This window comes from Pipistrellus kuhlii, unplaced genomic scaffold (genome assembly GCF_014108245.1).
Source record: "Pipistrellus kuhlii isolate mPipKuh1 unplaced genomic scaffold, mPipKuh1.p scaffold_m20_p_2, whole genome shotgun sequence".
Taxonomy (NCBI): domain Eukaryota; kingdom Metazoa; phylum Chordata; class Mammalia; order Chiroptera; family Vespertilionidae; genus Pipistrellus; species Pipistrellus kuhlii.
In genome coordinates, this window is record NW_023425515.1 from 60,045,232 (window position 1) to 60,114,641 (window position 69,410).

At 40.4% G+C, this 69,410-nt stretch overlaps 1 protein-coding gene across 2 annotated transcripts; it reads left to right on the plus strand.

Annotated features, from left to right (window-relative positions):
* Positions 1 to 20,885: 20,885 nt before the first annotated feature.
* Positions 20,886 to 55,768, plus strand: CCDC80 (coiled-coil domain containing 80). 2 transcript variants are annotated; one of them, XM_036445792.2, is made up of 8 exons: positions 20,886 to 21,642; positions 22,062 to 24,028; positions 30,992 to 31,148; positions 42,214 to 42,350; positions 43,895 to 44,043; positions 51,946 to 52,049; positions 54,216 to 54,296; positions 55,256 to 55,768. In XM_036445792.2, the coding sequence occupies exons 2-8, from the start codon at positions 22,073 to 22,075 to the stop codon at positions 55,600 to 55,602; spliced, it is 2,931 nt and encodes a 976-aa protein (XP_036301685.1). In that variant the 5' UTR covers positions 20,886 to 21,642; positions 22,062 to 22,072; the 3' UTR covers positions 55,603 to 55,768. The 2 variants fall into 2 exon arrangements, with proteins under 2 accessions (XP_036301685.1, XP_045439949.1); XM_045583993.1 differs by lacking the exon at positions 20,886 to 21,642 and adding an exon at positions 21,664 to 21,778.
* Positions 55,769 to 69,410: the final 13,642 nt, after the last annotated feature.

Genomic DNA, 69,410 nt, shown 5'->3' on the forward strand with positions numbered 1-69,410 from the left:
GGTACAAAGGTAAGTGCTGAGGGTAGGTGGAGAGAAATATATGTAAAGGTATTTTCACACACTCTCCTGCCAGGAGGAAGAATCTGTTTAGGCTGGCTCAGTTTAAAGGATGTGGGTTTGTCCTGGATAAACTTGATGGGAAGAGTTTGCTCTAGTTCTGAGATCAGTACTTATAAAGTCATGTCAAAATTAATGTCTGTTGAATAAAGAATGAATCCATGAGAGAGCGGCCTCAAAAAAACACAGGCTCTCAGTTTGAAAATGTGAAATAGACTGCATTGGTCTGTGTGTTTGTCCCCATGACTGAGGCCAGGCCTTGAGTGTCTCCCGAGTCTTAGCATGAAACGGCATCATACACTTATGAAATCTTTTCATCCGTGGCTCTACCTTTATACAGATCTCTAATCCATTTTTAGTTATCTATCATAAGACACAAATGTGATCAATCATGTTATACTCTATCCTTCAATGGCTTGTTGCTAACCTGAGAGAAAGTCCAATAAAAATGTGTACATATTGCCATGGGCTCCCTCACTAAGCCTGCCTGTCAGATGGTCATGTGTCTTAGATATAGGTGATATGGTCTGAGAGGAAGAGTAGAACCTCATCCTGTGGGGGAATTGACAAAGACACCTTCACCAATTTGCTTGCTTTCTGAGACCCATAATGTGTGGTGTTTGATTTGTGTTAAGTATATTCATAGTATTATGTAGTGTTTGGTTTAAGCTAGGCAAACCTCACAAAATAGGTAAATGGCATAAAAAGGATTTCTGAAAAAATAACAACACTCTACAACTTGAATATAATGCTAACAGTACAAATACAAAGAAACAAGAAAACATGTCAAACTGACACTTTTCTTATTTTTAGCTGCTAAAAGATAAACTGGGGCATATTTAAAAAAATTTTGTTTATTTGAGCAAACATCAATTAGACTCTGGCAGCATCCAACCTAGGAGACAGAAAGAAGCTCAGAGGAGTTGTGTAGAAGGAAAGACTTCCATAGGCAGGAGGGAGCAAAAACAAGGAAGTTATACTAGTCAAAAAAAGTAGGTTCACTATTGTAAGACTATTTTCCTCTAGGAAAGTGGTTCTCAACCTTTCCAATGCCACGACCCTTTAATACAGTTCCTCATGGTGTGGTGACCCCCAACCATAAAATTATTTTCATTGCTACTTCATAACTGTAATTTTGCTACTGCTATGAATCCTAATGTAAATATCTGTGCTTTCCAATGATCTTAGGCAACCCAATGGGTTGAGAACCGTTGCTGTAGAGCCTACGACCATCGGAAAGTGACATTATAAAGATTGTAGTAGAAGACATGAGATGATATACAAGATTCATTAACAGTAGCAAAATTACAAATATGAAGTAGAACAAAAATAATTTTATGGTTGGGGGTCACCACAACATGAGGAACTGTATTAAAGGGTCGCAGCATTAGGAAGGTTGAGAACCACTGCTTTAGGGGATGGAGTCTGGCAGGAGTCTATCAATCCGATTATCCAACTAGATAAGGAGATTCCTCCTAGTCTCTAAGATTCCATTTCTGAGAGAGCCGAAACTGTAATTAAATTAAGTCTCCATTTAGTGACATGGGGCTTAGCATAATTGATTCCATTTGGGGCCTGTTGTCTTGTTTTTAACATAGTATAAACTTTTTGTTAACCCTAAAATGATGCACGAACATTGACAATTTAAGTGGATCTGACAGTATGCTTACATTGTAGGTACTTTTGTAAAAGTAAATTCAATATTTGGCAAGGGGAGGGGGCGGCGGGGGGAAGAAAGAATTTTAACAATGAATGAGAAAATAATTGCTTTTCAAAAGAAACTTATACTCTGAAAAGGGCTTTATAAAAATGATGCTTCCAATAGTAAGTGATTTTGTTGTTGAAAAAGATTTTATTTATCAAGTTTTTTAATTTCTCTGTATACTTATGAAATTTGAAAATAGAAGTTTCTGAACTATTCTTTTTAAATTTTTTTTTCCAAAAAGATTCAGAGTCATTTTTACCCATTTGCTTAAAATATATACAATAAAAGTGCAACATTTTTCAATTCACTTGAAAAAATAATTTATAATAGGACAAATGCAGATTTACCAGTTAATTTCATTTAAGGTTTTTGCCTAATTTGTGATGCTTTGATTATTTATTCATATTATAGCAGAAAAGAAGAATAAACAGAGGTGTCTTTCACCCCACTGTCTTTTAATTATTAGGTGCCTTTTAGCAAGGCAAAATAATCCATTTCTCAATTGGAAGATAATTTTGCTTTTACATCAAATAATTTTTTTCTTTTCTCCAAAACCATGCTTTTTTTTTTTTTTTTTTTTTTTTTTTTTTTTTTTTTTTTTTTTTTTTTTTTTTTTACTTTTGTTTGTCACCAGCCAGATATAAGCCACAGGAGGTATGACCACAACTGTTCTTATTGTTTGTTCAAAACAGGAAGTTTTGGCCACAACTGTACTTTTCTTTCTGGGACTCCATGTTGCTGGGGAATATGCCTGAAGAAATAAAGAACTGGCTAGAATTCAGTTAAAATTGAACACAGACACAGGGACTCAGATTTTAGGATTTCCTTGGGGTTAATCACAGGAAGGAAAAATATTAAAACTGAGATTTCATTTGATCTGCATGAGAAAAGCAGAATTGTAACATACTCAAAATTGTGCATGCACACACACACACACACACACACTTGGAATTAAGAAAAGAAAGTCAAAATTATGCTGATATATTAATTTTCTGTCTTGTATTAAAAGGGGATTTTAATAGGGGCTTAATTGATAATTGATCAATTACCTTTTTATATGGATATTTTGGGCTCATTTTTTAAAAAAAATGTTCTTACGGTCAAATTCCAAATTTTCAGAAAATCATTTCCTTGTTATTTCAAGTTCTTCTATAAAAGTTTGTCATTTTAGAATGACATTATAAAGACTGTAGTAGAAGACATGAGATGATATACTCTCAACAGTCTTTCTTTTTTTAAAAATTTAGGTTCATATAAAAATTTGCACTGCAAGAGTAGTCACAAGAACAGAAATTTCTACAAAAGATTATGTGTGATGTCAGTTTTGGATGACATTTTGAGAGTAATGGTTTTATCCAAGGATGATGAGATGTTGCTAATCTGCCATGTTTTTAAAAGCTTTCTTTAAGTACATATAACAATGATAGAAACATGCTGTGGCTACCAAGCAGGGCTCATGGGAATGGTAATAGAACACAGGGCTTTGGACTTAGGTTTTTTTGTTTTGATGTAATACACTGTATGAATGACTAACTGCTTACCAGTAGTTTAGTAATTGAAATCTGCACAAAGACAAGGAAAGACACATTGTACCTAAAGCCATGGTTACTATAAAAATTAACACGTAGTAAAGGTAGATTAATGGCAATTTGTAGAATTTAAGTAAACTGAACTTCCTCTTAGAAATCAAGGTAGTTGAAATGCAGTACCTTTCAAAAGAAGTGTTTCAGACTTGACTTCCCAAATCTATGTTGAAAAGAAGTAAAGAAAATATGTTAATCTTGTGACAAAAGGAAAACAAACATATTATATAATAAGAATAATATTTATACACTATTTAATTCTTATTTTTGCATGCTCGTGTTAACCAAACACAAAATTTTAAGCCTAATGACTTGACCACAGTATAAAAACTGTGGAAGAAGACTCAGAATTTTAAGTTTCTCCTTTTAACTTTGGATATAAAAAATGTTAAATCAGAAAAAAAAATCTTTCACCAAATTTTATGATAAAGAAAAAGCAGATTTGTACAATTCAATGATAAATTAAAATGTAATTTTAATATATACCAAAATAAATATGCTTAGAAATAAAAGCAATAATGCCCTCTCTTGTAAAATAAATATGATAATAATACTAGCCTTATCAGATGATTCACTTGAATAAAGTCCTGGCATGTAGTGTTTGCTCAATATATGTTTGTTTCCTCTCTTCAAAAACAATGACCACACTTAACTCTGAATATTTCTCCTGATCACTCAGGACAAAATATATTGTGATGAGAATTTATTTTTTACTCTTAGATCAAAAGCAGAGAACTGCAGTGAGATAGAGAAATCTTTAGAAAATTACTTCCTGCCTTCCAAGAATGCACTCCCATCTCCTCTCACACAATGACACTATTGAACTTGGCAATAGTGACTAATGTTCTACCCACTATTTTGATCTTTTGATGTCAGTAATTAACAGAGTTAAATATTTAAAATTTATAGCAACTCTTGAAAATTTCATTATTTTTATAGAATTATAAGTCAATTAAGGGTGAAAACACAACAACAAAGGCACTTCATGGGATGCTAACCATGTGATGTAAAACACAAGATCTCTATAATTATAAGGTTTCAATTCCAGCCACTCATGTATACGCTGTGTGTCCTTGCCTGTGAAATGGAGGTGATATCTGCTGTGAGATTACAACAGTGAATGTAGAACATTCAGGTCACTGCTGGTCTCACAATCTTCACCCTTTATTCATTCATTTAGCAGATATTTAATGAGATTTTACGCTATGTCTGGCAACGTGTTAAGCACTGGAAACAACAGTGAACAAGTAGACTTGGTTCCTGAGCTCCAGCTTAACAATATGGCAGAAGAGACAGACTTTTAGAATGACATGAACAATAGCTTGATAAATGGGTGAAAGTTATTTTTTTAAATTTCTTTGTTGATTAAGGTATTACATATATGTCCTCATCCCCCCATTACTCTTCCAAACCCCCCTCCCCCTCATATCCTCACCCCCCTTGTTGTCTGTGTCCATTGGTTAGGCTTATATGCATGCATACAAGTCCTTTGATTGATCTCTTCCCCTTACCCCCACCCTCCCCTACCTTCCCTCTGAGGTTTGACAGTCTGATCGATGCTTCTGTCTCTGGATCTGTTTTTGTTTATCACTTTATGTTTTTCATTATATTCTATAAATGAGTGAGATCATATGATATTTATCTTTCTCTGACTGGCTTATTTCATTTAGCATAAATGCTCTCCAGTTCCATCCATGCTGTTGCAAATGGTAAGAATTCCTTCTTTTTTACCAAAGCATACCCGTGTTTCCCCGAAAATAAGACCTAGCTCAACTTTGGGAGAAAAAATTAATATAAGACACTGTCTTATTTTCAGGGAAACAGGGTAGTATTTCATTGTGTTATTTCTGATTAAAAATTAGCTCCCTTTCTATTCTCCGTTGTAATAAAGGGAACACCTGTTCTTCTACACTTATGAGAATTAAATGAATTAATAAATGTGAATCCACTTTGGAAATTCTGAAGCTCTCTACAAATGTCCATTGCTGTATCTGTAACACAAATTTATCAAGCATGTGTTAATTGCAAGGCCCTAGGGGATGTACACAGATGAGTTGGACACAAGTTCTGCCTGCCCCTAGCAGGGAAAGGCAGGGCAACTGGGCTATTATTCCAGGCAGAAAATACTGAGAGGTGTTTTAAGAGATAGTGAGAAAGTAATTGCTTATTTGGAGGAGGCAGAAGCAGGCTCAGGTGGGAGTGCTCAGGGAAGACTTTATGGAGCAGGAGTGGAAGAACTGGCCTTGACAGATAGGGAGCTTTTGGACTTGAGAAGATCAGGAAACAGAAAAAGCTAAAGTGGGGAAGTAAAGGAACAAAAGGCAACAAAAAAGAAATATGTGGTGCATTTTGGTTAAATTGAAGGAGGCATTAATGGCAGTATTGGGGGATAAGAGTGTGGACGAAAGGGGCCACTGCTAACCTGACAAGCTCAGGGGAGGCCTGCATGGTGGTTTTGCAAACTCAGAGACCTGCAGTAACCATAAAGGATGGTCTGAATTCAAACTTTAACTAAAAGCAGTTATGGCGGGTAGTTATATCCTAGGCCGGTATCTTCACTGACAAGGTCACCTTTACCTTAACTGAGCCTATCTGTCCTTTTGCATCTATAATAACATATCCTTAAAATGTCTGGGTAGCTTGTAACTTCCCTTTTTCTGGAGTCCCTGGGGCACAACCAAAAGTGCCTGGGCACCAGGACAGATACCACAAATTCCTTCATTGTTATCATGCTAATTGTTCTTGCACCCACCTAAGTATGTGTCTATCATTTTACTTTTTATCCAATCTCAGGGGTTTGCCCTGCTTTGCTTTCTCCTGCCTCTCCGGTCTATCAACAATGGAGTTCAGGTAACCCACCTATGTCCCTTCCTTTGATTGCAATGCATAAATACAGATCTAACCCACCATTTTCCAGAGCATTATCTAAATCCATTGCTGTTCTGCGTCCTGGCATATGTAGACAGTTTGGCTCAAATAAACTCAGAAAAATTCTTTACAGGCTTCAATGGTTTTTATACATTAACAAGAGTTTGGACAAGTAGTTTGAGATCAAATTCTAAAGAACTTGGAATGCCAAGTTAAAGCGTATGAACTGTCTTTTAGACAGCTGAAAGCCACGTTAGAGATTGCCCTAGCTGGTTTGGCTCAGTGGATAGAGGTCTGCCTGTGGACTGACGGGTCCCAGGTTTGATTCCAATCAGGGGCACATGCCTGAGTTGCAGGAGGTAGCTGATCCATGATTCTCTCTCATCACTGATGTTTGCATCTCTCTCTCCCTCTCCTTTCCTCTCTAAAGTCAACAAAAATATATTTTAAAAAAAGAGAAGAATCGCTTCTCGGCCTTTTGGCTAAGATCATGTGTAATAAAAAAAGAGAAGAAATTTGAACAAGACAATAATACAACTGAAGCTGCGAGTGAGGAGAGGACCATTCATCCTACAACAGTGTGTCGAATGGATCATTTTGACTATTGATATCACCTTTCTGATAGGTACCAGAGAGATCTTTTGAAGTCTTATGTTTTGGTCATCTTGGGTCCTGAAGCTCTCAGAGTTGGAATGGTCTTAGGAACGTGAAGTATTTTTGTATTTGGTGATACTTATGCAGGTAGAAAATTAACTTCTTCCTTGAATACTACGAATTTCATAATATAGGTCCAAAGAAATCACATTTCTTTGGTGAATCTAAAGCACTCTTTGTAAACACATCTCTCATTTGCCTTCATAGGGGGTCACATTTTCTACAATCTCATATCATAGAAATAGGGGAGACACCAGGAGATAAAAACAATTGTTTGAAAAACTAAGCAGCTATGACTCACCATTCTCAAAGGTATGTGCCAAACTGTGTGCCAGCCTCATATCCCCTCAGGGCTGTAACTAGAAGTCAGTAATAGCTGATCAGAGCTGCTTAATGAAATGTCCCTGCTTCTGGAACTCCCATAAGCCATGTGCACAGAACAAGCTGATCCTGACCCCCTCCCTCCACACCCATGAGCGTCTCAGAGCCAGAACAGATGTGGGATGCGAGTGGCACACCCGCGAGCCTCTCAGAGCCAGAAGAACTGTGGGAGGTGAGTAGTGGCTGGTCAGCCAATCAATAAGCAGCTGACAGAAGACAGGCTCCACTTGTGACTCTTCAGAAGTGGTGGAGGAAGCCAAGTTGCCCTGCCCAGTTGGGTTCAGAAACTCTGGACCCAAAGAGAATAACAGATGTTCATTTAAGAAAAAGAACAACAAACCCAAATACAAACCCAAAACATAATTTTACTACACATACACATGCCAGTGCATATTTGAAGAATAAGAACATTTTTGCCAGCCCTCACAGGGCGTCTGGAAGACAGACACCGAGAAGGGTCTGCATATTTCTCATCTCTGTCACATTTCCATGATGAGCTCCAGAGAGTGTGAGACACTGTCTTGGTATGCTCCACAGAGGAGCTCTCAAGGCTTGTACTGGGTTTGTTTAGAGCCAGAGTCAAGTAAGGGACCAGGCTTCCTATTCCCAAGGCAAGGAGAACTAATTATGTAGGAGTAAGATAGGTAGCTGAAGATTTTGTCAATATTACTTCATGAAAAAGTCATCATATTAAAAATAAACACATTTGGCATGAATTTACCGACACAGAGGAAAATGATACCAAGTCATCCAGATAAACTGTTAAAGAACTCGAAGTCCAGAGCTTAAAAGTCTCTTCATCCAAATAAGCAACCAGCAACTAGGGTTGGGCCCTCAGTCCTGAGCAGATTATGTAAGAAGGGGAGGCAGCCAGAGGTTAGGCCCTTTCTCCAAATGGTGAGCAAGTAAGTGAAAAACTTCCATCGAGAGGAATGCTACCTCAGGGCCTGTTCTTCAGAAGCTTCACCTTGCTGCCTTGGTCAAGGGCCAAAGGTCTTGAAAGGCTGTTTGGGCTGGTCTTTGGGCTCTAGTCTATGCTCGTGACTCTCTCTTATCTGAAACCGCTTCCAAAGTCTTCCTAGTTCAATTCTGAGAAGACCCAAATTTCTACCTCAGTGCCAGGATTTTCTGACCACCCAAATCTCCCCTGGGACATTACTCTGTAATGAGGAAAGGACCAAATTGGGTTCCAGAGTAAGCTGGAGGTTATGCCTGTCCAAGGCAAACTTTCGTGGTAATTCACTGTTAAAGGAGAAGCTTGGGGTAGAGATAAATTTACTTTAAGAATCTTAGGTGATACCTGTGAGAATTTGGGGAATAGTAATGAACTCCACTAGGCACTCAGACTGATGTGCTGGACCTTAAAACACTATCGGTAGGTCAAGAGGCCCAGGGTTCATTAAACAGAGGTCATAGGCAGAGCTGGGACAGATCTAGTTCAGGAATAGATGCCTGAATCTAGGTATATTGAATCACCTAAAACTAAAACCCATGGACACCCTTAATTGCTTTTAGTGACTGACATACTAGGGAATGCTTCCCACCTTGGTATAAACTGTTTCCAGTATAATTAGTTAATGAAATTATCTTAGATTTCTGAAGATGCTTCTTGACACAACAGGCTTAGAATTTTCCCTTTGAGGTAGACATATCTGTTGTTTCTGCTGCCAATTTTCATAGGGTGGGAAAGATTATTTTTTTAAAATTATTGATACAATGCATCTTATTTTACAGGTATCTTTTCAGATTGTTTTAAGGAGCTCCCCTTGAAGGTTTTTGTTATTCAATAAAAATCTAATCCTAAGAGAAGGCCACCAAAATTAATCTATCTCAATAGATACTAAAACATCACAACAAATCATTTACATTTTGTTTGCAACATTATTTTGAAATCTGAGAGAAAAATGTGAAGTTTATTTTATTTTAAATTTGAAAAATTTAGTTGTAATGACAAATGCACACTAAATTCTTAGAATGATGAAAGACAGTCAGCTGTTGATTTGAGAGATAATTAAATTTTTCCAACAAATCCCAACAAAATTGCATAACATGATCCAGTATCCATCACTTCACAGTTGGACTATTACAGCACAGTCCTAATAAGAATCACATTTTTAAGCTTATTCAATGGATTTTTCAATGGCTTAACTGATTTCCTGGGAGACTTATTTTAATCTATTGATATTCAAATAATTTTCATTTAAAGTACCCATCATTTTTTTTTCATTTTTGTTGATCTTCTCTTCTGTCAGCTTATTTTTAAAATACCTTTGCATGTAATTTCAATATTTCTTCGCCATTTCTTGAAAAAGGTACTGATTGGTGGGCAAAGTTATTTTACAGAGAAGAATGTTTGGGAATCAACATTGTTAGTGGAAAACTTCACTATTTTTGTGTTATGATAACATGTGCTTCCTAGGTTGTACCATTATATCACAACTCTGACATCTCTAGTTTTTTAGAGATGTCAGAGTTGTGATATCTGACACAACTCTGTAAATTTTTCTTTGCTCAAAAGGAGTAAAAAAAATTTGCATCAGCCAAAACCGGTTTGGCTCAGTGGATAGAGCGTCGGCCTGCGGACTGAAGGGTTCTGGGTTCGATTCCGGTCAGGGGCATGTGCCTTGGTTGTGGGCGCATCCCCAATGGGGGCTCTGCAGGGGGCAGCTGATGGATGTTTCTCTCTCATCGATGTTTCTAGCTTTCTATCCCTCTCCCTTCCTCTCTGTAAAAACTCAATAAAATATTTTTTTTTTATTTTTTTTGCATCAACTCAAGCATGGTAATTATAGAAATCATAGACTCCTAGGATTTTCAAGGCTAAACATTCACCTGATTAACCACTCACCTGATGCTTAAATTCTCTGCTAATGAATCCATATTTTAACATTTAATCCAACAAGGCGTTTACTGCCTTCCAGGCATCTCTCTTCATCTTTGAACATCTCTTACATTTGTAACATTTTCTTTATTAGTAAACTGAAATGTTATCTAATATTTGGACATATTATAGAAAGAATATGTTGGAAAAACACAGTGAGGAAAAGGGAGGGAAGAAATCAACTGGGTTGTTTTTCCCATTGAGGTAAATTGAGTTTGTATAGTTGGGAGAACATTTAACTAGCACTATTACCCAGAAAAGAAATTGGTTCTTTTAAACATGTCAGGTTGTCACACTCTGAACATCTATAGAACAAATAGTTTCAAATCTCTCTCTAAGCCCTTGTGGTATTTCAATAAACTGGGTGAATATTATTCACTTACACATGATAAATTATTTGTTTTTAAAAAAACACCTTAAACACAATCTCTGGATTTAAAATATTGTTTTATGTTATATTTCTGTCTAAAATTACTCACTCATAAAGAAATATTGATAATTCAGACATTCTAACTCAATATGAATAGGTGAGCAAGGGTCATGTTTTAAGGTTCATCTATTTTGAGACAACATTCAACTAAAAACTAAAATTAAAACCACACTCTTTTAGAAAATAAAATAAGTTGTTTTATTTCTAAAAATATAATTAAAACCACAATCTTCTTCCTGCCGTATTCTTTAAGTTTTAAACTTTGGCCAAGTTAATTAAGGTCCAACATGGTAAAAACAAATTCTTTCCATCTAATTCCAAATTTATACTCAGGAAAACGTGTGTTTGTTTTTTTTTTAACCAAGTTGTTAAAATCCTTAATGAAATCACTGCTCCTCAATTTCTAACTTATGCAATTGTGCTGCTCTTTAATTGGAAGCAGAGGCTCCGAGGCTCTGATTTCCCCCCATATATGATTCACTGTTCCATGTACAGTGTACCTAGGGTATCCCATAGTTCCAGTGCATTTTGTGCAACTCGAACTCAAACCATCAAGTGGTTTCCTCCTGAAGACCATGGCCTTGAGAACATGCATTTCTTTTGCTTCTTTAGGGCATCTTCTACATTACACTCATGTCTGTTGGTTTGGTTAGAGTTCAAAGCCTTTGTGGGAGGAGATCTCAGGGTGCCAAGCTCCACTCAGGTATTATATTGCAGGCATGCATTCTCATTACACCTTTCAGCTTGATCATACTTTAATCGTCACCAGATTTCCATAGTTACCACTGGGATCAGTGTCTGTTTCCTAGCTCACTTCTAGGCCAGGGGAGCCTTGGGTTTTCTCTTGGAAATTCTCTGCTCACTGTTGAGGAATTTGAAACAGGAATGAAACATTGATTCTTTAGTAAAATTACAATAATGGCCCTTTGGGGGTGGATTGGAGAAGATGAGTCTGATGGTGAGATGATCAGCTGGAAGACTTTCACAGCCATGTAGGCGAGAGCCAACTGGATACACAAAGTGTAAACACAGTTCTGGCTCCCAATTTCATGACAGGTTGGCATGAAATACTTCATAGGTGCATCTCCTTCCAATGTTTGGCCACTTATCTTTATATATGGTGTTTAGCTCCTCTATCTGACCCTTTAGTTCCTCCCAAGTTGTTTCACTAGCCTTACGCTGAAAGTCTTAGTTTCTGACTGCTCCTGTGCAGGCACCATTTCCACCATTATTAGCTGAATATTAGCTTTGTGGTTGGCAAATTTCATGCATTAAAAAAATAACCATTCACACTCTAGTTTATAGAAACACAATAATGTAGTAATTGCCAGGATCGGAGGAAAGGGGGAAACAGGGAGTTATTGCTTCACTCGTACCTAGTTTCAGTATGAAAAGATAAAAAAATGTCTGGGGATGGACAGTGGTGATGGTTGCATAACAATGTGAATGCACTTAATGCTGCTGAGCTACCCATTTAAAAATTGTTAAAATGGTAAATGTCATGTTATGCATAATTTACAACAACAACAAAAAGATTGAGAACTTCTGAACAAAATCAACCCAGAAGCTTGTCCCACTTTGGCACACTTTATTTCTGTAAGCTGACAAATTCTCTGTTTTTTTATAGTAATTAGCTGTGAATTTTCTGTTATTTGTAATTAACTCTATTATTTATATAAACAATTAACCATTCCAATTTTTTATAAATGAAGAAATGGAAGTGAGGGGAAGTTAACAGCTTGCCAAAGTCATACAACTAGTGAGCAACAGACCTGATATTTATTTTTTAAAAATATATATTTTATTAATTTTTTACAGAGAGGAAGGGAGAGGAATAGAGAGCTAGAAACATCGATGGGAGAGAAACATCAATCAGCTGCCTTCTGCACACCCCCTACTGCGGATGTGCCTGCAACCAAGGTACATGCCCTTGACCGGAATTGAACCTAGGACCCTCCAGTCCACAGGCCTACACTCTATCCACTGAGCCAAACCAGTTAGGGCCAAACTTGGGATTTCAATCTAAGTTTTGTTTGCAAATTTCATGCTGCCTTCTTATTGGCAAAACAAATCTTATTTAATGAATGAGTGAAATATCCAAATATGGGATTGTTCTCCAACCGGGATTTCCCCCCTCAATCTAAACTGTTTCTTCATGTTTGATGCAGTTACTAACATCTATTTGTACTGCCTCTTAATTTTCCCAAAGGCTTTTGCCAAAATCCAACTTCACAAATTATTTGTAAAGGGACCACATGTCTTTATTTTCCACACTTAACTCTTACATAAAAATAACATTTAGGACTTTGGAATGTTACTTTTTAACATATTGAGAATGAATTCTGCTTTGAACTTTTTAACTCACTTTGAAATCCACATTGTATTTGATCTTTAGTCTGAAATGTTTGCAACAGACTTTGGTTAAAAATATGTAAGTTATAACAATATAGTTTTTTAAACAGAGCTTTCTAATAATATGTGATTACAAACTAATGTGACTATTAAAAAACACACAGCAGAATTCATATTAATATCATTGACTTCAAAGCAGACTTCTTAAGAAACTAGATAGTGATGGTTTGGTTATTCAAACATAAAATGAGTACTTATTCTATGCCAGACACTCAGATAATTTTTGAAATTTATTTTTCATATTTCCCCCAAAACCAGTTGATGAACCTTGCAGGAAATATACTTTGTAGTCATCTATTATTTTGGCCTCAACCAGAATTATAAAATTAGTCATCTACCTCATTCAACAGACTTGGCTCCTAGAAACATCAGACTATGTCTAAAACATAACTCCAACTTCAAAGGTTGAAAAATTGACAAAATTTAAGATATGCCAAACATTTCTTAAATATAACTACTTTGACAAGGCTTGCCCTTGATAGTATCTGATCATTCCATCTTAAATAGTGAGTTTTTTCCTTCATTTACTATTATTATTATTATTTTTTTTTTGGCATTGATTTTCTTTAGAATGTGAGTTCCATTAGAGTCCAGATTTTTATCTGCTGCTTTTCTCCCAACATTGGAGTAATGCCAAACACCCAAAAGGTGCTCCATAAACATTTTTATAATAAATACTAGAGGCCTGGTGCATCCTTTCCAATCCCAGACCCTCAGGGGATGTCTGACTCTCGGTGTAGGCATGATCCTGAAGATCAGGCCTAAACTGGCAGTCAGAAACCCCTCTCACTATCTGAGACCACTGGCTCCTAACTGCTCAACTGCCTGCCTGCCTAATCGCCCCTAATCCCCCTTCCCCGCCTTGCTGGCCTGTTCACCCTCCCCCTGCCTGCCTAAAAGCCCCTCACTGGCCCCCTCTGCTAGTCTGGTTGCCCCTCACTGTCTCCCCCCACACACACTGGCCTGGTTGCCCCCAACTGCTCCCCTCCCCCAAGGGCCTGGTCACCCCACGCAGCCTGCTTCTGGGTCATTTGGTTGCTTCTCACTAACCTCCCTGCTGGCCTGATCGCCTCACACAGCCTGTTTGGTCTTCTGTTCAGTTGCAATGGTCGTTTAGGATTTTATATAGGTAGAAATGAATAAGATTCCTAATTCTTTATATAAAACTAGAGGTCCAGTGCACAAAATTCATGCATGGGTAGGGTCTCTAGCAGCTGCCTGATCCATTAAACTCCCAAGGGGACACTTTGCATATTAGGCTTTTATATAGAGAAATAGATACTTTGCCTCAATTTCACAATTCCATAATTCAATGCAAGTATAAGATTCAATTTTGATGATTTAAAGTTTTATGTCTTCTGTTGCTTCTATTAGTATTTAATGAATAGAGGTTAAGTGACCTTCTAGTGCCAGTAGAAGTGTAAATTTCTTCCTTTCTTTCTTTTTTTCCTTTCTTTCTTTCAAGTCATAAGTTATAGTTGGGTTGCCCTCTGAGATTTTGCTGACTCTCCTAACTGTATTTGATTGGTACAGATTAAATTTTTTGTTCTTTCACTATATCCAGGGTGCAAAGAAAAAAGCAAACTAAATAGAAGGTTATTCCATGTTCTCATCAGCTTAAAAATTTTGGAAGAACAAGAACCGATATTTGAAGTACAAAACAATCAGAAGAGTGATGCTCTACAGCAGTGTTCCCCCAAGTGTGGTAAATGTACCCCAGGGGTACGGGAAGAGTTTGGTGGGGGTACGCATTGCACCAGAGTTTGGTGGGGATATGCACTGCACCGTGCTTAGCTGTGCCTAATTCTACGTTCTCATGAGTACGAGGGGTACTCAGCATTACAAAAATTATAGAAGGGGTACACATATGTCAAAAATTTGGGAAACACTGCTCTACAAAATATCTTCTCAGAGAGAGGTGAGTGGTTCATGTTGGAGCTTCAGGGGAAACCCTGTGACAGAGATAGTGCAGGGCCCAGACATTAAAGAATTAACTGAACGTTGATATGTGTGGTAAGAACCTGTGGAGAGAGGTCAGACGTGACATGTCGTTCAAGCTGTGGGCAAGTAAAAACCACCATGTGGTCCTTCCCTTCTCCCCCCACAGCACTCACTCCTCCACATCCTTTACTCTTCTCATCTTCTAAAGGTTGCTCCCCAGGTGGGAGGACTCTTCATCTTCACCTATACTCACTCCTTAAGTAATTTTTTTTTTCGGCCTCACGTTTTAAATAGTCTTCCAATGTTATAATTCCAGCCCCAGTCTTCCTTGAAGTCTAGACTCATGTACCCCTGGCTGCTCAAGCTCTGTGATAGAATGTCTGACAGGATTGTCAGACAAAACATTTGATTGTCTCTGCCCCAAACAACTCCCATCAACTCTGGCTTCAACAGATATACCAAAGAGGATGACTTTTCTGCACCTACCCTGCCACTGGCACCCTAAATCAAGCAACTGTACCTTTTACTTGACTAGCACATTCTCTTCCTAACTGGTCTTCTCACAGCCATTCTGGCCCCATACTTTCTTCTCCATGTAACACACATAATTATCCCTTTAACTTTACATCAAGTCTTGCTACATCCTTTCTTTAAATTCTTCAGCATCATTCTCCTTGGGACACACTTGTGAAGCAATCCCTGCTTCAATGCCTGTGTATTTGCTGTTCCCTCTACTTATATAGAATGTTCTTCAACTCCCCACTACTTGAGTGACTGGCTTCCTTCGCTTTACTTAGCACCATTATCCTTGACTCTAATCTAACATAGCTTCCTTCTCTCCAACACCCTTTACTCTCTTCCCTTTCAAAAAATGTCTCCCAAGTATCTAGGTATAGGCATATACAGTTTTTGTTTATATTCTATTGCTTGTTTTCTATCACTGGAATATAAGCTCCACGAGGTCAAGAACTTATTCATATTATATCCCTAATAACTAGAACAATGCCTGCCATTGAATAAATGTTTGTTCAGTGAATGTATTGGAATCTTATTGGTTAACCCCTCCTTATGTCAGGTGATGTTCTGAGTGATGCAATTAAAACCTGGAGTAAAAGGTCAATATGGGAAAACAAGAAGCGAAACACAAGGCAATCCGAGCAGGACCGGTGCAAGAGGGGAAGTGGGAAACGAGAATGAGAGGGCTGTCAGACATTCTAGCACATCCTGCCAGACAGAGTACCCTTGGACGCTTATAGACTAGTGAACTCTGAGGCCAGGGGAACAGACCAGGCAAGATTTCCCAGGTGCCACACAGTGGCTGCCATGGGAAGCCTCTTTCTGGATAAAACCTGCTCCAACAATCAAAGAAGCAAACCCTTCGGACAGGAATAAACTCTGTGCACATTGGCTAGAGCCATGTCAGCACTGACTTTTGCATAATAAAAAGTCAACAGTGCTAGTATTTGTTTATCTTTTCACTCGACTCTGAACTTCTAAAGGGAAGAGACTGATTCTCTATCATTCCATACAAAGTCTGCAGTCTTGGAGAACTTTTGAGAGAAAGATTGAAAGAAGGGAGAAGGAAAATGGATCATGACTCTCTTCTTGGCTATACCTAAAAGTATGGAGAGCAGTGTAATCAAAATTGTCCCTTTAAATCTTATTGATATATATCTTTTTTATATATTAAATGACCAACGGTTAAGACTTTGAACCCTCGCCGAAACCGGTTTGGCTGAGTGGATAGAGCATCGGCCTGTGGACTGAAAGGTCCCAGGTTTGATTCCAGTCAAGGGCATGTACCTTGGTTGCAGGCACATCTCTATCCCTCTCTCTTCCTCTTTGTAAAAAATCAATAAAATATATATATTTTTTTAAAAAGACTTTGAACCCAGTACTATCCATCGCTTCCCAGCTTAGAATGAACTCTCCCAAGCAGCAATCAATACACCCACAAATTTACACTTCTCACACAGAATGGCAACCAATACAAATAGGAAGTATAAATCACTGATGTAAAGAAAATTTTAATGAGCCATTAGTTCATGTAAATAGCTCCTTAATCTCTGCTGGGGCAAGATACCTCAATTTGCTCTAATTAGGAGTTTGACAACTTCTTAATTAAACAACTTTCCACCTAGAAAAAGGTGCCTCCAAGATTTTTCCCAATAAACTCTAAATTAATTTACAAACTAAGTGACTAAAACAGAATATTAAAACTGTTCTTCCAAATAGTTTTGGTCACTGTTCTATCAGTTTGTTCTTATTTATTTATTTAAAGTATACAGATCCTTCAATTTGGGTTTAATTGTGACCTGCTGACATTTCAAAGAAATTTCAAAGGAGGTTACCCTTTCTCAGAGCTTCTCTGGGCTGCAGCAGCATCCTGAGGTCATAAATACTCACTGTGGACTTTCCCCCTGACCTTGCAGTTTACCTCTTCAGTGTGTCCTACTCTGTGAATACTGAGAAAGAGCATTCTTTTTTTATTCTAAAAGACAAGTGTGGCTTAATACTGAGCATCGAGTAAAGTCTGCAAATGGAAAGGAAAAGCATGTATCATTAACCTCAGTTTGAATGTTGTTGGTGTCTCTGCCACACAAGTGTGGCGAAATGGCTCTGCTGGGAGAAACAGAGAGGTGGTTTCCCTCTGAGACCACACTGAAGAGCTTGTGTTTTGCCTCCTTTTCTTTTTCCCTCTTAAGTAAATGATTTTCTCAGGCAATAGAACAATGTTTTGATTCCAGGTCAGTAACACCCACCAAGAGTTACTCTGTGCAAGGAAAAAAACTCTATGTGACAGAAACCATGCTTTCTCTAGGGGGTCTGGTACATGTTTCCCTGAGTCTTGATCTCAAGTTACTGAAGACTTAGGTCAGTGTGGGTCTGATCAGTTAGCACACCCCCTTCTGGATATGCCACCTTACCTCTACTCTAATTTTCATCAAATAGCTACACCCTATTCTGTATCTCTAAAGCAATTTTGTTTCACACATTCTGGCCTTTCTTCCCTCCAGATTACTATGCAACAAATGTCAGGCAGCTTCTTGTCAATGAATTCCAAAATTAGCATGTCTAAAATCTACTTTTGAATTTTATTTGTTTCACCTTTCTTTGACTCAGCATAAATCTCTCTTCTCTCTCTCTCTCTCTCTCTCTCTCTCTCTCTCTCTCTCTCTCTCTCTCTCTCTCGTTTTTCTTGTTTGTCTCGCTAATTAGTTTCTTCGGTTACAGAAAAGATGGAAAGATCTAAGTTGGGGAGTTTTTAATACATGCCTTTTAAATAATGTACTAGAAGCCCCACTTTGAAGCTCCACTTCGCCAGTGTGTGTGTGGGGTGTGGGGGGGGGGGGAAGGGGCGGGGGGAGCATTAGGGAGACCCCCAAGATGGCAGTATTGGGTCCTCTCCCATATGTATATGTGTTGAGTGCGCCATCTGGTGGCTAAAATTACAGAAGGGAAGAAAACCTGAAGCTCCCAGGAAGACACACAGCTCAGGGTTGGGCTGGCTTCCCCTCTTAATCAAATCCTGGTCACTAAAGTGTTTGTATTTGAACTTTACTACTGCACAGGTGACAAATGTAGTGCACATTGTTAGGAGGCTCGTGGAAGACGTGATATTTAAGAAAAAGGACAAGGCTTTTAAGGCCTATTAAGGAAGGTGAAAAGTACTACTACAAAATTACTCTGGAAAGTAGGATTCTAAAAGTATAATAAGTGCTCTGGTTGAGTAAATAAATGAGATTCTTCTATGAATATGAGGAACACAAAAAAGTATTAACGAAAGAGAAATAAGAGAAAGTGTGGGAAGAAAATAAAACGGGGAGGCAGGAGAACACATGCTTCGTAGGTGGGTCAATTTTGACACAACCACTTATATGTGTGTGAGAGTAGGGAATGCATTTAAACTCCCTAGGCCTCAGTTTGTCGAGGGGGGATAATTCTACCTATCTCCTAGGGATATTGGGAAGATTAGATAGAAGAATATATGAAAGTGCCAAGCCCAGAGCCCATCTAAAAATGCTCAATAAATGATAGTTGTTATTAGTAAGGAGAATAGAAAGAAAAGACCTTGAAAGGGATAGCATAGAACACACTAGGCTTTGAGAAAGGAAATAATATCCAGGACTGTATAACAAGCATGCCAAACTCAAAGGCTAACGTGGGCCAAATAAACAAGTTTAAAAAACAAAAGCTTCAATTTTCATAGAAACGTAGGGTTTTTTTGTTTTTTGTTTTTGATAGATCGTGCTGAATACAAAGGGCTGAAATAAATGAGTAATATTTAACTTAGGATAATTTTTAAATCAAAATTAATATTTTCTCTTGAACATTAACTTACCAGACACTGAATAACTGCACAAATTAATAAGCATAATGCAAACAAACCAATTTTTCTTGTTCTCCAAAAGTGAAATATTTCCTGTTGAGCACACCAAACAAGCCAGTCCAAGACTAATGATGTGGCAATGGGCTGCTAAAATATTTGCTGCTAGATTTATCGGAAAGAAACGGTGCACCTGCGCGTAAGATACGTAAGAGAAATGAATGCAACATGATTATAGTAATCAGTCATTAGCAAACGTTGTAGTTTGTTATTAATAATATTGTGAAAATTAAGTTACGAATTTTTTATTAAAACGTTTCTCACATACCGTTATATTGGCTGGGCTGCAAAAATACTCATTGTGGGCCGCATGTGGCCTGCGGGTCACAAGTTTGACACGCTTGCCGTATAACTTAGCACAGGCATTTGATCAACTTAAAGGGTGGAGCCCATGAAAGGAAACACCTTCTCTGTCTGGACAAAGAGTCTGTGTCTGAAGCCCACCTTTGTTGCTACAGTCACAAGAGTCTGTGAGGACTCCAGAGCAGGGCCTTCCCTCTGGGCACCCCTTGATCCCCAAGCTGTGGCTGAGTGCCTTCCACTCAACCCCCTATGGGTCTTCAATTCCGTGCTGGAGCTTATGTGAAGGAAAGGCATATGACCCATTGGAGATAGGCTGACCAAGGGGTAGCAACCGAGGACCAGGCTTTATTCTGTGAGAGTCACCATTGGCATGGCCTAGTTTGCAAAGAGCATTCTGAGGACCCTGGCTCACCACAGTTTGTGGCAATTCATACCAATGGAATTCTCTTAGAAACTCTGGACAAAAATGTTTGTGTAACTTGAGGCACCTTTCCACCCATCTGAAAGCTGAGTCCCTATGACAGACCCAGCAGGTGACACAGAGAGCTACCTCAGTCTCTTCTTTGGAACCTGATATGGCTATTTCGAAGGATTGTCTAAAGCCCTATAGATAACTGAAGCTTTTGGAGAGCAAAATACTGTACCCCACATACACACACACACACCACATACACATACACACATACACACACACACACACACACACAGAGATACACTCATGCCTCTAAGGAAGGTCTTAGCCCACCATTCCTAGGCAAAACCCAGAACTGTGCCCCTCCCTGATGCAATAGCTGACAGGTCTCAGGGGAACAACAGCTATTGCCTACATTTCTAACCTTTTACCAGCTTCCTTCCATGCCAAGGAGAAAACTAGGAGCAAGAATACAGTAATATGATCTCCAATTAGCATAAAATAAAAACAACCCAGTCATGTTTTCCACAGGCCTTTCCAACCTCAAACTAAATGCATAAAGCAGGGAGAAAAAGATTAAAAAAAAAAATCCATGGAACTATGAATATATATACTATCTCCGTGTGTACGCCAAGCACCCTGACCCAAATGATTATCTGTCTCTAGGAAAACCAAGCAGCCAAATGCAGAAATCTGAGAATTTTCCCGTCCCAAAGTGCAGCATGAGCACAGACGGGAAGGGAGAATATCCAGATTACTCGGTGTGGAAGGGGTTAAGTCCTCAGCCATCCTATTCTAAAGTGATTTATGATGATGGGTAGTGTTTCAAAACTTTCCCCCACCCAAAGAACAGCCCTCTCCCTCCTCACCGAGTGGAGTCCACTCTCAACGTGCTGAAATGGGAAGGAGGCGGTGTTTTGCTGATCTGTTAAATTCTTAGTGAAGTTTCCTTGATTTCCAGTGGCTGCTGTTGTTTGAGTTTGGTCTGGATAAAAACTGAGGTTGTCCTGGCATTCCTGGGACTGAATCCAGGCCAGAGGAAGAAGAAAACGAAGGAGAAGGAAAAGAGGAGGGGAGAAATAAAGGGAGGAGAAAGGCACAGGAGAAAAGAGAAAAAGCCTATTTTCAACATCACATTCCTGTGTTTTCCCTCAGCCTGGAAAACATATTAATCCCAGTGCCTTTCCGCTCGGAAACAAAGGGACTGAGCCAGACTGTGGGGGAAAGGGTGATAAGAAGGATCCTGGAACTCTGAAGAGAGCAAAGAGTGAGACTCAGGGGCTTCCTGTCTGTCCACACAGGGACTGGCACACACAGAGACAAGACGACCCAGGAGAAACTGCAGAGAAATGGAGATGCAAGGACCTAAAAGGACAGCTCCCGTCACCACCTCACCCTGCTTGTCAAGAAGGTAAAGAGACAGTCTGAAAGAGAAGCAGGGAGCCGCTGGCTGAGCCCTCGGGTCAGGACAGGCGACTTCGGGAGCTGGAGCTGCAGCGCGTGTGCCCCAGCCTCGCAGAGGAGACAGAGGGTTTGGGAGGAAAGGCATTTCGTCTAGGAGACTGTCCTGGGACCACACTTCAGCTTGCCTGTGAAACCCTCCGCATTCCATCTCCATGAGCCACAGTGTAAGTGTGTAATCCCTTCTGCCTTCGGTGTGATTGCTTCTTTGTTGCTTGTTTGAAGGACTGAAACGAGGTTCTTGCCATAATTAATACGCTCCGTGTGCATTTTCTCCGGAGCATCCGAGAGTCAGATGAAAGGGTGAGAGCCCGCTGAATGGGGCACCGAGTTGGGTTTCCTGCTGACCATAGTTGCCTCTGCTAAGTGCTGACAAATCAGAGGGGCTTAAACGTAACAGGATCTCACCCTGTTTTCCATTCCCTGACCTCCCTCCTTATTCTTCCCTAACCGCCCCTTCCCCCCAGGCGTTGGCCCACTTGGAGAAAGGGAACATGCCGCCCAGCTGTTTGCAATTAAATAATTTTCTTTCTTTTCTCCCCTTCCTCTCCCCTTTTGTCTCGGACCTCGCTGCCGCCTCTCCCAGTGGACTGCACCATGACCTGGAGAATGGGACCCAGCTTGGCCATGCTGGTGGCCATGTGGCTGGTGTGTGGGTCGGAACCGCACCCCCAGGCTGTGAACAGAGAGAGCCACCAGGGATGGCAGAAAGCGCCCCCTGTCTACCACAGGAGGCCACCTCGGCCGCCGAGGCAACCGCCGCAGAGGCAACCGCCACAGAGGCCTCAGAAAACCCAGAAGACCCCGCTGGGAGAACTGCACCCTCAGCCTCTCCTGAGAAGGCGCGGCGGTGTGCCAGTGCTGCGGATAGCTCCCCACGAAAAGGCCCCGCCGCCAGCCCCGCTGGACCTTCACGGTGGGGCCCTGCAGGGGAGAGCGGAAAGGAGGAGGCCAGCAGCAGCAGCAGCAGCCTTCTCCCGGCCTTCTCCCCAGGACATGGTCCGCGATGAGGGATCCTCCGCCCGGTCCAGATCGCTGCTGCGCTTCCCCTCCGGGTCCGGCTCCCCCAACATCCTGGCCAGCTTCGCGGGCAAGAACCGCGTGTGGGTCATCTCGGCGCCGCACGCGGCGGAGGGCTACTACCGCCTGATGATGAGCCTCCTGAAGGACGACGTGTACTGCGAGCTGGCCGAGCGCCACATCCAGCAGATCGTGCTATTCCACCAGGCGGGCGGCGAGGCCGGCACGGTGCGCCGCATCACCAGCGAGGGCCGCGTGCTGGAGCAGCCGCTCGACCCGGGCCTCGTGCCCAAGCTCATGGGCTTCCTGAAGCTGGAGAAGGGCAAGTTCGGCATGGTGCTGCTGAAGAAGACGCTGCAGGTGGAGGAGCGCTATCCCTACCCGGTCCGGCTGGAGGCCATGTACGAGGTCATCGACCAGGGCCCCATCCGCAGGATTGAGCGGGTCCGGCAGAAGGGCTTCGTGCAGAAGTGCAAGGCCTCGGGGGTGGAGGGCCAGGTGGTGGCGGAGGGCGCGGAGCGGGCTGGCCCCAGCGCTGAGAAGAGGAAGGAAGAGCTGCGCAGGGTGCATGTGCCACCGACCAGGGATAGTCGGGGGAAGGTGCCCAGGAAGCCGGCCACCACCACCACCACCAGCACCACCACGGCTGCGCCCCCGCCGCCACCCCCCACCCCCAGGGCCACCACCCTGGCCCCGGCTCCCGCCCCCACGGCCACTCGGGCCACCGCGCGGGTGGTCACTGTGGCTGCGAGGCCCACGACCACCACCACGGCGTTCCCGACCACGCAGAGGCCCTGGACCCCGCGGCTGCATCCTTTCCCAGATGCCCACAGGCCCCCGGCCACGGCCACAGAGGTGACCACTGCCCGGGGGGCCGTGGCCTCGGAGAATCTCTACCCTCCGCCCAGGAAGGAGCTGCCCAGGGAGAGGCCGCCGCCGCCGAGCACCAGGAGGCCCCCCAGCAAGGCCAGCGGCTCCGAGGGCCTCCCTGCCTCGCCTGCGCCCACAGGGGCGCACGGCACCAGGGCCGGGCCCAGCCGCTCCAGGGACAATCGCACGGACCGGCGGGACCCGGCCGTGGTGGTGCCAGGTCCTTCCAAGCCAGCCAAAGGGAAGCCCCCCAAAAAGAAAGCGCAGGACAAGATCCTCAGCAATGAGTATGAGGACAAATACGACCCCAGCCGGCCCCCCACGGCCGCCCAGCTGGAGGAGGAGCTGCAGGCGGGGAACGTCCCCCCGCAGAAAGCCAAGGAGGCCAAGAAGCACGACAAGCTGGAGAAGCCCGAGAAGGAGAAGAAGAAGAAGGCCAAGAGCGAGAAGGCAGACAAGCTGCTCAAGAGTGAGAAGCAGGCGAAGAAGGATAAGGCGGAGAAGAAGGGCCGGCCCGACAAGGAGAAGAGCAAGAAGAAGAAGACAGGCCCCGCTGAGCAGGACGGCCACCACCTGAAGCCCACCTCCAGGTACCTGCCGCCGAGCCCCAAGAGGCTGGTGGCCGACCTGCTGGGCTCCTTCGAAGGCAAGCGAAGGCTCCTCGTAAGTAACCTTCTCCTGGACATTGTGCTGGGGGCTGAGCGGGGATTTGGTGTGTTGTTGTTTTTTTCTGAAACCACATTGCTGGCCCTGGCTGCACCTGTGCGGTGTGCAGAAGATGGGGAGGTGTGTCGGGGCAGGGCGGCCCGGCCATCAGCCCCTTTGGGTTTCGATGCTCTGTGAGCCTTTCACACACAGACTCAGAGCCTTGGCGAGGGGGACCTTAGACATGAGCCCAGGGAAGCACCGGTGGCCGGCTTCCTCCAAACCCATCAGGACCCATCCCTCATCTCCATGGGATAGTTCTGGATACAGCTCCATTTTACTAAGTTCAGTGAATAACAACAGAATGAAGAAGTTCCTAAAATGGTATGCATTGACTCCGACACCCTTAGGAAAAGGGTTTCCCTCTTTATGATCTGAGAAACCAGAAGCATGGGTATGGGGAAATAAACAAGGTTTCTCCTCTCTCCCCCTATTAGGTCTCTATCAAGAATTGGGAAACACAAAGGGGAGAGTAAGGCAGTCCTGGTGGAGAGTAGGTGTGACTGGGAGTGGGGAAGGGCCCTTTTTGGTGTGGCCCTCAGGAATGTTTTTAGATCAGTGGTCTGAAATCTTCATCCCTTTATCGAAAAGGCTTTTTCTTCGATTACTGCCCAACCAGTAAGAGGCCAAAAGGATGGAGTGTGAGGAGCTGGATTAGCTGCTCTAATTTCCAACACCCTAAAGACACATATGAACGTGGAGTCCAGATGTCAGTTGCCCTGAGACGCTATAAAATGAACATGAATGTGTGTGTGTGTGTGTGTGTGTGTGTGTGTGTGTAAGGAGACAAGCAGTCCTTACTTCCACTTTGTCTCTTTTTCTGAGTGCCAGTAGGACTGAGTGAGTCACAGTTATTATACATCTCAGTAGCTATCTATTTGCCATTACTTGCCACCATCCAAAGAATAACAACAGCGTTTTGTCAAACCCCAGAAAAAGGGCTTCAGACAGGAATTAGCTCATCGTAAAGGTAAAGGCATTTCTCATCAGCAAAGGGAACATGGTTTAATCTGCTCTCCAAGTCTCCTTACCCACTCTTCTAGTGCCCTTCCAGGATTTTATCCCTAGCTTCTTAATGTTGCATTCTACTCCAGGCTGTCCATGAGGAAAAGAGTACTATATAATTTAGGGGAAAAGATCAGGAATTAATGTTGGGTGATATGCATCAAGAATGATGCCCTCAGGTACCTGGGTGAGTCTGAGGATATCATCTATCCTACTGAAGGCACAAGGTGACTCCACACCCTGTGTTTCTCCACCAAACAAGCTAGGCATTCTTCTCTCAGGGCATTGGTCAGAGGGTTTTTTTATGTTTTTTGTGTTTTTTTTTCCAATCTGGCCTAAATTTTGATTAATCATCTGAGCCAGAGAGACTCTGCTACCCATCTAATCTTTAGTGGTTTTCAAAGCTTAAATGTGCATTTGAAGTGTAATTTAGAGCAGAGTCCCTTGTGGTATTTATCATGGGTGGGGCATGACCTTAAATTCTCTTAGCTGTCCCATCAATGGTGTATTTATGTGGTAGGACAAGACCTATGTTTTTATTGATTCTACAGGTTTTGTGTATGTGTTTGTGTGTGTGTGTGTGTTATTTTTTTGTATGTTGTTACTTGTTTTAACCAGAGCCTTAAAGTAACTATATAAACTAAGGGTAGCAGAAGATAGGTTGCTAGAGTAGTTTAACAGCTACTTGGTTATTCCCAGAATATATAAATTTGAATAGAAAAGTTCCAGTAGAATCAAAAGAATCACTGATTTCAGAGTAGAACCCTACCTGGTACTTAAATGTTTTGCTAGAGAACCCATGGGGGAGAAACTGCACTCTTTGGGCTGGGAGAAAGCATTAGTGGTGTGCTCTGTTGCCCTCATCCTGAGTACCTGGGACTTGGTCCAGCCTGCTAAAAGACATCACCCAATCCTGCCATTTAGCCAACAAGGCAGGCAAAGTGTTCCTTGTGGTCAAGTTTTAACCAGGCAAAAAATAATCATGGGTAAACTGTCAGGATTATAATTGTGCACCTATGGGTAAATGCTTCCATTAGTCAAAAGAAAAGAGTTTTTATACATATCCCTAGTATTAGTCATGCCTTTTATTACCCTCCCTTTCTCTCCACTCCCTTAGTCAGAGATTTGAAAGCCCAGCTGGGTCTTTTCTGCTTTTAACAGTAACCCTGATCATAAATTTCTAGCAAATGAAACTCAGATGACAGCTTCTGCTGATGTCATGTGAGGCAAAACAGAAAGCAGCTGGAATTGCTCATGGCAACGTGGCTCTTGGTGGCTGGTAAGAGGACTGGGTTTGTTATTACACAGAAAGCCCCAACAAGAGGCATTTCAGTCTTATAATGCCCGTGTGCTCAGCTGATGACTATATCTAAACTGTGTTTTCTAAATAGCCAATGACATCTAAAATAAGAATAGATTAGAAAAGACAAGATGAAATAAACATGATGCAATATCAAAAGATGGAGAGAAGAGACTCTGACCAGAGAGTGAAGAGACCCGTGTTTCTGGGTGAAAAACAAAATTGGTGACATTGATCATTTTTCCACTCATTTTCCCTACCCAACATGGCTGACGTTATTCTGGAAGCTGGGGATTCAATTAATATTCTTTAAGGCTTTGCATTTTGTTCAAGTTCAGCTGACATCATATACATCTGACTGGCCTCTGACTAACAGGTGAGCTCAAACTTGAATGAGGTTTGAATTCCAAGAAACTGTGCTGGCCTTTGAGCTTATCTTCCCAACGTTTCAGTAACCTGGTACCCTGTTACAATTTATCACAAAACTCCAATGCTTTGCATTTATTAATATCATTTTTAGATATGAAAACATCACATACCCTCTACTTAATAAGTAATTAGTTAGAGAAACACTAGCAGCAATGGTATAGGTTGTGGCTGGGTGAACAGCATCCTAGAAGCCTTCAAAGGGGCTACACCCAGGTGGGTCTGAGGTCATTTCTTCAAACCCACTGCCTCTCTCAGTCTGTCAAAGAAAAGGGGCACATCCTGCCAGCAGCTATTTGTGACTGTGCAGTTTAATTTCTCATGACAATCCCGTGAAGAAAGACTTAACTCCATTTCACAGACAAGAAAACAGAAGCTTAAAGAGGTTGAGGCTCCCAAAGTGAACAGTTATTATATGGCAATGCCAGAATTAGAACTCAGGTATGTCTGACTTTAAAGCTCATGCTCAAGCCACTCCCCCATTCCTGTGAAGTGACTATGGGGCATATGCCATAAAGTGAAGGGGAAACTTCCCTGTTTATTATTTGAACACAGATATTTAAAAATTCATTTCACACCTTAAATTACTCAGATAAATGGTAAGGTGTAGCAGTTGTCAACATTTGTGCGAAGCACCAATGTAGAATTTCTGCCTTGAATACCCAGCTAATTCTCTGCACTTCAACTGGCTGGCTTTCCCGGCAGTCAATCAAGAACAATAGATTGAATCCCAGTTAACCTAATCCCTCAGACTGGCTGGTGTCAGTGTGGGGGTGTCAATGGTGAGAATATAGATAAGCTGTTTATCACTTAAACATTGGACTATGTGGAGTGTAGCTGTCAAACCATCATTTTTTTACCAAGGATCTACCAATTTGTCAATTAAGAAGAGGCCTCGTAGTGCTGAATTGGAGAGATTCAAGTTCAAGGTTAAGCATTCTTTGAAGCTCTGGTAATTCAGGTGGGTTATACTTTCAGCCTTACTTCAGAAATCTGGATATTCGAATAGCAATATACTTAATTAATTTAATTTTAGAAAATAATATAAAGCTCTGGTTTACTAAGACAGACTACTACCTTAAGGACTATATTCCAGAATTTCATGAAAACCTAGTGTTTTTAGCCCAACACAATATATAGAATGATCTGAGACTTAAAATACTTCCTCCCTAGCTTTTCCCATTCCTGTTCGCTCCATTTATTAATGTAAACTGGCTTCATTATACTCTGAGGCTCTTTGTGCCAATACACTTTTGGAACGGAAACATAAAAAAGTACCACAACACAGTTCTAAACTTAAGAGACTTGCCCTGATTTATCGCCAATAAACTAGAAAGAAGCCAAGTACCAGGCAATAATGAGAAGTCCTAGGATGCTCTCTTTAGGAAGAAGGGATTGGAAATGGTTACCATTTTAAGTACTGCTTGAAATATTGCCAAACTAGAAAATTAATTGGATGGAGATGTCAAAACACAGAAAAAGAAACCTTAAAATATATTCAGATGATCAGCCTCTTCTACTTTCCCTGATGTGAACTTGATGAACAGATTAAACCAGCTGGTTTGTGGGCTGCAGCTAGACCCTCATAGGTAGGGGACCACTGTGTTTCTGAGTCACTCCCCTCTCCTGGCTGGAATGATCCATGTAACCTGGGGGATGTGGGCCAGAGTTTGCTCTCCTGAAAACCATGGGCACAGCAGTGGTAGGGCCTGGGGCTTCAGGGCCATGAAGTTCTGAAGGCCCTAAGCATAAGCATAAAATATAATAGTGAATCAAGGCAATTCATAAATTCCAAGTGAGCAGGGCAGACTCTAAGAACAGTAATGAAAAAGAAAAAGTGATCATTGAGAAATAGAAAAGACTGTAGGGAGGATGCTGCATTTGAAGAATGTCTCAGCATCAGATACGTTGGAGGGGACCAGAGGGTTTTCTGGGTGGGATGAGCAAGATAGGCCAAGGCAGAGGAAGGAATGTGGGTGAACTATTCAGGGGTGACATACAAGTATGGTACTTGGGTACATACAGCCTTACACGCATCTTTTTATTTATTTTGTTCAGTTTTCTCATTATTTTGTGAGCTTGGCAGGGAAGTTGTTTCAGGGTAAAGATGAGAAAACTAAGTAAGGTTCAAAAGGTTAAATGACCTTATTAAGTCTACATGGAAGCCAGGGGTTGAATAAGGATTAAAATGCAGGCCCTCCAACTTTGACTATAATCACCATTTCTCTGTGCCACTCTGCCAAGATTTCTTTCATGTTGTAATTTGGAATGGTCTGGCTATGGGTGAAGAGGGCACATAAAGGAGAGTAGGAAGAAAGGTTAGCAAGAGAGAGCCTAGGGCAAGATCATTGAGTGCCAGGAACTGGGAAATGAGTCATGAAAGATGAATGTCACCTCCCACATGGGTTAAGGCGCCCTTGGGCAAAGGTCCCAAGGTGAAAATAAACATTATTAGAGCTTCTGATTTATTACAGTGTGATTCCTATTGGATATCCATTGGCCTAAGATTACTGTTTTCACAGATCTCTGGGAGAAACTTCCAGATGGGAGGATGAAGTTCTGTATATATCGTGTGAAATTCTCAATTATCTGGTGTGTACAAGGGGGAGAAGACCAGAGAGCATTTTGAAGACTCTTGAAATCCTGTCATATCATGGTCTGTCCATGGACTTTAAAGGTTCATGACAAAATAGATGAATAAAATGGAGTCTATGTATGGATTTGAAATTATAGAGGCAGGTAATTATCAGTCATTTAGCCTCTGAGCAACTGGGCCCTAGATACTCCTCTAAACACATTCTAAACATGGGCTTATCCTTCATGGAGTCCAAAATCATAACCAGTAAATCTTACCTTTGTTTTGACTATTTTGTGTTCTCCCTTAAACATTCACTTTATTTATCTCAAAATAAATAGTGTATTTATAAGCAAAGAATAACCAGCAAGGAAAACATAAAACATCCCAACTGAAAATAAAACTCCCAAGATTTGGGTTACCATAAACACCTAAGCAAATATTTTCAGATGTCATATAGCTAATTAAAAACGAACAAACAATCCCCAAATGCCATTACTGTCTCTTTTTATAGCCACCTTAAGTCTTTTTTAAGGCTAAGTAGAATCAATGAATAAATTTGATTATTTTTCCTTTTGGAAAATTACATTTCTTAAACAAACATATTCTACCCATCATGTCCAATGGAACAGGCTTATAAACACAAAATAAAAAATAAATGAAATCATGTCTACTTAAAATAAATAACAATCTGAGAAAGTGATATAACTATCCCAGAAAGCCTTTGTTAATGTTCCACCCTAAAATTATTGCACACATCTTGATTTCCATGAGGAATAATATTTTGTCAAGCATAGGCAATTCTTAGAAGGGAAAGCCTACAGGAAGCAATAAACATCTCTGACGGAGAAAAATAAACAGCAGAATCAAGCTGGGACTAGGCATTAACCATTTTGAGAAAGAATTTGAAAGAACGTCCCCCCTGAGAAATGCCATGTGACAGACTTCAGAATCATTTCATCAGGTTAGATGGGCAAGTAGAGAAGTGGCTGATATATTTGAATGTCGTCAAATGGGATAACATGTATAGAGGCTGACTTCTAAGCCCAGCGATGAGTAAGCAAATGATTAGACAGTGTTCATAGCAGACATCAGCCATCGAATGTTCCAGAGTGCTCACGGCCTGGCTATGAAATTCTCTCAACCCTGTGAGACATGAAATAATAGTAGTAACCACTCAATTCACAAATGTCAGAGCAGCCAATTAGGATAAGGAAGATTTGCCAAGCAATTTTTACATGTCAAGTATTTATCAAGTGTCCACAACAGCCTTGAACAATTAGTTCTGCTGTGCAGAGTTCACAGGTGAGAAAACCAAGACACATGGGCACTAGTAAGGAATGTAAAGAGTAGAAATGAGAGAAAAATCTAAGCTTCCTGGAGCCATTTAAAAATAAATACCCTTTACAAACAGTCTTTTGGCCCTGATTATGCTAACTGTCCAATTGAATCATATAGTCTAGTTTAGTTTAGCTTAGCATAGCTTAACTTAGTTTAATTTAGTTTTGGTGTCAAGTCACTACCAACCCTCTATTCCAAGTTATCCCTTTGGATTTTGCCTCAGTGTAAAACTATCGGTATGAATTAATATTTGCTTGCCTTCACTCACCTCTAGCTGATCACCGCTCCTAAGGTTGAGAACAACATGTATGTGCAACAGCGTGATGAATATCTGGAAAGTTTCTGCAAGATGGCCACCAGGAAAATCTCTGTGATCACCATCTTTGGCCCTGTCAACAACAGCACCATGAAAATCGACCACTTCCAGCTAGGTTCTCTTAACTATTTTAATTATATTGTTGTTTTTCTCTTAGCTAAGGTGGGACATATTGTATGGGAGAGGTCAGTGGGGAATCACAGAAAACTTCAGATATCCAGAGGGCTCTTTCCTTTGGCAACAAAGTTTAGTTGTGCCTAATTTTTATTTGCATACCATTTCTGATGGTTCTGGTTTAAGTTTCTGACACTTTAAATGAAAAATATGCAAGTACTCTATGGTTTGAAAGCCAGTAAGGTGGAGAAAAAAGAGAGAAGTAATACAGCATGGGGAGAACCAGAGAGGTATTCAGAAATTTTCTTCTGGATTCTGGGTCTTCTTGCCTGTGAGTAGCATCATCTGATCTTCCTGCAGCCTTCATGCTGCAAGCAACTCACTCACAGATGGGAACCTGCCAGACCCTTGAACTACTTGAGTCTGGCAAGGCTGGGGAGGGAATTAACCAGGGCTGAAAGAAGCTGTTAAGATAAATGAAAAGTCACTGAAATGTAGACTGAACTATGCCCAAGTCCTTTTGGAGAGCAGAAGAATTTGGCTGAATGTAGAGTTTTCGCAATTTTCATATTAATGATGCGTGTGGGACTCTTGAAGTGTCATTGGGCAGCTGACATCTAACTCATTGCGGTTCCCCTGGGATCATTGAAAGACTTACTGGGAGTAGTTAAGCCTCAGAGTCAGAAGCCCCAAATCTGCCCCACCCACTTATTCTCTAATTATTACATCTCCAGGGCCTTAGTTAGTTAGTAAGTTAATCCTCAGCTGAGGATATTTTTCTATTGATTTTTTAGAGAGAGTAGAAGGAAGAAGGAGAAACACAGAGAGAATAACATGGATGTGAGAAAGACTCATCAATTAGTTACCTAGAGGGCCAGTGATCGAGCCTGCAACTGAGGTGCATGCCCTTGACCAGAATCTAACCCTAGTACCTTCAGTCCAAGGGCCAACAATCTATCCACTGAGCCAAACCAGCTACAGCAGCTAAACCTTTTTCTTACGTGCTTTGTGTACTTTTTTATTCTCATTTAACCATAAAGAAAATACTTCATATTCTACCATTTATATATTCTGTATGTTTTTCATAAAATACATTACATCTGAAAACATCTGAAAGGATGTAAAAGAGACTTTCCCCACTAGTTAACATTTAACTTCAATACATATAACACACTAGCTCACAGATTTTTCTGTCATGTGATCTTAGTATAATTGAACACATAGTCATAATTATGCCATGATAATGTCAATTTGATTTTTAATATGGTCTAGCTTTCTAAGTCATATTTTTATTGTGGTAAAAACACAATATGAGATCTATCCTCTTACCTGATTTTTAAGTTCATAGTACAGTATTGCTAACCTTAGGCCAGTGGTCAGCAAACTGCAGCTCGAGAGCCACATGTGGCTCTTTGGCTCCTTGAGTGTGGCTCTTCCACAAAATACCACAGCAAGGGTGAGTCTATTTTGAAGAAGTGGCATTAGTAGAAGTTTAAGTTTAAAAAATTTGGCCCTCAAAAGAAATTTCAAACGTTGAATTGTTGATATTTGGCTCTGTTGACTAATGAGTTTGCCGACCACTGCCTTAGGCACGTGTTGTACAGTAGATCTCTAGAATGTATTCAGGTAGGAAGTTTCAGTTATATGTTTTCTTTCATTAGCCCACCTTATACTCCTGACATGGATCCAAAGGAAAATTAAATGCTTCCTTCCCAATTTCCCACCCTAAACCACTGTGGATCAGTGATTTATCTGTGGAGGTGCTATGTATGTGTGTGTGTGTTTGGCAAGGGGAACAATTAAATGTCCTTACCTTAACTGAAACAACAAGCATACAAACAGGAGACACCAAAGAAGTTGTGGAGTCAAACAAACCATTTTAGAAACACAGTCACTGCCTCTTTGTGGTGAGAACATCTTGGGCCAAGCCACTCCCTAATTCTCCGCTTAGAACATAGTTTATATTTCCAGGCTGCGGTGAGGATTTAATGAGGCAATGTATGTAAATAGCCGTCACATAACGAGCACTATTACTGTGGTCATCATCACCACTGTTGGTTCTGGCAGGCATCTGGAGATCAGTGAGCTATCATGGAGAGTAGAGCACCTCTAATTGAAAAATACTTGTAATCATTTTCTGCTGTTTACAGAATGTTGACAGTGAACCCTCACAACTGCTCTGCAAGGTTAGGCTGTATTACTACTCCTGGTGATAATACCCAAAGGCATACGTTCAGTGGTTAACTGGGATTCAACCATTTGCTTCCTGGATTTTCAAATAGTAGCATGAGCCAGAGAGTTCAATTATGATCCAGATGTCTGGAGAGGAAGTAGGCATTCAATCCGGTGCAGGAATGGGTTCTGGCTGGTGATGAAAATCCTTCCCCAGGTGTTCCCAATGTCAAATGTGTTAACCACAGACTCTCACACAAAGAATTCTCATGCCTTATTTGAGGGATGTTTGGGAAATTATTATGTCTCCTACCTCAACCTCTATATGGTTCCGCTATAAGCATCTGGTGGTACCTTGGCAAAATGTTAGCATTAATCCTGCTGCTTTCCAGACATCTGGACTGAATATGAACTGTAGAGGGACTGAGGTTTTCTTTTTTGTCCTATTGAAAATCAGGTATGGTGATTTGGCCATTTGCCTGTCACTGAATGGCAGCTTGGACATGGTTTGGAGTGCTTTTATCTTGTTCCTCACTTAATTCCTGGAAGGCCTTTAAGTCTTTGTGTCATGTCCCAGGTTACCCTTATGAGAAAGGCCATAGTACTTTCAGCCAAGTCTGGGAGTGAGCCATGGGAAAGTAGGAATTGGCGTGTTCATGGTCTCAGTGAACCAAACTCCAGCCTTGACCGATTTTCAGCTGGAAATATATCAGATGGCCTTACTTTCCTTAAAAATAAATCAAGCACTCTGTACTCTTCCAGGATTTTACTGGACCTAAAAAGCAGAGACCCACATATAATTCCAATGTGAGCTGTCCCCCCACATGCTCCTTCTTCCTACATGTATGTGAACTATAGATAACAGACCTATGAATACCAGGAAACTTACCTGAAGATTTCAAGCATCAGCTTAACAAACTTATCCAGGCTTGAGCAAATTCCAGTGCAGCATAAGCCCATCTGCTTTTGCCAGCCCAGAGTGCTGTATGGGAGGATTTAGAATGACCTAACACATAAAAGCATTCTTAATTGCTAGTGGCATTTAAAATGTTGATGAAGGCCCTTGCTGGTTTGGCTCAGTGGGACAGAAAGGTCTTGGGTTCGATTCCAGTAAAGGACACATACTTGGGTTTCGGGCTTGATCTCCAGTAAGGGGTATGAAAAAAGCAGCTATCAATGATTCTCTCTCATCATTGATGTTTCTATCTCTTTCTCCTCTTCCTTCCTCTCTGAAATCAATAAAAATATATTTAAAAAAATAAAATAAAATAAAATAAAACATAGATCTAGGATGGAATATGGAATTCAGAGGTGAATTTCTTTTTAAAAAAATCCCAAACTTTTATGAGTATAAAAGAATACATTTCACCATAAAATGCTCTCTGATTTTGATCCCGTTGAAGACAAGTTTCACTACTGCCAGGATCCATAAAAATGCAGAAATGCTGCTTTCTCTCAAGAGTACCTGAAAAATTGACCCTTTGCCCCAACTCCTCCTTTCATCACTGGTGACACAGTCTGGCAGCTGCCTTCTCTAGACTCTGTCACCCCGTGCTGAGAGGCCAGGCTGGGTGAGTGAGCAGATTTCCAGACACTGGCTGCAGTGTCCTTCTCTGTTTATTTAATCTTGATTATCAATCACTCTGTGCCCTAGAGGCTAGAGAGACTATCTCCTAACTTGTTTAGTCATCCCATTCCACTGCCCTCAGCTGCCCCTAGCATCCAGTGTATCAGTGTCAAGATCAGCCCCTGACAATCAAGACCTGTAAAGTACCTCATAAGTCAAATGCTTGAAGTGGTAGAAGAATATGGTGCTGCCATCAGAGAAGGTATTATAAATATCAGAATTTTTAAAAGGGGGTGGATTTAGCAGAGGTGCCTTGAAACTAAGTAAATTTTTTTGGTATCTGATGACTCTAATAAGGTTCTTTTGGTTTTTATTAAATTGTTTTAATGATACTTTTTTTTTTAAATTCCAAACTCAGAGGTCATAAAAAGTTATACTCAAATAAGTCTGACACCCATTTCTGGGCCCTTTACTCTGTTATTCCTGCTTCCATAGGTATTTTTATGATTTCTTATTTGTTCATTTAGTATGTCTTTGTGCAAATACAAATGAATATAAATACCTATATGCTCCTTCTTTTAATACAAAATATAGTATAGTAACCCAGTCACTCCTCCTACAATGATTGATGGTAAGCAGGCAAAGGACCATTCACAGATCAACTACAAAGTCACTTGAATTGATCTGTTTCCAGTTAAAAGGAAGTAAATCCCATAGCTGGAGGCCAACGTTATCCAAACTGAAATAACCTACCAGCTCCGCAATTCTGGCAATACTCTTGAGATAAAAGCAATTTAGCATCTGCTGGAGTCTTGCTCTCCAGGTTTATCCAAAGTGCAACAGAGAGACCTTTGGCTCCTACTGACTTCTTGAATAAAATAGTCATATTTTAAATGCCGTATAAGTATGTTTCATTTATGTTATATGTTACCCCAGGACATTATTAAGGTCTGATGGTGAATAGAGCGGCATACTAAATGCCATTTAAGATACTGGAATGTCAAAGAAAAATAGAATTTACTACTCACGGGTTCCAGAGAGGAAGCTGCAGTATTCCTCAGGGCCACGAAGAAACACCAGGTTTTGGGGAAGTAGAAGCAAGAGTGAGGAGAGAGTCCAGGCCATGGTCTTAATTGGGGTTTTCATGGGGAAAAGCAAGGCAGGATAGGGTGAATAGTTTTACGTTGGTTAGTGTGAATGACTTTAGTGGGCTTTGGGCTGTAGAATTGGTCTCTAGCTGCCTAGTACCTGCTTCTGAAATGATTAAGGCAGAGAAATATTGTCTCCTGGGTTCCATGGGCCAAGAAAGGGTTGGGGGCTCCAGACTGGTTAGTTTGCATTTCAAAGACCGGCTCCCTGCTTGGCCCTTTGCTGTCTCTAAGAATTGGTTAGCCCAGAGAGGGACAGTTGCTCCCCAAGCTTTTTAAAGTGTCAAAACAAGAAATAATATACAGAAAAATTATATATATATATATGTGTGTGTGTGTATATATATATATATATATATGATTATTTTAATTTTTAGACCTCATACATGAAAACCAAATTTTTTTTTAAAATGATGTATATAGTATGTTTTCTTAAATTGCACTGGGGCTCAAAAGATAAAGGAAAGTGTAAGGATTTGATGATGGGTTTTGTACACAGACCAGAATTGCTCAATTTCTTTGCTCTATCCCTTATTACCCCCTATTTTTCATGTGATATCTTTTTTTAGGGGATGTTTTCATGATTACCAAATCTGTGTCAAGTGCCTGTGTGTGCCAGGCTACAAGAACGTAGATGATCTATGATCAAGGGCCCATTGTGAGGTGCTCCTATCTAGTAGGGTGATAGGTGTGTAAATATTAGTTACAATGAAAGGTGATAGGCATTGTTACAGAGAATGTAAAAATGTTATGAGTGTGCAGGTGAAGTGAAGACAAGTAACCCAGCTAGTTAGGAGTTCCCATGTGAAGAAGGGTAGGGTGAGCATGCCAGAAAGGGAAGGCATGTTTCTGGACACTGAAAATAGGGAGCTAGCGTATAATGTATGGAAGAAGGGTTAAGAGATAGCTAATAAGTCAGACTGAGTCCAGGATTTAAGTGGCTTGTATGCTATGCCAACTATATGAATTTTATCTCTGCTGCTAGTGTGTGTAACAATCTCCCAGGAAACCTATCAAAATGCAGTTTCCTGGGTCTCCTTACTAGTGATTCTGATCTCAAGGGTCTGGATTCAAGGATTGCAATTTTAATATGAACTCAAGGTGATTGTGATGAATGAAGACAGTAGGTTACACTTTGAAAAGTGCTAGAGGAGATAGGGAACTTCTAAAGCAATGGGAGGAACTAAAGTATCCCAGAGGCATTGATGGCATGGCTTGCACTTAGGGATGGGAGGGTGGAAGGAGGAGAAACCATAGATATTACAGAGAAGAATTAGTCACAGATGAAAACTTCAAACATAATGCCTGGGACAATTGGTGTTTAACAAGTTGTAATTGATGCTGAATTTTTCTGCATGTCATTGCTTTCTATGGTCAGACATAGAAGAGCAAATCCATAAGAAATATGCTATTACCTGAATTTGACCCCGACTTTTAGAGTTGGAATTATTAAAACATGAGAAACCAGACAAATGTCCCACATGCAGGGCCAGTCCTTACCAGGACACAGCAGAGTTCACCCTTCCCCTGCCCCTCCTCAGTACTCTGAAGTCTGGGGCAGGCCATGTGGAATGACCAAATTCCACCAAATGGGCTTGAATCTGTGAATCATTTCAACTGGATCAGAAGCAGATGGACAGTTTATGGGATGCTTCCCGACCAAACATTTGCTTCTAAGCCATGCAACCCTTGACAAGAACTACAGAGCTCTGGCAAAACAAGAAGCTGCCAAAATTATGTTGCTTTCCCAGAGAACCTCTTGCTGACCCAACCCTGATTGAGATGGAATGCAGACCATAGCAGAGAGCAGGCAGCTGGAGACAGGAGCTGGCCTCACATGTACCTTACTCAGAATTCAGCGAGAAGTGGACTCTGTCTTGCCACAGAATTGCCACCACCCTAGTTGGATACAGTGTCAATCAGTGCCTTTATTGCTTTTTGTTGGCAGACTCTCCTGCTCAATTCTAACATTCATTTGGGATGTAGATATTTCTGTAGTCTGGAAGACCAGAATGGTTTATTTCTCATGTTCAGTCAAAACACTTCAGAAAATATTTTAGTTGAAAGGAGAAACCAGACCATGAGATTAGTTTCTTCCCACATCCTAGTTACTAAGTTTGATTTAAATCTTGGTCCCTTCCATCCTAAGTGTGACATATTTTGGTAAAGCAGGAAGAGCACTGGAAAGGAAATGAGGTCATTTTATTTGAGTCCTAACCCTCACTCCGTTATTAACTAGCTTTGAGAATTTGAGCAAGTTGCTCCCTCCCTGGGGTCTGTGACAAGTTGGTTCCCTGAGAAACAGATGGAGACTTTGAGATTTGCATGCAGGAAGTTACTGAGGAATATCCCCAGGAACCACACGAATGAGGGATGAGGGATACTAGATGACAAAGGGAGACTTTGAATTGTAATGAGGTTGGCCCATCAGAGTTGCTCACTTTAAAGTAAAAAGAACAGCTTTATATCTATAGCCCCCTCTCTACCCCCCCCCCACCCACCCACACACTGCATCAACCATTGAATATGGCTATCCTTTAGTATGGGTGTAATTTAGAGCAAGGCAGCTATTTTTTTTTTATGACAAACACTTTTTAAAAGGACTCAGCTATTCACATTCACAGCAGACTTAGTCTGAAAGTAGGATCTGGACTGCACACTACAGCATGCACTACATACTGTTCTTTAGTTTCAACCTCAATAATGTGACTGAGTTGAAAATGTCCATAACAGTTATCTAGTGACACAATAAGGCTATGTAATAAAGACCCACACACCTCAATGGCATACACCATTAGATATTCATTTAGTTACAAGTTTGTAGGGTTTAACTGATATGGGCATGGCTTGGCTAGGCTTGCTCATGTATCTTCAGTCAGCTGCAGGTTGGTTAGGTGGTTCTGCTGATCTTGGCTGGGCTTGCATAAAGGCTAGGTGTCAACTGGGTGCCAGCTGATCTGGAATAGCCCTGGCTAGGATGAGACCAGAGTAACATGACTTGACTTATTCTCTAGTTGTCTGGTGTGGATATGTAATCATAGTAATGGTCTAGGCAAGAGCAATTCCAAATGTGCAAACTCACTTCTAGCTTCTATTTGTGTTACTTGTGCTAACAAAGCAAAACAAAATCAAAAGGCAGGAGAGTTCAACCCATTTCATCATAACAGGGAGCCACAGTTACTGGGCAGAGTGTAGTGGGTACAGGGAGGGGTGGAGAAATGGGGCCATTTTAAAAATCTGCTATAATCTCCAACTCCCTTCTGTCTCAACCGCTCAATGGTTTTTGTGATTTTATCTGTTAGGTAAATGCTAATAGTCTACTTTTTATTCTGATTAGGAACTTGAACTCTGTTGAAGTATACTTATTTCTGAATCCAGCACCCAAAGCAGAATCAGTTCCAGACACTAGAGACAAATATTTTGTTTAATGAACAAAAACAAAAATGAATGTGTGTTGGGAACTAAAAGTAGCAATTCCTAAGTTTGAGATAAAAATCTGGTTTGTAAAATCTTAGAATCAGAAAAGAAATTGTTAAGGGCATTTTGAAAATCAGTCTTTAAATGATCTTTTTCTCATTATTAATTATTTCTAATCACAAAGTAAAATATGTTTCACGTTAAAATATAAATAATTATAGACATGCATATAGTAAACAATGAAAGTTTCTACCCTACCTCTCCCCACTCTCCAGAGGCAACTGTCGGGGCAGAACAATAATTTTTCTTTTATCCTTCTAAGTCCTGATAATCAAAGTAACTAGAGACTGATTAACAGGATAAAATGACCAATCTTATTACTTATGTACATACAAGGGTTCCTTATGAATATAGGATCCAGGGACAAATTGAGTAGGAGTTGTTTGAGACTTCAAAGTGCAGGAAGGCAGTTTACATGTAGATGGTAAAGCAAACTTTTGACAAATAAAATTTTGTTGGGCTAACTTTAACAATGAGACCCAGAAAAGACTTTGATCAAAGAGGCCTAACTAGGTTCCTTCATTTCCATCACACCGAGTTTATATTAAACTACATTTATCTATGATGATATCTCCCTTCCTGAGCAGGCCCTCTGTCTAAATTCTTCAGGGAGAAGGTAAAAGCTTCTCTTCCTGAGTGTCGTTTCTTAAAAATAACCAGCTTAAAATAGTCACTATCCTAAAAAAAGGCATATTCTGGAGTGACAAATTCTGCTTCTCCTCACAACCATTGTTAACAGCTGTATGTCCTGCTGGACCTTTTCCGGTGCATATTCACATGTGGATGTATTATCTTTTGTCTTATTTCCTTTTAATGAAGAATAAAGTCATACTATACATTTTATTCTGCAACTAGGTTTTTTTACTCAACGAGATATAATAAATAAAAAACAATAACACAGATCTAGCAGTTCTTTTTAATTGATTTATGTTTTATCAATGAGAGCAAAATGTGCATCTAAAAATAGTTTGGCCGAAACCGGTTTGACTCTGGATAGAGCATCTGTATGCGGACTGAAAGGTCCCAGGTTTGATTCCGGTCAAGAGCATGTACCTTGGTTGCAGGCACATCCCCAGTAGGAAGTATGCAACAGGCAGCTGATCAATGATTCTCTCTCATCGATGTTTCTAAGTCTCTATCCCTCTTTCTTCCTCTCTGTAAAAAATCAATAAAATATATTTTTAAAAAATAAAAATAGCTTGTATGTATGAGGTATATTATTTTTCATTTTGTGTACAGCGTTTGGTCCTCATGTAGGTTCCTTGCCTTTGGACCACCTCCATGAAGAACCGTTTTGATTTGGGAAGGAAAACAAATTATTTCCTTTCTCATTTTGATCTACTTGGGAGAAATTGAGTTTCTTGTTTATATGCTTTCAACAAAACTAATCAAATAAACAAAAGTGATAGTTAAATTATAATTGTTTCTTTAAAAAAATAAATACAAGAGTGATGGTCAATGGTACTCAAGCTATATAACTTCAGTATCTGCAAAATGGTGGTTGTTTCTACTGCACTACAATTCATTGGGTTAGCAATGTTAATAATAACTGATAGATTCTCTTCACTAATATATCTATTAATCACATATTTGTTAAGTTTAAATTCTTATATTAAAGTACAGGGGATTATTTTGGAGATAAAATGTCTAGTAGAGTTGAAGGAAACACTGTGACTTGTATGAGAGAGAAGGAATAAATAAAGCTGTCCTATCACTTCCAAAATGCTTTCCAGACATAGCAGTTGCCATTTTCATATCTCTTATTAACCCAGTGGCACCTTTAGGAACCATTCTGAGTTATAATAATTTATTTTTAAGACTTAATATTTGAAAACAAATAGATAATGGTTTAAAACTTCCATAAGTTTAGTAACACTGTCTTAAAATTATATTGACTTGAAAATTTTGGATTATGAATAGTTTGACTTATTTCAAGTGCCAGGTGAACTTGATACTAGGCTTGAACATATACTTTTCCTTTGTCTCTATAGCCATGGTCGGCAAACTATGGCTCTTGAGTCACATGTGGTTCTTTGGCCCCTTGAGTGTGGCTCTTCCACAAAATACCATGGCCTGAGTGAATCTATTTTGAAGAAGTGGTGTTAGAAAAAGTTTAAATTTAAAAATTTGGCTCTCAAAAGAAATTTCAATTGTTGTAATGTTGATATTTGGCTCTGTTTATTAATGAGTTTGCTGACCACTGCTTTATAGCAATGACATGGTTCACTGATTTCCAAAGTGATTGTAGAATAAAAGGGAGAAACAGACCCAGATTTTAGACTTAAATAAATAGCTAAAACTAAAATAAATTTTAAAATTAAATAAAACGTAAAAGTACCTTGCCTACTTCCCTGCTGAATTAGGGTGATGACTCATACTGGGTGAGGTGGCAGTCTTCTTGCAGGGATGATTCATCAGTCCCTCATTTTGCTCCTAATGATTTACTTTAACCAAGATGGGCAGAGATGGAGCTTGGTCTTCTTTAGAAGAGCGATTTTCAAAATGAGTTTACTTATTCAGTCATTTCTGTATTTATTTATTCACTTTGTAAATTTTTATTTAAACCAAATGTTAGTTGAATATGTGCAACTAATGTAAGCTGTTCTAATTAACAGCTCTGGAGGCCCAGAGCTTCTACCCATTTGTTTCTTTTGATTTCTATCTTGTCACACCATATTAATTCACATTTCATTTGCTTTAAGATAATGAGAAACCCATGCAAGTGGTGGATGATGAGGATTTGGTAGACCAGCACCTCATCAGTGAGCTGAGGAAAGAGTATGGAATGACCTATGATGACTTCTTCATGGTGCTAACAGATGTGGACCTCAGAGTCAAGGTATGGGTTCCTGATTTAGGTAATGTGGTGCCATTCCTTATAACAGCAACTTTAAAATTTTTTGTCACCAAGTCTATTAGATATGAGTGAACACACATTAATTTATAAATGGGAAAATTTTGAAATGGTCCAAATAGTCCATGTTGGTCTTTAGAATTTGTGTCCAGAAATGTGGTCTCTGAAAAAGACTGGGTTGGATGACCTCTTATGCCCCACTTATTTGACTCAGATTAAATTCTTCTGTAACATCAATGTCTTGCATTCATTAGACAGTTGTTGAATAGCTATGGTGTGCCAGGCCCTGGGGATAAGAGATAAAGAGTATTTGGCCTCTGCCTTCAAGACAACCAGATTTGACATAGGCCTACTTTGGAAGGGCCTACAAGTTTAATTCTTGATCAAATATGGACAAGACAGTAAGGTTTTATACCTACTTTGTTCATATGCTTGGGGACAAAGGTTCTGAAGTATGAAGAATCATTTTTAAAAAATAACAAAAATAGATAACTTTATTGAGTGCTTTCCTTATGCCAGGCACTCAGCTTAACTCTCGATGACCTTTATCTCAGATATCTAAAATAAATAACAAAAGTTACTTTTGTTTCGCAGAGGAATAAACAGAGGTCCAGGTTAGTTAAGTATCACACAAGTTACCTAGTTAGCATTGGACTTCATAGCCATACAGACTTGCTCCAGTGTCCACTGTCTTAGCCATATGTGTGTACAGAAGTATATCATGCTTATGTGAAAATCACCAGGAAAAAGTCTGCCTTGGCTATCCGAATAGCTGATTCAACCTGCAGTATTTTTCTGGATTAATTCTTCTTGTACTTGTGCAGCTGGCTTCCAATCTTAGATAATCCCTAAGGTTTCTGCCAGCTTTAACATCCTCTGGTCAACTTAATTTCCCACTGGGAGCCTATATAGCTTAGGTTGCTGTTGTAAGTCCAGACAAGAATGATCCAGCAAATTTAATTTCATTATCCTTGAATTGTATCCCAATTCTTTTCTGAGAATACTTAAGGAAGCAACCTAATTTTTAGTGATGGTCACTCAATAAAATAATCTCTGGGAATCATAAAGAGTTTTTGCAGATTCCTAATGGCCAAATAACAAGTCCACTTCTGGTAGACAATTACCCTTATTGCTCAGGTGGAACATTCTAACACATTATTCCATCCCTGTGTTAGATAAAGCATTTCTCATTTCCCCGCCAATTGTGTAGTGAACAGGAACCAGTTTAGTCCCAGAGGTAGGGAAGTGAACATAAGATATGTGTGGTGAAGGAGGCATGGACCCTTTCCAATAAAAGGAGTGCAGTTGAGAAGCAATCCTCATAAAAGTTAAGTGGCAGTTGTCTCATGGATTCGGAAGTTCACAGCATCAGCAGAAGTAAAATGACAGGAGAGAGTTTCTAAGCCACTGAGCCCTCTAGGCTCTGATTTTTTTCAGAGCTCCCTCGATTTCTCCTGTGCTCCCTGTTTTCTGAGCAGATGGAAGAAACACTCTTATACATTATATACTTTCTATTCTTTCTTAAACAGCAATATTATGAGGTGCCTATAGCAATGAAGTCTGTGTTTGATCTGATCGATACTTTCCAGTCCCGAATCAAAGACATGGAGAAACAGAAGAAAGAAGGCATTGTTTGCAAGGAAGACAAGAAGCAGTCCCTGGAGAACTTCCTATCCAGGTACATCCCCTTTGGGGTTTCCGAGGAGGAAGGTGGGAATGTGTTGTGGGTAAGCTAATGAAAACGCCCAGGAAGCACAGAGCAGACATATGCAGAGAGCAAACTTTCCTGGCGAAAGATCTGTCTGCTTCCCAGCCCTCTGGCCCCTGGGCTTCATCTTTGTCTTGTCTGAAGTGGCTCTGGTCACAAGGCTGATTGGGGGCAGCTGCAAGCTTGAATGCCAATTTAATGGCTTTGGATACATCTTTTCTGCTCCTTTTTGGGGCACAAAATACAGAATTCTGCCCTGTGAGGGTTACCTTATTCAGTCAGTGAATTTGGAGGACTTTGTATCCAACAATTTTATTTTATTTATGTATTTACTTATTTATTAGGCCCCTTCTAGTTTCAAACAGGATTTGGAACACTGTTTGATTTTCTGCTTCCTTCCAACTCTGCTGAGAAAACAAAAGCCCTACCAGGACCTCAGAAGGAGCAATTCTCTTGACCCAGCTCCCTGGTTCCCCAGGGAGAGTGGTTTATTGCAAATCCTTGTAGAGAAGCTCTTTTCCTTACACACAGAAGAGAATGTAAAATATATATATATCTTCATGTCATTCCTTCCTTTCCTGCATATTGAATAAAAATTCTATAGGGCCTTTGGGGCCCTAGCAGGTACAAAACTGTACTGATTCCACCTAAAACAAGTAGACTCACCCAAACTGAATTGTGTGGCTGTGAAGCTGCTGAAATGGAGCGAGCCTTTGCTTGGCAGCTCGGTGTTAACTGTATCACTCCAGGCAGAACTTCCTTACTTGTATCTATAAAGCACATTCTCCATAAGCGAGTCAGAGAATCAAGAATTCTATGATGTGTAAATGATAATCTGATTTCTTCTAGATTCAGGAAGCATAGGTCTCTTAGGCGATAACCTCATGATGTGTAAGGAGCATAGGACGGACTATCATTCATCTAAGTTTTGGGTCTGCAATTTACTAGCTATTTTGCCCCTATGTTTCTTTTTTTTTTTTAAATATATTTTATTGATTTTGTACAGAGAGGAAGGGAGAGAGATAGAGAGTTAGAAACATCGATGAGAGAGAGTCATTGATCAGCTTCCTCTTGCACACCCCCTACTGGGGATATGCCCTCAACCAAGGTACATGCCCTTGACCGGAATCGAACCCGGGACCCTTCAGTCCCCAAGCCGACGCTCTATCCATTGAGCCAAACCAGTCCCAGCCCCCTATGTTTCTTAATTAAAAATCTCTCAGGGAAAAATGAGAACAAAGATAGTAAGTAGTCCTACACCTCTACCAAGGTTGCTGTGATCACTTGCTGTATGCTCACCTCTGTGTCAAGCACTTCACCTTCTTTTGTGGGTTTAGTCTTCACAACGATCCAGTGATACAAATACTATAACTATTGTCATGTAGCAGATTAAACATCATGAGATTAAGTAACTTTCATCACTCAGCTAGTGTCAGCACTAGGACTCTGTGGCCCCAGCATAACCTGGCTACCAAAGTCCACATTCTTATCTACTACTCCTTTTGAAAATACAAAATGAATGATTTTTTGTCTTGAACCCAGAGGCCCAGAGTTTGAAGTGAAAGAAGATCATCCTAAAACCACAGAATTTCAGAGCTAAAATGAATCTGAGGTTCTTCACCCAAGTTTTCGGTGCAATGCAAGTACCTAGAATGGAGATGGCAAGTGCATGTCTCCACAGGACCTCTCAGTTCAGCTTTCATGCCACTCTTGGCTGAGAAAGGGTGCTAGGACACCACAGGCAAATGGCTTCTTGTTCAGTCCTGGAGCCACTGAAACATCAACTTTTGATCCCAGGTCATCCCTGTAGATGGCAATGACTTAGAAGAAGAAGAAGAAGAAGAGCGTATGGTTGTTTGCAGGGAGATTTTTAAAAAGTATATTTTCCTTTTCTTTACATTTCCCCCTTCCTTTCTTCCTTGCAGAAAAGATTCTTTAAAAGTTTGCTTTTGATTTTAGTTTTTACTTAAACACTTAAGTTTGACTTTTAAGTCTTAAAATCTATATGTATATAAGCCTAATATGCAAATTGTCTCCTCGGGTGTTTGACCAGGAGACCGGGAGTTTGATCATTCACTATAATGTGTTCTCACCACCAGGGGGTAGCGTGGAATGAAGGAAGGCCCTGCCAGCAGCCAAAAGGCCCCAATTGGCCCTGATTGCTGGCCAGGCCTAGGACACTACCTGTTCATGAATTTTGTGCACTGGGCCTCTAGTTCTATTTATAACTTAGGAAACTTTACCTATAGTTTTAAAAGGCTTTGATAATGTTTGCTCTTGCTAAAAACTCAGCTATTGAACAACATTATTTCAGACAATTTCACAGTTAATATATTTATTTTAATTGCTTGAAATAAACAAAGAATTTCTGAGAATTTAAATGACCCATAAGTTTAGTAATTTAATCTTGCAAACACAGTGAATCTAAAGTTCTCTTATATGGTCCAATAACTGTGTACACGTAGTGAGATTTCCACTTAAAACCAGACATTTACACTTACTACTCAATTACACATTCTACTTTTGAATTTTAAGGAAGTCATTTTATTAAGTCAAAGTATCTTAAGTTTCACAAGAACATATATTATATAAAGAAAACTAGTATCTTCTTATAGAGATATACATTATTATGATGACTTTGATTCTTTGAAAACATTCTCTTTTTAAATCTAAATCAGGACAAAAAGATGCATACTTTCTGAACCATCCCAGTAAACTCAGGTTGCCCAACCTCTAAAACAGTTACCACTGATGTTATTTATAACCAAGGATTTGAGCCAGCTGTGAAACTCTCAGCTGCAGATATCATGAGGTCTTCTTCTTACAATCCCAAGGCAGAATGTCTTTTTATAATCACTACGTGATTATAAAACCTGAAAAGGAAATCTGACATTAGCTCAATTTTTTTCACTCACAATCTTGCAAAGCTTATTCACATTGGGCACTGATTTGAATTAGTCTGATCTTTTTGATTCTTAAGATGTGTACACACATTTTGCATCTAAAGTCTTTTGAACTGAATGGAGCCCTATAATATGTAATTATTAGAGGCCCAGTGCACAAAATTTGTGCATGGGCGGGGGGGAGGGTCCCCTCAGCCCAGCCTGCACCTTCTCTAATCCAGGACCCTTTGGGGGGATGCCCATCCCTCTCACAATCCTGGACCACTGGCTCCTAATTGCTCACCTGCCTGCCTGCCTGGTTGTCCTGAACTGCCCCCCCCCCAGCCTGATCACCTCCAACTAACCCCCACCAGCCTAGTCACCCCTCACGGCCCCCCTGCCACCCTAATTGTCCCCAACTGCCTGCCCCTGCCAGCCTTGTTGGTGCCAACTGCACCCCCACACACACACCAACCTGATAGCCCTTAACTTACCCCCCTGCTGGCCTGGTCACCTCTTATTGTCCCCTGCTGCTGGCCTGATTGCCCCCAACTGACACCCTGCTGGCCTCGTTGCCCTTCACAGCCCCCGCTGGCCTTCTTGCCCCACACAGCCTGTTTGTTCAGTTATTTGGTCGTCCCTCACTAACCCCTATGCCAGCCTGGTCTTTAGGCAGCCATCTTGTGGGGCATGAGGGTTAATTTGCACATTACCTCTTTATTTATAGGGTATTTTTAATACTATTTTAGAAACGTATATTTCTTATGGATATTCAGAATGGTATATGATCATGATTTGGATATTCTATGGGTATACATGACTGTGGTCACAACTTAGAAATCACTGTGCTGATCATTATCATTGGTCTTAAAAATTAAAGTTCAATAGTATATTACTTAAAAGCATGAGAAGACAGACCAGAGTTTAATTTCTGCTTTCTCCACTTATTAGTTGTGTGATCTTGGACTGATTATTTAACTTCTTGTATTTTAGTTTTCTCACTTAAAAATGGGGGTAATAAGTGTATCTATTCTTAAGATTGTTAGAAAAGGTAAATTCAATACTAAAGGTAATGATTGCCCAGAATCTAGCACAAAGTGAACTATCAATAAATGCAAGTTATTAGTAGTATTAGGGCCAGTTAGATAGCTCCTAGTTAGAGAATTTTGTCATCAAGAGAGAGGTGAAGAGAGGTGAGAAAAGAAGATTTAGCAAATACCTCAGGATTAAAACCCAGGCAAAGAGAACTGAAAAAAAAAATTTTTTTAACTAAAAGTTACATAAATAAATCAATATCCAAATGGGAATTTTCCTTCAGATTTGCTGAGTTGTTGGTGGGTCTATAAAGCCTGGTTTCAGCTGACCAGACTCTAAGCCAGTCTAACCTTTAGCGACACTCATTTGGTTCAGTCTATAATTACCTTTCTCTGACACAGAAGCCCCAAAGAGTGGGTGAATGCACACTAATTTTGGTTAAGAGAAGCAAACACATCCATAGCTCATATAATTTTTATTTACTGAGAAGCTAAAGTGACAGAAAAACAAGTTGTCCAGAATAAGAATCTGGATCACACACAGTCTCTTGTTACATCCTATGGGTGTTATTTCCTTCAGTGTCGAGAGCTAGGGGCTTTTATCTTCCTGTGAAGGGCTGTGGGAGAAGAAAAACCAGCCCTTAGGGGAAATGACCTTCTCTTGGTGTGTCTGGGGCACGGAGTCTCAGACCCCATCCCTCTGCAATCAGGACAGCCGGCAGCAGTGCACACAGGTAAACAAGTCAAAATATACCTCACCCAAAATAGCTTCCTGCAGGATACCTTAGGCCCTGTGTGAGGCCAGGGAGGCTGCCCTGGTGTGGATGCTGCCTGGGGGGCCAGCGCTGACCTGGCGTGTCTCTTAAGGAAGCAGGGAAAGTGCAGGAGACCATGTTTGTGATCCGACAGCAGTCACTGGTCCCTTTCCCAGGAAACGTCGAACCGTCTCAGATGCTCCTCTCCGCTCCTCCATGCCAAACACATTCATCTCCCTATCCTCAGTGGAGATTTTAGAGTTTTTCTTTCCCTTTGAAGAAAAACAAGCAGAGGAAGCGAATGCAATGTCACAGCAAGCAATTCTTGGCGAGTCTTGCTCCAGGCATCTATTCAGAGGTTGTGTTTCATCAGACTATCATTTTCTCTCATTCACCCAAACCACTATTCCCCCAAGAGGCCATTTTCTTTGGGTTGAAAATTCTCATGTTCACTCTGAGGCTAGAAGGGGCACAGGGAGAGAAGCGATGAATAAAATAAGCTGGCTTCCAGCTCAGGGAGTACACTCACAGCCCACAGTTGCCTGCACTGGAGGCAGAAAGCAAAACCCCTTCTCCGGTGAAGGCGGAATTTGAGACAATACCATACTGCTGCCCCTTGGCTGCACATGCTCTGCTCACGCTCTCTCCCGCTTACCCTCTCAGGGACCCTGGCAGCACCAGCCAAGCAGCAGGATCACTGAGGGTGATAGATGAGGGATACCAAGGCCTGGGAGCCAGAGAAATCTGTATTTTGCTACCACCTTTTAGATTTTCTAGGTAGGCAAGTTACTTCACTTCTCTAAGCTTCATCTTGTCACCTGTAAAATGGGGACGATACGTTGTGTGCTCACTGAGTCTAATGAGGAACACATATGCTGTAGATGCAAGTGAGCTGTAAAATGATACAAACACAAGGGTTAGATCAGTTATCTTATGGGCAGTGTGATAGACAATGTCCAAGACCTGTTAATGGACACACTTCGACATCTAGGAGCCAGCAGGTGAAGACACTGTCTATACCCATGTCATTACATGGGTAACTTACATTCCTGAGCTCTGTTTCATTCTTTTTTTTTTTAATATATTTTATTGATATTTTACAGAGAGGAAGGGAGAGAGATAGAGAGCTAGAAACGTCGATGAGAGAGAAATATCAACCAGCTGCCTCTTGCAAACCCCCAACCGGGGATGTGCCCACAACCAAGGTACATGCCCTTGACTGGAATCGAATCCGGGAACTTTCAGTCCGCAGACCAACGCTCTACCACTGAGCCAAACCGGTTTCGGCTGTTAAATTCTTATAACACCTCTTTGAAGTAGATGCTATTTTTTATTCTAGAGATATTAAAAATTGAGACTTAGATGAGTTGAGAGATGTGCTTCAGGGACCACAAAAGTAGCAGTGACAATTCTTTCCTGCCTACAAGACAAACACCTTTTCCACAATCTATTGTATTGGAGCTATAATAGCAGAAACAAGTTTACTATCCTATATAATAAGGAAATATGCAGATTGACCCTAAAGGCAGAACAACCAGGAATAACTGGCATTATAACACGCACTGACCACCAAGAGGCAGATGCTCAACATAGGAGCTGCCCCCTGGTGGTCAGTGTGTTTCCACAGGGGGAGCACTGCTCAGTCAGAAGTTGGCTCATGGCTGGCCAGTGCAGCAGAGGTGGTGGGAGCCTCTCCAGTCTCTGTGGCAGCGCTAAGCATGTCCGACTAATGGCTAAAGCCCGCTCCCCATGGTGAGCGGGCCTAAGCAGTTAGTTGGACATCCCCTGAGGGCTCCCGGGGGATGTCAACTGATGGCTTAGGCCTATTCCCTGGGGGGTGGGGTCTAAACTGGCAGTCAGACATCCCAGCTTAGACCCCACCCCCCAGGGAATAAATAGGCCTAAGCCATCAGTTGACATCCCCTAAGGCACATGTGTCAAACACAAGGCCCGCGGGCCAAATCCGTCCCGCCAGGCCTTCCAATGTGGCCCGCACCGCGCTGTCATCACTGCACTCCGCTGCGTTTCCATCACAATGACAGTTTATGACTGTTCAGTAAACCATTCGGCCCGCGATTTAGGCTGGATTTTAGATTTTGGCCCCTTCTCTGATTGAGTTCGACACCCCTACCCTAAGGAGCCCTGGACTGCGAAAGGGCGCAGGCTGGTCTGAGGGGGACCACCTCCCCCTTCCCCTCCCCCCGCCCCTAGTGCACTAATTTTCATTCACTGGGCCTCTAGTATATATTCTAAATTCATATGGCTATAGGTTTAGTCCTATTTTAGTGCATAGGAGTAATTTATAAGTGTTAGTTCTTACTAATGGTACATTTTAGAACTTGTACTTACCTCTGGAGAAACCATTAGCTACTGAGGAAGGTGAATAGAGCTTTGTTTTGCCAGGAATCCTCCTTGACCCTTTGAACCACTTTCCCATTTCCTTCTTCCTGTCACCTACTTAAAATTCAGTTCTCTTTTCCTATTCTACTTTCTGTACATGTTATTTCTTACCCCCCTTCAAGCCCTAGGGAACTCTATTTGAACTTGAATTTTCCTCAGTTCTTTTCTGATTTTTTTCTAAAACATATTTCTTCTTGAAAGTATTACAGATGTTCCAATTTTTCCCCATTGCCCCCCTCTACCCAGTTCCTGCCCCACCCCAATCCTTTATTACCCTGTTCTCTGTGTCCATAGGCAATGTATATATGCAGTGTAAGTTCTTTGATTAATCTCTTCCTGATCCCCTTCCCTGCTTCCCTCTAAGATTTGTCAGTCTGTTCCATGTTCCCATGCCACTGTTCTATTATTTTGTAAGTTTATTTTGTTCATTAGATTCCACAAATAAGTGAGATAAGATTTCTTATTTCTCTCGCTACAATAGGACATACAATTTTGGTCAGTCCCTGTTGCATCTGAGAGCTGTGTCTCTTCCTAAGTGACCTCATCAGGCATGGTGGCCAAACTCATGCCTGACATACCATGCAAATGCCACAGTAGGCAGACTGTGAAGTTACAACAGAAAAAGTTCAAGAAGTGTGCAAATGCAGTCACATGGTTTTGAGGAGCTGTGAGACATTTCTGAGAATCAGTGCTTTTTGTTCTGGGCATAGGAAAATACCAACAGCCAATATTACCCTGCTTCCTTACACTATTGCCTCTATTGTTAGAAGCAGTCATTGTGGCCTTCTGCTTCTTTTCCAGATTCCGATGGAGGAGGCGGTTGCTGGTGATCTCTGCTCCTAATGATGAAGACTGGGCCTATTCACAGCAGCTCTCGGCCCTCAGTGGTCAGGCATGCAATTTTGGTGAGTGGGAAGCCTCGTCATCTCTGCCTTCCCACACCACTCTCTTGCTGCTCAACTCTAAAATGAAACATAGAAGCTTAGCTCATTCAAATGTTCCCCAGTCCAGACTGTAGATTCCCAGACACTTACTCAGTTATATTGAGTATAAAGTTGCTTTTAGACTGGAGCCTTAGTCAACTGGGATCTATTTTCTTTTCTCTCAATATTCTCCCCTCTCAAATTCTTCATGAAAATACCTGTCAGTGATCTGTATTATGTCATGTGTATGTCTCAAGACCATATCTATCATTGTTTACCTAAGTTATGATACTCATCATTTACTTAGGTAATTCTGGACACTTCACAAATTAAATGTCTTTTGTACAACAGGAATGGTGTTGGAAATGAATGTATTAATTGAAGCACATTATGCTAATTTGCCATTCCTTTAAAAGGGCACCAAGAGATCTATTAAACAGAACCTTATTTTTAAGACAAGCAGGTAATAGAGAACTTTTTTTTTTGTAGTGAATTGCCCAGTGTTTTGAAAATAAATGAGTGTGTGTGTGTGTGTGTGTGTGTTCTTACCAAACATTATTATTCTAGTGATCTGGTACAGCTAATATCATTTTGAATGTAGGTTTTTAAAAAGGAAAATGCACAGTACATAGAATCATGGAGAAAATGACAATTCCAAAAGTGGAACTCCCAACTGAAGTCTCATTTAAGATACATCTCTGCAGAGAAAGAAGTTTTGAGAGTCCCGAGTGTGGAGAAGTAGCAGGGACCACTGTTCTTAAAAAAAGTTATTATTGGAATCAACATTATTTTTATACTTCTGCTAGGAAAGGAAATAATTTGTTATACAACTGTACTTGATTTATCAAAGGGGGAGGTGAGTTTTATAAAGCACCAACAGAGCCTGGATCCTTGCTATGTACCAGAAACGGTAGATTATAAAATACATTTCCGTTTTTATTTATGCTCCTTTTATTACAGTTAAAATTCAAGACTTTATATCAACATATATAAGATTTGATTGTGACACTATTCTTAAGCATATTTTAAATTATTTATAGCTACCAATGGTGCTAGTAAGCAGAAGTTCTTAGAGTAGTTAGTGACCCTTCACCATAAAAATATAAATAAAATCGTGACTTGTTAATTTTCTAAAGATGTCTTTGCTGCACATTATTGTAGGCAAACTCTTGTTTACAATATACAGGAAATGTGAACAACTCATGAATAAATTCATGATCTTTCCTTTTGGGAAACACAAGTCAACAACATATACAACAGAATGTTTTACTTCTCTGAAAAGAGTAAAGACCACAAAAACTTTTTTAAAATAATATTTTTGCTTTAAGCTCTTCCTTAAAAGAGACTTCCCAAAGCTGCTTTCAATTTTCTCCTCTGGACCAACAGTATTCATATTATTAGTCCCAAATTATTATGCTGACTAGGCTGGAACCTTGTGTAAGCCATGAGATCTTGAGAGAATGAATTGTCAGCCTCTTTGCCCTCCTGTTTCTTTCTTCGAACCCCTCCATGTGTGCTTCATCTTCAAAAGAATTCCAGTGAGCTGCCAAGGCATGACCTCTCCTTCCTGAAACTTTAGCTGAGGGTGGGGAGCAAACTGTGCTTACCTAAGTGTGACCTACCCTTTGAATCCTCAAAATAAGTGATAAGAACCTGCCTTTTAAACTACAAATTTTATTCGGGGAAACCAGAATTATTTCTTTAACAATCACAATGAATAAGGTCTCCAAGTCTTTTTTTCTGAAAGCAATCTATGTAATTTTATGTGACTTTTTTTTCAGAACACTGATCAGTTTAGATCATCTTAGATATTTTAATGTTCCAATGACTTTATTTTCCTTTTGTCATTTAATAAAGTCAGAATCACAGTTTTAGAGCAAATTCTTCTATTTTAATATACAAAAACAACACACCTTCAAAGCAAACAACATCTGATGCTGTTAATCCCCAAAATCTACAATTGTAGAAATATTTAAGTATTATATTTTCTTGTGGAGTAACTTAAAAATCGATTATTCTACCTAATTAGGTTATGTTCTATATTCTTTTTAAACATAGAGATTTTAATGGTTAGACATTGGTGTTTGGAATTAAAAGATGACTTAGAGTCCTTTCCTCTAATTCTATGGCTTTTTTTTCCCCTCTCAGGTCTGCGCCACATAACCATTCTGAAGCTTTTAGGCATTGGAGAAGAAATTGGGGGAGTCTTAGAACTATTCCCGATTAATGGTATAGTGTTGTTATTTTATAATAATTAAATTATATTGAATTTATTCTAACAGTGGGTATAACTCTAAGGTATACCCCATCTCCTTTGCACATAGGATGTGTGTGTGTATGTGTTGTGTGTGCGCGCCCATGCCCACACAGTATGTATGTAGAGGAATGGGAAGTGGAGTGAAAAAACTAACATTGTTTTCAATGTAAAATTACTCATAAATTATAGTAAAAATATTTACTTTATTAACTAGTAATATTTGACTGTTTACAAAGCATTTTCATCTATGTTATTTCATTTAATTCTCACGACGGTACTGTGAGGCCCATAGGTTATTGATTCCCTTTCAACAGAGGGAGATATACTGGTATACTAAAAGGCTCCAAAAAGCTGGAAGAAAGTGACTAGTGACTAAAGATTTCAGAAAGCATATCAAGTCCTTCCTTCCAAGATCAGGCTCTATACATGAGAAAATGTATATGAAATCCAGGCACAACGCTGGACAGTGTCAATACTCACAGTAATTCAAATACATTTACCCAGTGCTTATGTGATTCGTGTTCTTCACCTTTGACAATAAAATAAACTTTTAAAAAATACAGACAACAGCATCAAAAGAAAAACTGTAATTGCAAAGAACTAACTAAGCTAATTGGAAATAAACTTAGAAATGCAAACAATATAATCTTTGTTAATGATAAGTCTTAAATAAATTGATCTTGCAAGGATTAAATTAAGGGACTGGTTTTATATATTTAATATTCCTATAAAGAGGACATCATATGCACAGCAGGGACATTTCATTTGTAGTAGAAAAAAACCAGCAAACTTCTTTAATTGGATCTTGAGCTAAAGAGAATAGATCATGGGTCCTTTCTTCATTCTCACTGTGATTTCTTCTCACTTTTTTTTTTTTTTTTCCCTGAGTGCTCTCTTTAATCCACTAACAATTTTTCTAATTCTATTCTAGGGAGCTCTGTTGTTGAACGAGAAGATGTACCAGCCCACTTGGTGAAAGACATACGTAACTATTTTCAAGTGAGCCCTGAGTACTTCTCCATGCTTCTAGTTGGAAAAGATGGAAATGTAAAATCCTGGTATCCTTCCCCAATGTGGTCCATGGTGATCGTGTACGATTTAATTGATTCGATGCAACTCCGGAGACAGGAAATGGCCATTCAGCAGTCACTGGGGATGCGCTGCCCGGAAGATGAGTATGCAGGCTATGGTTACCATAGTTACCACCAAGGATACCAGGATGGTTACCAGGACGACTATCGTCACCATGAGAGCTACCACCATGGATACCCTTATTGAACAGAAATATGTAACCTTAGCCCAAGTCAGTTTTCCTTCATCTGTTAAAGCCACATGTGGCCAGATACGTAAAGGAGTTCTGCCTACATTCCACACTGCCCACTACATTCCCTTCCTTTTTCTTTCTGTGTTCTTCCACGATTAAATAATAGCAAACCGTGGCCTACTCATGAGTTGTTATTGAAGCCTTAAGTCATAAAGGCATTTGAAATAAGTATTTGTTTTTCTAACTGGAGGGGAGCTGGTGCTGAAAAATGGTTTCTGAAAATGGATATTTTACTTCTCTTACATGATGAACATGATTTGGAGTACAAAATTCTATAGAATAAGTAATTATGTCTGTCTTCTATTTTTTTTAGTGTCCATTGGTAAGTGCAAACTATGTATGATCAAGGACATTAAAGATCACAGCACATATTTTTAGGACACATCTGAACAACTGGGGCAGACAGAAGAGATAGTTTCTTAACCTTTTTTGAAATGTCTGTCAAGAAATGATTAAGATGGCTCTGCTTTCTTCATGGTGTTATTTTCTTTCATGAAGCTTGATACCACAGGAGTCCATTGATACTGGTTACCAAACCAGAGAAAGCACCTAACCTAGTCTTTCTATTATAGCCACCTCCTGCTCTGTTGATCTTACCTTGAGTTTGAGATGGGGCAGGGAAGAGGAATCCCTAAGTCAGCAGCAGACTCTGAACCAGCTGCTAAAGGTGATACCTACAGAGTTCTAGCAGGTACTGTAGATTTCCTGGCATGGAACACCTTGACCTCTCACTGTTGACCCCTGTTCTTATTTGCTAATGAGCCCTTTACTGCACAGGACCTTGTAAAATAAAATTACAAAGAAGGGGATTCTATTCATGAGTTCTTTTATGCTGTCAAAGGCAAATGGTACTATATCACAGTGGATAAAATTGAAGCTGGGAAACAAAATATAATTCTTTTTTTTTTTTAAATAATTTTTTTTTTTTACATATGACAAATAAATTAAATACTTTCCTTCCCCCCTTCCTTCCTTCTTTCCTACTTCTCTTTTTTCAACAAACAACTGCCAAGTACTATTAGCAACTAATATCGATGAAATGGCCTTGAGGCAGTCAGTCAGAATCTCAGGCTGACAGTGCCAGCCTCTATCAATAAAGGGATGCTTATTTTTCCCCCACTGCTAATAATAACTAATTCTCCAAATAATGTTTGGTTGGTTATTAAATCTAATGAGCAATGAGCGAAGATATTGATAACTACCTTCCGAGGCACATGTGAATGTTCCCTATTAACTCACCTGTGCCTATTTGTACAAATCTGTCTTCACAACATCTGAACTTTATTACAATTTCAGTAAAAGTGGAAATTGTGACTACATGAGTTTGAGAAAATCTCTTGTTTTGTCTCTCATTCTCCATGAAGATCATTCTTACCCATTATAGAGGCAACTGAGATCTGGAAAGGTCAAGTGATGTTAGGACACAGTTGTCTTATTCTTTAAATTCTGGTCCCACCACATCCCTCTTGCATGGTAGAGAGCTTTTCTTCCTCACTCCTTCCAGAACAGCCTATACCAGCTGCTAGAGACAAGCAAGGGAAAGAGCCAGATTGATGTATGTTATTCTAAATTTATGCCAAGGTGAAGCACAGCTTAAAATTGCCAATAAAAATGAATTTCTTTAGCATTGCTTCTGAAATAATGTAGGGGCAATGCTTAAACAAGGGGCCCAAATAGTCTCAGTTTTAGGAAATATGATAATGAGGGAATTTCATCTCCCAAAGCAATGAATTTTTTTAAATATATTTTTATTGATTTTGTACAGAGAGGAAGGGAGAGAGATAGAGAGCTATTATAGAAACATCGATGAGAGAGAGTTATCTATCAGCTGCCTCTTGCACACCCCCTACCGGGGATATGCCTGCAACCAAGGTACATGCCCTTGACCGGAATCGAACCCGGGACCTCTCAGTCCCCAAGCCGACGCTCTATCCGTTGAGCCAAACCAGTTTCGGCCCAAAGCAATGAATTTAAATAGAACTATAAAATTTACTTCTAAAATAATATCAAGTAAAGTTGTAGCTCCTACAATCAAAGAACAAGCATTTTTCATAAGCTCAGATTACTTTTTCAATTATTCTTCTGGTTTTGCTTGCACTGAGATTAGTAATTAGCAATGTTTCTGACTCTCCTTTCTCTAATGAGAGGGGCCTAAAAATTATAGGTCATCATTTGGAGCACTCTAGAATTAGCCATAGCTCAGCAAAAACCCTGAAATACCTTCGGAGGAAGGTGCTATTGGTAAAAGTCCTCAAATTCTACAATCTGGTAAAATACAAAGTATTCTCCAGCAGATGAGAAAATTGGATATTTAGGTAACATGAGTCTCTGTCTTCTGGGGTATAGATCAGAGAGTTTGAAATCTGGTTATTGTTTTTCAGTAAAAGCATTTCTTTCAAAACCATAGCAACAACAACAACAAAATAACAGTAAGGAACAAAAAATATATCATTTTTAGAAGGACTGTGAAATTATGGTATTTAACAAGAAAAGCAGCTGGTTGAGTTAGGGAAAGCTGGATGATCCTGAAAAGGACAAAGCCTTGCCAAAATCAGTGTTGTCACAGCTCCCTGCCACGAATTTCAATAATTTTTTACCAGAGCAATCCCAGGGTCTACGGTGAATATTAATTCAGCAGAGAGTTCCTTCCCCTGCTACAGAGGCAGGAGGGTGAGGTGCAGTGGAGCCTGGGGAACCCAAATGGTCTCATTTTCTGGAGGTTAGTTAATAATGAAACTCACACCTTCTCAACTTCTAGAGCATCGAGGATAAAAATAGCTCAAGACCAAGAAGGATAGTAACATCAGTGGGCCCCGATTATTGATCTCAGGACTCAGTCATGAGTGGAGATTACAAATACAGAGGCTTCTTGAAAAGAAACTTTGTCCATTGCTCTGCCACCACAAATTCTCCTTTCCCTGTCGATAGCTTTCCTTTCTTCCTCTCTCCTTCTCAGCTGCTCTCTACTTAATGGGTTGGGGCAGTGGTCAGCAAACTCATTAGTCAACAAAGCCAAATATCAATAGTACAATGATTAGAATTTCCTTTGAGAGCCAAATTTTTTAAACTTAAACTTCTTCTAATGCCACTTCTTCAAAAACAGATTCACCCAGGCCATGGTATTTTGTAGAAGAGCCACACTCAAGGGGCCAAAGAGCCGCATGTGGCTCGCGAGCCACAGTTTGCTGACCACGAGGTTGGGGTGTGCAGAGAGTGCAGTGTGTAGTTAATGAATATTCTTAACTTCATGGCAAAAATGAAGCACAGTTAAAATGCTAACTCCTTCTCTTCAGTTCTCTCAGAGTTGGTGCAAAGCTCCCAATGCCAGACTTCCTCTGAGTTTTGTACATGTGATCATGAGCTCAAGAATCAAGGTTATGGAGATGCTTTGTTTTGGTCTCAGCCTATGACAGTGCTGCTATCAGCTAGGAATGCCTGAGACACTCATACTGTGGTGGCAGCCCCCACAGACATTTCCCTGAGCAGAATCATGTGGTGGCCTTGTCCTTATTATGATTGCAAGATGCACTTCAGCTACACCCTCAGGGAGCTTTGAAAAAAACTGATTTATTACTCACAGGTCATGGAACTAGGTCATAGGAAGAATGGGAACCAGAGGTTTTGAATTTATTGGGGTCAAAGATAGGGTACCGAGGGCTTCATGGGTTCACACCTTATTGGTGAATTTAAAACATAAAAGCAGAAGTTAAAGTGAAGGAAGAAAAAAAACAGGGTGACTCAAGTGATCAGTCATCTAGGTCATCGAGGGCTTTCTACAAGGGGGACTTCAGCCCTGGCCAGGTGACTCAGTTAGTTGCAGTGTTTTCCTGTACACCAAAAGGTTGTGGGCTCCATCCTGGTCGGGACCCATACAGGAGACAATGGATCAATGTTTCTCTCTTATATTGATGTTTTTCTCTTGCCACCTTTTTCTCTGAAATCAATAATAATATAATTTTAAAAATCCTTGGATATTTTAAATAAATAAAAATAAATAAATAGGAACTTCATGGATAGGCAACTGGCTCTTTATTTAGTTATGTAGTTGACAATATGTTTATTCAAGACGGATGTCTTCTAAATGAATGCCTTTGTAAGCCAAAGTTGTTGTCCAATAAGTACATTAAAAACCAAGAAGCTAATTGTCAGGCACTTATAGTGCAGGTAGTGAGGGCAAAAGGTTGCTGGTCTTGGGACAACTGCTGGTTCTTGCTTTGCCATGTACTCACCTGTGACTTGAGATGAGTCCCCTTACCTCTGGGGCTCAGTTTCTCATCTCCAAATAAGATAGTAGGACTAGGTATGTAAGTTTCTGTTGAGCCCTGACATTTATGAATCTGTCTTGACCTTTAAGGAGTAGGCTGCTAAGCTCAGAGGTTTCCTGTGGTCAAAATGAATTGACTTCTCAGAGAATCCAGACTCTGTAGTTCAGAATTCCATTCCAGATGTTTAGAGGGTTGGGGAAAAGGTATGAAATAACCTCCCCGAGTTCTTCCCAGCATAGTGCACTGCTGCAGCTAAATAAAGGAGGTCATACACCTAACAACAGAAACCCTCCTCCTCTCCTTAGAGCCAGACTGGCATTTCCAAGAATATTCAGGTTAGCAAAGACTGTGAGCATCCTGAACGTTAAGGAGTCCCTCCCACAAGGCATCGAGTTTCCTAACTTGGTGACCATATGCATCATTTCTTTCCTGAAGCTTGGACAAACTGGGCAGTCCCTTGCTGACTTCAGAGGCCTTACATATTAGTGCTTTCTTCTAGCAAAAGAATGGTCCTCCATCCTTCAATCTACTGGTGGATACATGTGATAAGGAGGCTGGGTGAAGATACAGGGTGATTTTAAATGGATAAAACTGATCCTGGGTGACAATTTGGCTTTGCTCTTCCCCCATAAGCACCCCTTTCCTCTCTCCTGGCCCTTTCCCCCTTTCCAAGGGCCCTCTGCCATGACCCATTCTGACTCACGGATGGCTATAACTGATTAGGTGTAACTGAGAGCCTGAAGGTGCCACGCTTTCCAAGGATATTTGCAATGCAAAAAGGAGATACTTGAAGGTGGGAGGGAGAGAACAGCTTGTCAAACCCTTTCTAGAAGTTTGCCAACCCCTGGAAACAAGCCTCACTTTTTCCTCCAAAATTTAAAGAGTAAATTCCACCTGCAGATATCACCTTCACTCCATCTGTCTCCTTCATTCCTCTTTTCCATCCTTGCCTTGCTTCTGGTCAGGAACACTTCTTAGAGAACCAAACTAGAACAGTGTAGGCAGAAGTAGGAATATGCCCAAATTTGGCAAGACCTGATCAGGAATAGCTGAAAGCCTTGATGTGTGCAAAGAACCATCTGGTCATTTCTTTTTTTTTTTCCTCAAAAAAAAAATTTTTTTTTTGATTAAGGTATTACATATGGATCCATATCCCTCCCCCTACCCCACTCACAAACATGCCCTCACCCCTCAGTGTCTTGCGTCCATTGGTTATGCTTATACGCATGCATACAAGTCCTTCGGTTGATCTCTTACCCACACAAACCCCCCGCCCCCCCTCACATCCCCAGCCTTCCCACGGTAATTTGACAGTCTGTTTGATGCTTCTCTACCTCTGTATTTACCTTTGTTCATCAGGTTATAATGTTCTTTATTATCCATAAATAAGTGAGATCATGTGGTATTTTTCTTTCACTGATTGGCTTATTTCACTTAGCATAATGTTCTCCAGTTCCATCCATGCTGCTGCAAATGGTAAGAATTCCTTCTTTTTTAAAGCTGCGTAGTATTCCATTGTGTAGATGTATCACCTCAGTTTTCTAATCTACTCATCTGCTGATGGGCACTTACCATATTTTCTGGTGTATAAGACGACTTTTGAAACAAAAAAAAAGCCTGCTCAGATTGGCCAGACTCAGAGAGGCGGTCTATTAAAGAAAGAACTGGTGTTGCCTCGGAAGTGGGGGGTAGTCTTATACAGCGAATATAGGCCTAAACCTATGTTTTAACTGTAAAATTAGGTGGGTCGTCTTATACACCGGAAAATACGGTAGGCTGTTTCCAAATTTTAGCTATTGTAAATTGTGTTGCTATGAACATAGGGGTGCATATATCCTTTCTGATTGGTGTTTCTAGTTTCTTGGTCATTTCATTTCTTAATGCAAGTTACTAACTTGAAGGTTAAACCCAAGTTTAATATTTTGAATCAAACATTTTGAATCAAACATTTATTGATTCAAACATTTATTGTACTTATACTATTTTCTATGTAGTTTGCTAGAAACCAGTAATAAAAACTGAAACATTCTCCTGTATGGACTAGCAAAAACAGTCAAGTACACTGTTAATTATAAGATAGTACTGTATATATAATCAATGATGTGAGTGGGAGTGGTTGGAAGGGACCAGGGAGAGATGAGTAATGATACTTCTTTAGTCTGTTGGAGGCTAAGAGCATTACATTGCCCTTCCTGTCAAGCTCCACATGATTTGAGCAAGTCCCTCATATTGACTCCATCATTACCATAGTCAGTGGCTTTTGGATACTCCTAGTGCAGGCACTTCTTCCCCTGGGAACTTCCTATCTCTCAAAGATTTAGGATGTCCATGGAAAATGATGGCACTATTAACTTATTCATAAGCACCACCCCTCCCTGAAATAAACCAAAATGAACAATAAGTAATTAACTTATAGAAAAAAAAAAAAACTTAAGATGGAAACTAGGGAATGGCCTTAATCCTTCAGCATAAACTTCAAGTCATATGTGCCTATTCACCATCCTCAACTTGGGAAAACTGGGCACTAAGAAAGTTAATATATCTGTAATCTATTGCCCGTGCAAGGATCAGCTGTGTCTGAGAGGCCAAAAAGAGGAAATTGGCGATAGTCTGTCTTTTATCCTTATTTTGACCCACTTAGCTTTCTAATTAAAGGAAGGAGGTTGAAAGGTAAGGATATACACTGAGTGGTCAGATTATTATGACCACCCCATCAGTACTTCATTTTGCTTTCAATTCTGTGGCAATTCTTCTTGGCATTGACTCCATGAGACGTTGAAAGGTGATGCGAGGAATCTGACACCATGCCTGATAAATAACACTGTTTAGTTCTGTGAGATTTCATGGTTATGGAACCAGCTGCCTGATGGCTCTTTTAATTTCATCCCACAAATGCTCAATTGGATTGAGATCTGGTGATGGTGAGGGCCACCTAAGCAAGGTAAAGTCTCCCTCATGATCTTGAAACCACTCCTGCACACTCGAGCACCGTGGCATGGCACATTGTCTTCTTGGAAGAAGCCATCTCCATTGGGATACGCCATCAAAATGATAGAATGAACTTGATCAGCAATGATACTTAAGTATGTTGTGCTATTCAGACATTGTTCCACATGAATTAAAGGGCCCAAATCATGCCAGGCAAACATGCCCCAAACCATACCACTGCCTCTTGCACACCCCCTACTGGGGATGTGCCTGCAACCAAGGTACATACCCTTGACCAGAATTGAACCTGGGACCTTTCAGTCCACAGGCTGACGCTCTATCCACTGAGCCAAACTGAACTGGGGAAATCCTTGCAGGATGATGTGTGTAAACTTTACAGACAAAATTTTACAAAATAAGAACTATTAAAATATTTAACACAGTGGGTTAAATGTATATAAGAATACATAAAATATTATATAAGTACATAGAGTATACAATATAGAAATTCTAGTAGCAAATTTCACAGCTACAAAGAAACCTCATGTGCGTTTATGGCACTTCACATAACCTGACTTCTCACCAAAACAGGGGTTCAATCAAAAATAGAAAAACATACTAAAGCTCCAGTGATGGCCCATTTCACCAGGAGGAGGCAGCATTACCCCTATCTTTATGGAACTGGCCCTCAGAGCAGGAGTTTCAACCAATATAGAAGAAAAATACACATCTAGAAAAATGTCCTCATTACTAATTTTTTTTTTTGTGGTCCCTGCTTTCCTTCCACTTCCTTGAAGCAACTTCCAAATGTTTAGCAGAACTTTAAAGATGGCACTTAGGGTCCAGGTAAAGAATGATTAGGTAAGGAAAATTCTACCTGCACTGTTTTGTGGCAAACATTGGGTCTAATGGGAATGTTACATTTTGTTTAAAGATGAGTACACAGAAATCTTAAAAGAAGTCCTTCACAAAAAGCATTGATGCACCCAGGATTAAAAGCAACTTACCTACAAAGGGATAAAAAAAAATCTATCCTATCTAATAAAAGAGTAATATGCAAATTAACCGTCACTCCACTACACCCAGAAGCCATGCCCACCAGCCACACCCACCAGCCAATTAGGAGTGATTATGCAAATTAACCCAACCAAGATGGCTACAGTCATGGAGAGTGCAGGAGGGAGGCTTGAGTTTCCCAGGCAAAATGGAGGAAGCTAAGCTCTCCACATACCTTGGCCTGCCCAGGCCTCTGCTTAAGGCTATAAAGTTTCAATTGTAAAAGATAAATCCCAAGAAAAATGGCGGCAGCCACGGAGCTGGAGAGAACAGGCTAGGATTTTCCCTGGTGATGAAGGAAGCCAAGTGGTCAAAGATCCTCCCCCCATGTGGACACAAGATGGCCACCACAAGATGGCCTGCAAGGGAAGGCAGTTGGAGGCAATGAAGCCTGCAGGGGAGGGCAGTTAGGGGTGACCAGGCCGGCAAAGGAGGGCAGTTGAGGACAAACAGGCTGGCAGGGAAGCAGTTAGACATCAATCAGGCTGGCAGGGCAGTGGTTAGGGGGTGATAAGGCTGGCAGGCATTAGTGGTTAGGGGCAATCAGGAAGGCAGGCAGGTGAGCAGTTGGGAGCCAGCAGTTCTGGATTGTGAGAGGGATGTCCAACTGCCCTAAATGGTAGTGCGACATCCCTCGAGGGGTCCCAGATTGGAGAGGGTGCAGGCTGGGCTGAGAAGACCCCTCCCCCCATGCACGAATTTCATGCACCGGGCATCTAGTATCTATATATAGATATACACACATATGCATATACTCATACACACACACACATATATAATACAGCAGGAAAACATTTAATTTCTTGGCATCACTAAATAATAAAAAAGAGATTTTTGGGAAAAAGGGTAACTTGACAATTATTTTCCAGACAAGTTGTAATTTATATTAAGTAGCTATAGAAAGCAATAAAAAAAAATGCAAAACCTCTTTGAGCAATATAACTAAAAAAAAAATTGACAGTAAATAGTTATTAGAAACTAAAATATACGCAAAAACTTAAGCGGAGGTAGGCAGAGGTGCATAGGCCAAAACCATTTCAGAAAATATTTTCTAGTATCCCAGTGCATGGATTCATGCAGATTGAAAGAAAATTAATTAGAAGAAATATTTTAATATCACTATTCGCATCTTGCTAACGAAAATAGGATTATACCGAGTCTCCAATCTACCTACTCGAGGACTTCTGTGAGGATCAATTGAGATGAGGCATGGGAAAATACTTTACAAACATTTGGTTAAACTTTAAAATGTTTGCACCTGGCTATAAAGTAAGTTGGGTTCCAGCGCTGAAGAAACTCCAAGGATGCTACTTGCTTGGGAGAGGAAGCCGGGCATTGCTACGTGACATTATTACGTGGCGCCCACAGCCACCGTTTCTGGGCTGGGCAGGGCTGTGGGCCACATTTTGCACTATGGGGTCTTGGCAGCATTGGCTGTGATTTGGTGTGGTGTTGCTCTGAGGTGGTGGCAGGGCCAGAGGTGGCAGTTGTTCATTTGGGGGAATCCAACTGTTGGCTGTTGGTGCCAGATCTGTGGTGCCATTGATTCCTGCACTGAGTGCCTGCACCCTCATGGTCAGTGCGCGTCATAGCTATTAGTTAGACAGACGAACACTTAGCCTTTTATATATGTAGATTTTTAATAATACATTTTTACTTATTTCAGAGAGGAAGGGAGAGGGAGAGATAGAAACACCTCCTACTGGTGATCGAGCCCGCAACCTGGGCATATGCCCCTGACAAAAACGAATCTGGGACCCTTCAGTCTGCAGGCTGACACTCCATCCACTGAGCCAAATGAGCTAAGGCAAGGGAAAATATCTATTTTAAGATAGCTCCCAGCTGAGAGATAACTTAGCATTAAAAAGTTATAAATGAGTAAGTTGTCATAAACAAATTAAGTTAAATTAGCTGAAATCATTGGGATCACAAACTAAAAGGCAAACTATTAATTCTTTAAAGAAAAAGTATATAACATACACATTTTTAAAAACGAACTTCCATATTTCACCATATCTATGACAACACCAGATCTAAGAGGCACCATTTTATGTCCCACTAAAAAATTATGGTCAAGTAAACATTACTTTTTTATCACCTAAAATTTTAATTTTTCTTTTGAAGTCTTTAATGTATCATGTTACATTCTCTGATTACACAAAAGGGGAAGCTATAAGTTAAATAAATTAAGCTATTTCAAAACATCTACCCATTTCAAGCCAGAATCTTTTGATGCAGGGTCATAATGTCTGAGGTTTTCCACAAAGAACAGTTCTCTGTGCCATTGAGAGAACGGATGATGATGCAGCATTTCTTTTAAAATATATTTTCGTTGATTTTTAGAGAGAGAAGGAAGAGGGAGAGAGAGAAGTATCAATTGGCTGCCTGCCTCCTGCATGCCCCCTACCAGGGATGGACCTGCAACACAGGCATGTGCCCTGACCAAGAATGAAACCTGCAACCTTAAAGTGCAAGGGACAATGCCCAACCAATTGAGCCACACTGGTTAGAGAGATGCCTCATACACACACACACACACACACACACACACACACACACACACGTTATTGATTTCAGAGAGGAAGGGAGAGGGAGAGACTGAAACATCAGTGCTCAGATAGAATCGTGCATTAGCCATCTCCTGCATACCCTGCAGCTGGGGTTGAGGCCACAACCTGGGCATGTTCCCTGAGTGGTAATCAAACTGTGACCTCCTGGTTGATGCTCAACTACTGAGCCATGCCAGCTGGCCCCATGTCCCATTTTTCAAGGAATTTTGCTGTGGTCACCAGGGATTTTATTCCAAGCTATTGTCACTCATTTTGTAAAATTTGATGCTGACATCTTCTCAATCTTACCAGGAGGTGTCAATGACAGGTTTACAGATAACAACCAAGACTCTTATCCTTTTAAATGGTTCTTAGGTAGTTTGTTGAATGAAATATCAAGAAGTTGTAGTTATCCAGTCAAACCAAAAGCCTACATGTGCAAGCAAGGACAACTTCATCATCACTGCCAAGAGGCAGCAGCTACTTTAACATGCCATTGGCTTAAAGCATCCCAATTTCATAGATGATAACATAAAAACAGGAGTGTGAGAGCAGAACTGGATAAAATTCTGAGCTTAAGAAAACCTGAGCCATAGCCATTTTGACTCAGTGGATAGAGCTTTGGCCTGCAGACTGAAGGGTCTCAGGTTCGATTCTGGTCAAGGGCACATGCCCAGGTAGTAGGGGGTGTGCAGAAGGCAGCCAATCAATGATTCCCTCTCATCATTCATGTTTCTATCTCTCCTTCTCCCTTCCTCTCTGAAATAAAAAGAAAAAAGAAAAAAAAGAAAACCTGATAGTTGAGATGACATATAATATCCTAAGTTCCTCATCTTTGAGTAAAAGGAGTCAATAACTGTATTTTAATTTTTTTATGTTGATACATTTGTAAATAGGGTCCTAAGTTTATTTTTAAAAATGCAAAAGCAATTAGTGGTAATGAATGAAGATGGAACTGTAAGCGGAATAAATATCAAATATTACAAGAAACTTTAAGATATAAAAATCTGAAAATTACAATAGAACCAAGTGTATGAAAACTAGAAATTTAAAAAGAATGACTATAATTCTCAACCATACTACCCTTTACTCAAGATAGAATAGAAAATAATAACAATGCTATATTTTAAAGTCTTTGAGGATTAGTGTAAGGTGTACTTACTCCAAGGAAATTTTCTGTTATAAACATGTTCATTAACAAGAAAGAAAATAAATGTATTTCAAGTAGATAAAATGGAAAAAGAAAATATGCCGAAACCAGTTTGGCTCAGTAGATAGAGCGTCAGTCTGTGGACTGAAGGGTCCCAGGTTCGATTCTGGGCAAGGGCATGTACATTGGTTGCGGGCACATCCCCAGTGGGGGGTGTGCAGCAGGCAGCTGGTCGATGTTCCTCTGTCATTGATGTTTCTAGCTTTCTATCCCTCTCCCTTCCTCTCTGTAGAAAATCAATAAAATATATTAAAAAAAGAAAAAAAGCATACTTCAGATAATTATAAAATGCTAAATAACCTATTAAAAAAACAACAGAGAAACCATCCATACACATAATTCAAAATGAGAAAATATAACTATAGTAAGAGAAAATCAAAAGAATTATGAGAATGATTCATAAATACCTATACAAATAAATTTGAAAATCTGGATGGTTTTTTAGCAAAATATAAATAATCCAGAGTAAACCAAAGGATTAGGAGAAAATAGAGAATGGTGAATTCTTTCAAAACTTCAGGGAATACTCAAAGCTGATGTTTTAAAAATCTTTCAGGGAACTGAGGCCAATGGGACTTGGCAGCTTGACCTACACCACATCCGTACATGATTGTTAGGGATGTGGGTTGATAAATCCCAGCAGGATTAAATGCCTGACTAACAATGTCAGTAGGTTTCCGTTATCTTGGCAAAAAGAGGATAGGGCTGGAATCAAGCGAAATAGAAAGTGAGGACAGAAGCCCTGCAGGTCTGTTCAGGATTTTCTGTGAGGAAAATATCACTTCACTAAATTTCATATTGAATTAAAACTTTACTAGTTTTAGGGCTTTGCTTATATATTTTTTTAATTTGTATTGGTTTTTATATAAAAGCAGTGAGGTTTGTATTTTTTTATGTATGAATTTAAATAACTGTAAAGTAGAAAAAAGATCAACACAGATCTGTGAGAATATTTTTTTTTCCTTTAAATAAGGGATATATAGTAGGTCCTCAGGATACATCAGAGATCTGTTCCTATGGCACGATGTAACATGATTTTCGCCGTTAAGTCAGAACCCACCTACATAAGCACCTATGTCACTCACATGGAGCACATACACAGCAGTAATGAAGTGAAACAGTAAAAAAAAATTAAAAGATAACAATTCCTGACCTTTACTTGTGGTAAATAAATAATAAAAAACATAAAGCACACATGTACATATTATATGTTGAAATGGCGGAATTTTTTTTTATATATAAATAAATGGGCTATGGCAACGTAACCCCAAACGACGTACGCTGAGTCCAATATACCCCAAAGGCTGCCTGTATATTACTCAATTTCAGGAAATCTGCTTAGGCTTTAGAGAAGGAAAACAGCACTCTTTCCTTCCAATGTGACTTTCTCTGCCTCTTCTCCACACTAGAATGGTAAGTTTATGGGGGAAAATCAGGACATAATTATACTAGAGGTCCAGTGCACCTGTGGGGTCCCTTGGCCTGGCCTATGAGGATTGGGCTAAAACCGGCTCTCCAACATCCCTGGAGGGGTCCCGGATTGCAAGAGAGTGGTTCTCAACTAACACACCCTGGAAGTGGGCTCCCTCCTCTCTGATTCTGAGTGCATCACCCGTCACCCGAGAACTACAGCTGCCAAGTTACCACAGCTTGGCAGTTCCTGCATTGAGCATCTGCCCCCTGTTGGGCCTGTGCAAGAGACAAAGGAGTCCCTGGGGCTTCACAGCCTCCTCCAGCTCACAAACAATGGGCTT

Coding starts and splice junctions, on each gene's coding strand:
- CCDC80 (XM_036445792.2), top strand. CDS start 22,073: ATGACCTGGAGAATGGGACCCAGCTTGGCCATGCTGGTGGCCATGTGG. Junction 31,149..42,213: donor AATCGACCACTTCCAGCTAG/GTTCTCTTAACT, acceptor ATTTGCTTTAAG/ATAATGAGAAACCCATGCAA. Junction 42,351..43,894: donor ATGTGGACCTCAGAGTCAAG/GTATGGGTTCCT, acceptor TTTCTTAAACAG/CAATATTATGAGGTGCCTAT.